The sequence below is a fragment of the Physella acuta genome, unplaced genomic scaffold (genome assembly GCF_028476545.2).
Source record: "Physella acuta isolate Inbredline_101_S28 unplaced genomic scaffold, ASM2847654v3 ptg000368l, whole genome shotgun sequence".
Lineage (NCBI taxonomy): Eukaryota > Metazoa > Mollusca > Gastropoda > Physidae > Physella > Physella acuta.
Genome location: NW_026731887.1, coordinates 1 through 65000, shown reverse-complemented (window position 1 = coordinate 65000; position 65000 = coordinate 1). Strand labels below are relative to the sequence as shown.

At 32.8% G+C, this 65000-nt stretch overlaps 4 protein-coding genes and 1 non-coding gene across 5 annotated transcripts; 3 read left to right on the top strand and 2 right to left on the bottom strand.

Annotated features, from left to right (window-relative positions):
* The first annotated feature begins 2240 nt into the window (after window positions 1–2240).
* LOC131941657 (integrin-linked kinase-associated serine/threonine phosphatase 2C) lies at window positions 2241–8285 on the top strand. The gene is made up of 10 exons (XM_059301039.1): window positions 2241–2386; window positions 3587–3742; window positions 4514–4628; window positions 4833–4939; window positions 5102–5195; window positions 5457–5544; window positions 5667–5788; window positions 5881–6000; window positions 6140–6221; window positions 6931–8285. The coding sequence occupies exons 1-10, from the start codon at window positions 2344–2346 to the stop codon at window positions 7075–7077; spliced, it is 1074 nt and encodes a 357-aa protein (XP_059157022.1). The 5' UTR covers window positions 2241–2343; the 3' UTR covers window positions 7078–8285.
* A 2735-nt stretch (window positions 8286–11020) lies between these two features.
* Window positions 11021–14081, top strand: LOC131941641 (uncharacterized). The gene is made up of 4 exons (XM_059301021.1): window positions 11021–11137; window positions 11602–11743; window positions 13013–13168; window positions 13856–14081. Exons 1-4 carry the CDS (start codon window positions 11048–11050, stop codon window positions 14044–14046), a joined length of 579 nt encoding a protein of 192 aa, XP_059157004.1. The 5' UTR covers window positions 11021–11047; the 3' UTR covers window positions 14047–14081.
* Window positions 14082–14999: 918 nt separating this feature from the next.
* On the bottom strand, window positions 15000–24869 carry LOC131941649 (mitochondrial 2-oxoglutarate/malate carrier protein). Its single transcript, XM_059301028.1, has 10 exons — window positions 24735–24869; window positions 19390–19451; window positions 19071–19161; window positions 18694–18777; window positions 18180–18299; window positions 17959–18049; window positions 17713–17803; window positions 17481–17580; window positions 17271–17322; window positions 15000–16934 (listed from the first exon to the last, which is right to left on the bottom strand). The coding sequence occupies exons 1-10, from the start codon at window positions 24809–24811 to the stop codon at window positions 16758–16760; spliced, it is 945 nt and encodes a 314-aa protein (XP_059157011.1). The 5' UTR covers window positions 24812–24869; the 3' UTR covers window positions 15000–16757.
* Window positions 24870–25354: 485 nt separating this feature from the next.
* Window positions 25355–63451, top strand: LOC131941648 (cilia- and flagella-associated protein 74). The gene is made up of 48 exons (XM_059301027.1): window positions 25355–25467; window positions 26126–26307; window positions 27168–27305; window positions 27814–27912; window positions 28048–28152; window positions 29749–29922; window positions 30445–30555; window positions 30932–31034; window positions 31724–31881; window positions 32931–33063; window positions 33382–33501; window positions 35447–35572; window positions 37016–37096; window positions 37892–38023; window positions 39358–39508; window positions 39726–39856; window positions 40300–40419; window positions 40572–40690; window positions 41021–41087; window positions 41329–41418; window positions 41824–41997; window positions 42609–42731; window positions 43423–43528; window positions 43630–43794; window positions 44052–44233; window positions 44364–44485; window positions 44810–44938; window positions 45172–45259; window positions 45381–45554; window positions 45754–45887; window positions 46491–46666; window positions 47212–47312; window positions 47551–47688; window positions 48362–48787; window positions 49526–49677; window positions 50058–50183; window positions 50667–50832; window positions 50922–51041; window positions 51221–51376; window positions 52107–52242; window positions 52384–52449; window positions 52738–52826; window positions 53165–53294; window positions 53582–53617; window positions 54444–54580; window positions 60706–60774; window positions 61188–61253; window positions 62864–63451. The coding sequence occupies exons 2-48, from the start codon at window positions 26192–26194 to the stop codon at window positions 62960–62962; spliced, it is 6060 nt and encodes a 2019-aa protein (XP_059157010.1). The 5' UTR covers window positions 25355–25467; window positions 26126–26191; the 3' UTR covers window positions 62963–63451.
* Window positions 60003–60075, bottom strand: Trnak-cuu (transfer RNA lysine (anticodon CUU)). Its single transcript has one exon. It is a non-coding gene; the product is annotated as a tRNA-Lys (tRNA).
* Window positions 63452–65000: the final 1549 nt, after the last annotated feature.

Genomic DNA, 65000 nt, shown 5'->3' with positions numbered 1-65000 from the left:
GAGGTAGAACACACTTCGGTGACCACCCATGTGTCAGGGACGTAGAGGGGCGCTCTCAGGAGCCCCCCGCCCCCCGATTACACTACCGCATAGGCGCAGCGTACGGCTCCTGGCTCCTTAAAACTAACAGGCGCCATCGTGCTCATAGGATAACCCAGCGTGCCAATAGCATCCTGTTAATAATTATGCAGATTTCGTCATTCGCTAAAGTGACACAAATGAACAGAATTTTTTTCTTTAACACGTAAAAAAATTATTAGACGTGTTTTAAACATCAGTGTGACTGATGCAATATGCTAGCGTTACTAATGGTCTATTATTAGATGCTCGATCTCAATTTCTGACTGGATCGTCTAATAATAGATGCTTATTGCATCATTCACAAGGTGACGAAACTCTACAGTAGGCTCCTCATATTCAAAAAGTTATTTTTTCATCTTTCGCAAGGTGACGAAACTGTACAGGATTTCCTCGCGTTACAAAGTTATTTTTAGAAGCCTGTTGTTGTTTTACCGCTGAATATAGTAATACCCCTTACTCGCTAAGCAGGACGCTTGATTAACGGATGCCAAGTGCCAACATAGTCGCTCTAAAACTCTGGGCGCCAAACCGTGTATTGACGAAAATTGTACCCTACATGGCGCCGCCCATAAGAAACTTTAGTTTTCTTTTTTTGCAGAACCCTACCATTGAGTGATCTAATCTTCTCCCCAAAGTTTCATGGTACACGGATGAACGGTGTGAAACCGAAATAGACTTTTATTTTTATAAAGCGTATATAGAGAAAAAACAAATCGCGCCCTGCCGGGGCGCCACCCCTGCGAATTTGAAAATATTTTTAGCGCAGAAACCTCCCCAGGAGTATTTTCAACATCTTCCCAAAGTTTCATTGCGATCGTGTGAACGGTGTCACCGCAATTCACTTTTATTATTTTTATATACCGTATAGAGAGAAAAATCGCACCCTCCCGTGGCGCCGCCCTTGTGAAATTAAAAATGATTTTTTTTACAGAACCCTTCCTTAAAGTGTTCTAATGAACTCACCAAAGTTTGATAGCGATCAGATGAATGGTGTCAAAATAAAAAATCGACTTTTAATTTTATATACCGTATATTGAGAAAAACAAATCGCGCCCTGCGATTACGTGTTAAAAATTCGGCGCCTTTTTTGCTCTTTTCGCTCCCCCTATAACGAAAACCTGGATAAGCCTCTGGAAGACCCCCTAGTGGCTCGCCCGTTTTTACTCATACAGACAGACAGGGTAAGCAAGTTAAATAAAAGCTTGTAATAATACACAACTATTAAAACAAAAAATATTATATTTCGTACTTAGTGCTAAACTGGGAATTAAATAAAATTTAGATAATGAATTCCATCAGTTTCCCAATGTGTTTAGAATTTTAATATCAACATAAAGAAGTAAATTATATATTATTAGTATTGACTGATCTCCATTTTCCCTTCAACGAGTAATTTGAAAAAATAATTGAGTTTTTTTTGTTTTTTTTTTTTGCAATAAAACATGGAAATGCAACACATGAGGAATCAATATTTTAATTCAAAGACGGCGATCTTTATGTACTTGACTTGATTTTGACTTAGTTCTCTTTGCTCCTAGTAGAACATAGGGCCTCAACCATTTCCGGCTCCCGGTCCAAGCCCCCCCCCCCCCTGCACATAAACCTCCTGGACAAACCCCCTGCGACATGAACCCCCTGGATAATAACCCCCTTTTTTAACGACTAACGATTCTGGTGCCGAGTCAAAAGTAGGATGTTTTTGTATGGAAGTAAGGACAACCTTAGGTTATTTGAGGTTAAGACCATCAGCACAGCTTTATGGATGGTACATTCAAAACAGCTCCTGCATTGTTGTACACAGTCCATACATTGGTCAATGGACGGACTCAGAGGCGTAGCGAGGGAAGGGGGGCGGGGGGACGTATGTCCCCATTGGGGGGGGGGGCGCCAAAATGGGTTGGAAAAACAAACTGAAAGTTTGAGGGGGGGGGGGGGTACAAATCAAAAGTTCGAGGGGGGGTGCAAATCGAATGTTTGTTCCCGGGCGCCGGGAAGGGTCGCTACGCCTCTGATCTCGGGTGTGTATTTAATTCGAAATAGGAGATAATGAGTGCCAAGCGTATTACAATTTTTTTCGTCTGGCCTACGCTGTACAGAAATGTTTGTTGGTTTCTTATATTTAGACTTTCCATGTCATTTGTTCTTTCTCTTTTGAGAGAGCGCTACTGTTCGTGTCGCGTACTTTACTAACTTAATCTTGGAGTGTAGATCTACTGAATTCTTGATTATATGATTAAATGTAGATCAAGAAAATAAAAACGAATGGATTTATTTGGTGACTTGCCAGAGCCAGATCATATTAAAGGTTACACTCAGCGTCTGTTCTGATCTATCTACTGGACTCAATCTATGAATCTTATCTACTAACTAAATCTAGATCTGTAGTCTGTAGTACAAATCTAGAATCTAGTACTTCTACTTCTAGTAGTATAGATCTAGTAAAGTTACTAAAGTAGTAACTTGATCAAGTAGATCTAGAATCTAGTGATCTAGATTCTAGCTAGATTTAGTAGTATCTACTCTACTTCTAGACTCTAGTCTAGATCTAGAACGATAATCTCTAGAGTCCTAGACTCTAGATCAGGGGTCTCCAAACTTTTCCGTCCGAGGGTCGCATTAACTATCAAATTTCAGTTCGGGGGCCAGTTTCTTCCAGACATGTCTTTGACTTTTCTGGGCAAAGTTCCTCAGCCATCACCAACAAACGTATTTTTCCGTGGACAAAAAGATCTCCGCGGGCCGGATAAGAGGACCTCGCGGGCCGCATCCGGCCCGCGGGCCGTAGTTTGGAGACCCCTGCTCTAGATTAAAGATTAGTTAATAGGCCTAACACTTAGGTATTAGTTATTAGGCCTAGATCTACACATCCTACATAGAGGCCTAATTGTCTACTACTATTCACTGACTACACACCACCAGTCAGTCTAGTGGACTCTAGATCTAGAATGATAATCTCTAGATTAAAGATTAGTTAGGCCTAGATCTAGTAATTACTAATTAGATTTGTCTTGTTTTTCAACTGACTGACTTGAGTTGACAAGTGACTACAATCAGTACATTCAACACACTAGTTAGATCTAGATCTAGTAGTTACACACACTACACAGCTACTATCTTATTAGGCCTAGATCTACACATACTACATAGAGGCCTAATTGTCTACTACTATTCACTGACTACACACCACTAATCAGTCAGTCTAGTGACTAGACTTCCTCTGTTTCTAGATCTAGTACTTAAACAGGACTAGATCTAGTAAGTAGAGTAGAATTAGAATAGGACTGAATAGTAGTAATTTACTGAATAGGTTTAGTTTAGTTAAGTTTAATACTACAATATCTACATCTAGTAGTTAGTAATAATAGTAGATCTAGATCTTTAGTGGGTAGTGCATTCTCTATTATTGTAATTAATTGTAATAGGCTTATCATCAATGGTTTTATATTATAAACATGTCATGTGGATTCACACCTACAATTTCAATGATTTTTCTCTTTTATGCCAGATTCTGTTATTTGCCATGATCATACTGCCTCAGGGGTATCTTCCGATATTGACAAGCAAGGAAATAAGCGGAGACTACTAGAAGAATGTGAGGAGAGAGATCTTGAAGAAAAACGAAAGAAGAATGAAGAGAGTGAGAAGGCATCACAAAATTATGGTTGGCATTTCATACTTCTCCCCTTACGAGTGTTTTAACTGCTATTGTTTTCAGAAACAAATTAGACAAAGTAGGCCTAGTTTAGGGCAGAGGCATAGCAAGGGGGGGGGGGGGGGGGGGGGTAACGGGACATATGTCCCCTGGTGCCGACCTTAAGGGGCGCCAAAATTGGTTGGAAAAACAAATTGAAAGTTTGAGGGGGGGGGGGGGGGGGTGGGGGTGGGGGGTGTGCAAATCAAAAGTTAAGCCCCACCACTTTTTGCCAGTTCCAAGATAAATATAATGCATGCACACAGGGCTTATCTGGAAAAGATATGTTCTTTGTTGGATTGGTGTTCAGATTATAAAAAGATCATTACCAGATTATAATGTAAACTTAACTTTGTGTAGTTCTGTATTAGTAAAGAAAATGTTTGTTTTTTTATTTTGTTTAAAACAAATTAAGGACAAGCATATAATGTGGCCACCTTAATTTAGGACAAGTTACAAATGTCCAGAAAAAATTCATGCTTTTATTGTTGATTTTTACTCCCCAACTCCAATGTATCATTGCAAAGTGAGAGGACCCATATGCACACAAATTGTATACCTCTTTGGGTATATTCTTAGTCATTATTATATTTATTTTTATCTACATATTAGAATTTTAGTTGAATGTTATTATTATATTTGTTATTGTTTTATTAAATGTATGTATTATATTTTTAGTTTAATATATAAACCCCTTGCTCCTGACAAAGTGACATATTCACAAAAAAATCTATTTATCAGCTTACATACTTAAAGGATATGTAGCAGACCGTCAAGGTGAAAGAGAAGATATGCAAGATGCCCATGTTCTTATAGATGACTTCCTTCAACACATACCAGGCTTACATAATTCAATGTAAGTAACAAAAACTCAAAAATGTAATCTGTTATTATTTTTTTTACCATTTACACATAGTCATATTATAATTATCGGTTTTGGTTTGGTTTATTCAATTGCTCCAAATTTATCCTTATGAGTTTCTTTTACTGTATCCACACAGTAAGAGAATTATTTCTGTATTCTTCTATTTTAGCACTGTTTTTCTTGATTCTTCCACAGCCATCGTCTAGCGCTGTATGCAGTATTTGATGGACATGGTGGAGTACGTGCTTCAAGGTTTGCATCCCAGCATTTGCACAATAATCTACGTGATAAATTTCCTAAGGGTAATTCTTAGAGACCCTTTAAGCAACCAGAAAATTTATTCACTGGTATTAAACCTGCAAAAGACTAAATTATTCATTGCAAATATTAATACCAGTACCCAATTTAGCATGATTAGAAATTATGAAATTATACTGTAAATAATTTCTTTACCTCTTCTTTAGGTGATATTACTCAGGTAGAGAAGGAAATAAAAAGAATTTTCATTGATGCATTTAAAAAGACGGATGAAGATTTCTTAAAAGAAGCTACTAAAAAGTAAGTAACTGTTAAACTATTTACATTGAAGTTATTTTTGCCTATGTTATTTTGCACTATTATAAAAGCATTATGATTGAATTTGGTATATTAAAATCATTCGTAATGATTCACATCACAATCAATCAACTACTTGAGGGAGAGATCCAATATGTTTTATTTGGGTAGAAAAATAATTGATCAGTATGTTGAACTATCATATAGCTTGAACAAAGAATCATATGTTATATTTTTTTAATCTCACTGTTTTAATGTCCGCAGTAAACCATCATGGAAAGATGGGACAACAGCTGTAGTTGTGCTGGCAATTAATGATACTTTGTACATTGCAAATCTTGGAGATAGCAAAGTATGATTAACAAAATTCTATAAACATTTGCTGTTGTTTTTTCATTAATTTACCGTGATGGTATTTTTATATTTGTGATTTCCTATTGAAGAAGAAATAATTGGTTACAATTTGTTTCGCAGGCAGTTTTGTGTCGATTCAAAGATGGAGAACAGAGGTGTGTTGGTATTCCTTTAACAACTGATCACAGCCCATCTTTGTATGAAGAAAGAATGAGAATACAAAAAGCAGGAGGGAATGTTAGGTAGGCTTGGTTAATACAACTATTCTATTTCATAACCAACACTGTGTGGTTTATATTTAAGGTGGGCTCTAATTTTATTGTATTTTCAATAGGGAAGGTAGGGTGATGGGTGTGTTGGAGGTGGCTCGATCTATTGGGGATGGCCCATACAAAAATCATGGCGTTACCTGTATACCTGATATCAAGAGGTGCCAGTTGACAGATAATGACAGGTGAGTTTCTGTACATTTAAAAAAATTAATATCCTTATTTTATACACGTCGCTACTGATTAGTATACAAATGCTAGTTTGAAACTGCAGAAAAGCTGTTGTGTGGTTTTTCCCAAAGTTTGATATTTTTATTGCTGCAGGTATCTTATGATTGCCTGTGATGGGCTCTGGAAGAGTTATAGTGTGGATGAAAGTATACAGTATGTCAACAAAATATTGGAGGTAAGATATCAATTTTCTCCATCATTATGCTAGTTTAAATTGGTTCTTTACCATAGATTTCAGTTCACACTCCAAACTTTGTGCCTGTTTCAAGTCACCACTTACTTCCTGGAGGGTGTGACTAAACTATGTATTTTCACTTTTAATAATTTATCATATTTTACAAACACGTCAATCACTGGCGGTCCAATTTTTTTTTTACTGCAACTCAATCTTAGTGTCAGATTAATAATAATATGACAGTAGAATGTATTGATTTATTTATTATACTTAGGTCTCTTTATCTAAAATAAGTTGGTAATGAGACAAAATAATATGATAGTAAAAAAATTTAATTTAAATAATTACACTATATAAATAATAATTATAAACTTAACATAATTACACTATATAATAGAATTCTAAAATGTAAGCAACACGCTAATTGCCCCTTGTCATAGACCCACACCTTTAAAATGGTGAACTGGAAATGTAAGTGGCTTAAATACCATTGTAAAACAATGTAGTATCACCTTTAGATGTGTTTCTGATCTTCTAATTTCCTACAATGCTTTTCTTGTTGTTGTAGTGAAAAATGGGATTGAACAGGCTAACTGCACCACCTAATAGTGGACCATGTCTCTTTGTTTATCCTCATCTTGTGTTACATGTATTATAAATGTTTTTGTTTAGTCGCTTTACTAACTTACAATTGGATTCTCCTGAACAGGACAAGAATCTCCAATCCAGTGGTAAGAAATCAGAAAAAGACATCAAGTTTGACGCAGTGTGTAACAAACTGGCTAATGCAGCTGTGTTGCGTCTCAGTGGCGACAATGTCACCGTCATAGTGGTAGATATTCACAAACGGCAGTGAATGGTTGCCACCCGACCTGTGTCTTAAACAACTTGTTAACTGTTAATGATGTTGTTATGTAGGAATGTAATCATAAGTTATGTGGAATGGAATTTAATTAAATGTTCTATATGTTACCACTAGTACAAAGTATATTCATATTCTCTGCTAGTGAACAAATGGGAATTGAAATTGTTTTTTTTTTTTTTTTGCTATTTCCTGAACAACATTATTCCTGTTATACTAAGACTATGAGTTGTTTTACGTAGTGAGTTATGAATTATTTGCTTTAGCTTGACTAAAGCTTTATTGATAAATGATGCCTAAATGTGCAGAGCACATACTTCTTTTTGCTTGGTATATTATGTTTAAAACAAATTGCCTAAACATTGTGTCTTCTGACTAAAATAAAAAACTTAAATGATTGTTGCTATTTACAGATGTTAACTGATAAATCACAGTCACTTGATCACTTTCAACAAAATCACATGTCCTTATTTTAAATCCAACATTTAGCTGTATCATAATCTTTGTTCATTGGCATGCAGCTCATGAACTAAAAATTATCATTCATTATTTTTTAAATCATAATTGTTTATTGTCTCACTTTTTTTTTATTTTGGCACATTTTTACCTTTTTCCTTATATCATCCAATTTCTATTTCATATTGAATGGATGTCAGAAGACTTACATTTACATAATTCAATGCTTTCTTCTTGCCAATATAAGAATTGTTCTTCTATTAGTCAGACTATTGCTCAGGATGTTTTGGCAGTTCAGATAAATATACTAGACCTCAAGAGAGTATAAATCAAGGGAAGTAATTAAAGACTTGGGTTTTCATTATTATTGTTGTATTGAAAAGGGACATAACTTCCTTTGGTAACTAACCCCCTCAACTATAGTAGACCACAGGTCAGTGTTACCAACTCCTACCATCAAATTGTTACAGTCAGCTCATCTGTTTTCATTCATTCATGTTAATCAGTGCATGTCTGTTTAAAGATAAAAGCAACCACCAGTTCTATTTTAAGACCCCTCACCTTTTTCATTCATCTAATAATGTAATCATTATAATCATAAACCATGTTTGAAATTACCACTGCCTCTGTATGTTGATATGTTTATGTGACCAGCAATACCTGAACTAAGGGGAAATTCATACTTGTGGTACATGCAGTAGGGACAGTCAGCCCCTGGCATAACTTGAACTGTATCTGTAAAATAAAAGACATGTCTATTTCTAGATTGATGTCTTAAAATTATTTTTTTTTAACTTTGGTGTTTTGTTAAGTAAATCTGAAGTTCTGTTTCATTTTTGGGTGGATGAATGTGGAAGTCCTTTTGTTTACTGGGTGTGTAAATGTATATATCAAGTCCTGTTGTTTACTGGGTTGTAAATGTATGTAAGAAGTCCTGTTGTTTACTGGGTGTGTAAATGTATGTAAGAAGTCCTGTTGTTTACTGGGTGTGTAAATGTATGTAAGAAGTCCTGTTGTTTACTGGGTGTGTAAATGTATGTAAGAAGTCCTGTTGTTTACTGGGTTGTAAATGTATGTAAGAAGTCCTGTGGTTTACTGGGTGTGTAAATGTATGTAAGAAGTCCTGTTGTTTACTGGGTTGTAAATGTATGTAGGAAGTCCTGTTGTTTACTGGGTATGTAAATGTAGGAAGTCCTGTTGTTTACTGTGTTGTAAATGTAAGAAGTCCTGTTGTTTACTGGGTGTGTAAATGTAGGAAGTCCTGTTGTTTACTGGGTGTGTAAGTGTATGTCAGAAGTCCTGTTGTTTACTGTGTTGTAAATGTAAGAAGTCCTGTTGTTTACTGGGTGTGTAAATGTATGTAAGAAGTCCTGTTGTTTACTGTGTTGTAAATGTAAGAAGTCCTGTTGTTTACTGGGTGTGTAAATGTAGGAAGTCCTGTTGTTTACTGGGTGTCTAAATGTATGTCTGAAGTCCTGTTGTGTACTGAGTTGTAAATGTAAGAAGTCCTGTTGTTTACTGGGTATGTAAATGCATGTGAGAAGTCCTGTTGTTTACTGGTTGTGTAAATGTAAGAAGTCCTGTTGTTTAATGGGTGTGTAAAAGTTTGTCAGAAGTCCTGTTGTTTAATGGGTGTGTAAATGTATGTAAGAAGTCCTGTTGTTTACTGGGTGTCTAAATGTATGTAAGAAATCTTGTTGTTAACTGGGTGTGTAAATACAAGTACATAATAGGTTCTGCTTTATACCCTGCATTGTGTAGTGTACGTAAAAATACCTGAAGTTTTATGTGATTGGTGTTTTCACTACCTGTATATATTCAACTATTACTTCCAATACCTGACCCTAATAATCATATGTATCAACCCCACCTCCCTCCCCCCAACATTCTGAACAAAATGAACCAGACAATTACGCCTTAAAACCAGTGTACAGAAAGGAGTCTGAAGACCATGATAAGAAAAAAAAATGTTGATCTAAAAAAAAAAAGAATTCCATTGAATTTTTTAAAATCATTTAATGAGTTGAGTGTGTAACATTTTCCCACGTAATCCAATCAATCATGTGAGAGCTCTCGTCAACACGCCCAGTCATTGATGGATGTATGACGGTCACGTGTGTGTTCACGTTTTGGCCAGTCTAGTTTGGGGAAGGGATGGGATACTTGTAGCTTTATAAACTTTACATGAGGGTGTTGGTGTAGTGGGTTGTTTTTTTTTTTGTTTTTTTTTTTGTTTTTTTTTTGTTGTTTTTTTTTCGTTTTCTCTGTGGTCGGGCGGTCATGTCATAAAAATTTGGGAAACAAAATTGTGCGAGAAAGGTTGTTTTTTTTTTTTTGTAAATCTTGATAATTCAACACGAGTATTATAAAACGTGTTATAGTTAGCCCGTGAACATGAGTACGTGAGCATCAGGATTTCTTTCAGATATTTTGCTTTTGAATCTGGGGGAGAGGGAAGGTGGGTAGAACAAAGGTATATATTTTCTGTTTAAATATTATACTTTTTCCATTTCGTTCTGGGGGGGGGGGGGGGGTGCCGTGGAAGTGCTTTTTAAAATGTGCTTTGTCTTTTTTTATATTATAGAAAGTTTTTAAATTTTACAACATTGGCAGCCCAACGATTTCCCCATAAATGAAATTACACAATAGGATTTTAGTAGACATTCTGTCGTCACTTTATACCAGGTTCTTCATCTTAAATGACGTCACAGTGTTCCATAATTTCATCGATAAAAAAGATGTTTTCATGTAATGTTTACATTCTTTAAGAACCTTTATTATGACCCCTACACACACACACACACACACTACTACATCCTCACCCCTATACCCACACCCGTTAAACACACACTCTACAACCATCCCATCCCCCCCCCCCCACCCACGAGACGTTACGTCACAAAGTCTGAAATTCATTTTCCCATCCTAGGTGTGTGTGGTCTTTTATGGACGACCCTCACTGGTGTTTGGTATAGGCTTACCTGTGTGTGGCGTCCAATGTCAAAAGGTTAATTACCACCGCCACACCTTATTTTAACGAACCAATCATTACGTACACACCTGTTTTACTTTAGTCTGATGTATGAACACCGAGATTTTTGTTGACGATTTGGGCGTTATTTCTTTTTTTTTTCATGCTGGATTTGTATTTATTGTTTTGGCGTTAAAACCGCATTCAAATATTTAGTTGGATTTTAAAACAATAGTTATCGTGTTTGGATAAACTATACAGTCAGTGGTTTTGTTTTATTGATTTGTGAATTGATCAAAATTGTTCACAAGTTTGCTCCTTAGGTTTGACAAATCACGGACATGGTTTAATGTTACATAACATAAATAATAGTAATAATAATAATTGTACGTTATAAGTTAGCTATTGATAAGGGTACATAACATAATCATCATACATAGACATATAGCAGGTGCAAAATCGTTGCGTGTGTTTTATAATAGAAACCGGGGATGAACAGAATAGCTTAATCGTGTGTTACTGAGGCTTCAGAAGAAAATGGCAACATTCACTCCTTACGTCATAGCCCAGCGTACCAAAGTCGTCGCTGTCTCTGTCGTTATCTTTGCCGTCGCTTGTGTGTGTCAGGTATTGCTGATTTATTTTTTATTTTTTTTACTTTTCTAGTTTGCTGATATTTTTTTATCTTGCGTATTATTTGATTTGTGTGTCTATTATTATCATAATTGGTGAAGGATCAACTTTAAAAAAACTCTCTACTTTGCGCAGAATTCGAGAATATTTAGTACTTATTAAAACGATATTATTATTTAGATATAGATTTAAGAGAGTCCTCCCCTCCCCACCTACCCAGACTAAATTGGAAAAAAAATATAGGCCCTAATTTATCAATGTCCGCCGGCCCTCCTCCCCCCCCCCCGAATAATTATAATTTCAAAGCAGTTTAATGCCTACATATTTGGGTGGTCGATCCTTCTTTTAAGAACTCATGGTTTAGCATCAAGAAGTGTTACCTCATACCCTATAACTATTAAGTATGGAAGTGTACGCCAATTTAAGCAATCTTATTTTTTTTATTTACTTCCGCGAAGATCGTTGCTATAGCAACACCAGGATGGCTGTCCACCCCGGGAGTCATCGTGGGGTTGTTCATCTACTGCGGCTCCTTCACCACCCAATCCAGCACCAGCTCCGTGCGAGACTGTACCAGCATCAGCCCCAAGGAGACACCCGGTGAGTCTGCTAGACTGTAGCCATTTTATTTTTATTGTCAGCAGGCTGGAACTGTTACTTAAGACTGTTACATCCTCTTCCAGTATTCAGAGCTTCGACTATGTTACTTATTATTTAATCCTAAGTCTTTTTGGGGTCGTCCATATACGTCACACTCCTATAGAAGAGTGGGGAGGGTTCGGATATTAGTGAGCAGAGGCGTAGCGAGGGGGGCGGGGGGTGCGGACCGCACTGGGTGACACCATTTAGGGGGGTGACACCAAGGCAAAAAATAGCAAAATATATAGAGAAAAACTTGATGGGGGGGGTGCAAATCGAAAGTTTGAGGGAGGGGGGTGCAAATAAAAAAAATTGACAGTTTGTCCCCGGGAAGGGTCGCTACGCCTCTGGGGGGGGGGGGGGGGTGACACCATTAAGTGCCGCACCGGGTGACACCCGACCTCGCTACGCCACTGTTAGTGAGTGAGGGGGTTTCAGAATGTTTGACAACACCTTTATGTATTCCAAAAAGTGGTGTGAGAAAATTTATTTTAGTCGCCGTTTCGCATTAAATTTTAAAGTAAATATATTAATTTACTCAAAGAGAGAAATCGATGTTATAAAGAACTAAAACAGCAACTTGGTAGGGGGGGGGGGTAGGTTGAGGTGTGATGTCATTTTTGGGGTGGGGGATTTGGCTTTCTATAACGACGGAAAGGGGCAGGTTGACAGTTAAAAAGTGTGACGTTATATTTGGTAACCCCCTATTCTATTGACCCAAAAATGTCCCCTTTTTAACCTAAATACAGGTGAAGTGAAATCTTTCAAGACAGGCAACTCTGTAGAGCACGAAAATGGATGTCTGGAATTTGTTCCCCTTGTAGAGATTTCTCATTTTATTTGGCCAATACATAATACACCCCCGTATATACACCTACCAGTATTCTATTTATAAAATTAATTCGTTCCAAGTCCGTTGCCATAGTAACTATATAAAGGATACCCTATATATTTGGAAAGATAAAATGACTGTGTCTGCCCCTGGACTGTAGATCTACAGTACTTACTCTAATAACATTTTTAACACCCCCCCCCCCCAAAGTCTTTAACACACAACCCTTTGGCAAACTGTCTTAAAAGTTACCCCCCTTCCCCCTCCAAAGTGTACCATCGTTTTGGTGAAACTTGCCTTTTAACCTTCACGTGTGATAAACCCTTAAACTTAAAGACAGACAACTCTGAACATGACTAGATATAAAGACGAAAATTATCTGTTGTTTCCCTTGCCAGATTCCCTTCAAGCAGTCCGGGTGTTGTCTGTCAGCACATCGGCGATGCTTTTGGTCGCCTTCATCACCTGCTGTTTCCATACTCGTCACGTGATCAAAAACGAAAACATCAACAAAAAACTGGTCGTAGTTTGCGTCGGATTCGCTCTCACCGCAGGTCAGTATTAAGCAGACTGAATCGCGCTTACACTTGCGACATGTATCCTAGTATACATGTCTAGGGAAAAATAAGTAATTCGTAATTTTTAACATCCCTAATTTGGTTGTCATTTCTCTTCCCCCCCCCCCCCCACTTAACTCAATGTCACAGATTACCAAATAGGGGTGGAATTTCTCACCCACATTCGCACAAACAAAACGTCTCAGACTAAGCCCATAATCCCAATCAGAGGCTTAGCGAAAGGGGGGGGGGGGTAAATATGTCCCCGGGCGCCGACCTTAGGGGGCGCCAAAATGGGTTGGAAAAACAAATTATTATCTCATTTTAGCTGCATTTGTGCATTATAATATAAAAAATATATGTGGGGGTGATGCAAATTGAAAGTTTGAGGGGGGGGGGGGTGCAATTTGAAAATTGAAAGGTTGCTCCCGAGGGGGGCGCCAAATTGAAAGTTTGTCCCCGGGTTCCGGGAAGGGTCGCTACGCCTCTGATCCCAACAGATAACTACGAAAAACTGGCTACACAAGTTTTTGAATTAACTTTTTTTTTAAATTAATTTAATTTCTGAGGTTAATTTAATTCGAATTTTGTTTTTGATAATCAAAATATTAGTTACCTAAGTCAGTTATGGTAAAATAACTGTTATAAAAATGTAAACGTGGACTGGATTGAATTTTATTTCAGTCGTGATAACAGTGATAGCCAGCATACTGTTTGGGGTGGAATGCAAGCAGAAGATGCCCTCTGATGGCTACTACAAGTACGACCTCAACTATTCTTTTGCCCTGTACGTGGCTGGGGGGATCTTCACAGTGTTGGCAGCTGGTCTGGTGGTGGCCAGCATCAAAAGCTTGACCAGGCTGCTCTTGGTTTAATTATGTAACAGACACATGTTATCTACAGAAGTATGATATGGATATATTCATATATATATATATATATATATATATATATATATATATATATATATATGTATGTATATATATATATGTATATATATAATTATATTGATAGATATAGATATATATATATAGATATACCCCATATGTAGGCTAAATTGTGATGTAATTGTTGATTCCATTTTTTCATTCACTTTTTTCTGCATTTTGATTTTCTTCTTACAATATAATATTATGTAACAATTTGGATAGTGGGGGGGGGGGGGGGGGGGGGTTAATTGGCACAAGGTCACTCCCCAGCAAGTTTATTTCTCTGGGCCCTTAGGACCTTATGAGTTTCATGCATCCCTGGCAAGTTCCTGACTTGAAACAATGAAAGTCAAAGCTGCTGACCACACCACCTCTTCCAATACCGAGAATCAGATAAGTTTTACCACTGCTCTTTTAGGAGGGTACATTATCCAAATTATAACAAATATTATAACAAGTTCCTCTTAAGACCTAGAGTTTCATTGGGCAGATGAAGTAGAGTTCATGTTTTCCTTACCTCAGTAAAATAACACTTAAGCTATTAAATTCTTAAATTATATTGTATCTTTATCATATCATTTCCTAGTGTACATTGTAAATCAAAGTGACTTAAATATAATGTATTTAACTTTTAATTTTTTATTCACATTTTTAACCACCCATTTACTCAACTTTCTGTAAATAAAATTAATTATTTGATGGACTAGCATGTTTTACCCCATCATGATGATTTTAGCTTGTTTTTTTTTGGGGGGGGGGGGGGGGGAGAAGAGGGGGAATGTTATTGTAAAGAAATCAGTGGCTAATGCAAACAGCATGATACAAAAATAACTCCATGCTACACGCATAAACAAAAAATAAAATAAGTTTTGTTCAAATAAATTTTAAAAAACACCATGTCCTGTTAGTTGATAATTTATTTCCAAATCTCACTTTTCTGATACAAGCACAACAAATGTTTTCATCCAAGTTTGTCTCAGGTGTTATATAAAATGTGTTACATTCGACTGTACTTAACACAAAAATTTCCCAGATTTATTCACTCATTTAACATTTATACAGTGACTTGGACATCAATTCATTCAACTTGAAAAAAAAAATTATGATTTACACACGTAGGATAAATATGCTACAAACAGTTTATTTGAACAATTTTTCAAAATATATATACTATCCCTACATATTTTTTTATAAAAGATATAAATGGAACAAGTAAAGTAAATTATGTATAAATAAGATTCCAGTGTAATTAATTCAACAATCAGATCAAAGCTAATTTTTAATCAACTGTATGATGCAGGTTACCTCCCATGAATAAGTATTTCAATCAGAACACAAAAGTTTATTTTTTTTAAAAGATTGACAAGAGTATTATGCATATTATTAAAAAATAACTTTTGAACAGCCTGATAATTGAAAATCAGAACTGACCAGCATTATGGTGGGATTTTTTAAAATTTGAAACTAAGAAATAACATTATGCAGATGAACAGAAAAACTTAAATAAAATAATTTTCCTGATGAACATGTTGCCAGATTTATAACACTATCACAGATTTAAAAAGAACACAAAAACTAAATTTATAAGAATTCATAAATCAAAGTAACACATTTTTGAAAAAATTCATGACAAATCATAATGGGAGAAAAAGGCTTCTATGTCCAGCATGTGCAGTTAATTTTTAAAATGTTATTCTATAAAAACACAAAATATGTTGGTCTAAATTACAGCCAGTGAATGATTATGCTACATAGACAACACACATAACATCTCACTTACCAAATATTCAATAAGAAATATATTTACTAAAATTGATTAATTCCAATTCCTAGATAAAACATCTAAACAAAAAGGTGCAAAAGTAAACTTAATTGAAACATAGACATTTTGCTGAAATATGGATGTTATCATAATGTTATCAGATTTTAAAGATTTATACAATCTATAAATGTATCCAAAAAAAATTTAAATCTTCAGAAGGCAATCAAAATATTTTTAAACTGAATAAAAGGTTGATAGATTAAATTAATTCCGAATTGATTGACTGATTGATATAAAGATGGAAAGAAAGCTGAATAAACATGGGAACATCCTACACCAACATTAAATACTTTTAGTGTAAAAATATCGACCAAATAGAATTCCACCAAAAAAAAAAAAAAAACTACAGTAAAAAGGATTTAATAATAAGTACTGACAAGCTCTGACTACAAATAGAAGCATTACAGTAGCCCACATAAGCAGCATTAAGCTTTTTACAGCCGTGAGATCAGTCTTGTTGATGCTGTTAATGAATAATTTATTTAAAGGCCAACTGACTGTCTATGAAGCAATTTATCTTTGAAAAAGCATGTTTCCAATCTCCATTAGCCATTACAAATGAAAATTATCAAAAAGGTATAATCTAATCAAGAAAACAATTCTTGCAAATTTTTGTGCCTCAATTTCAATAAAAGAACACAATTTTTAATACTAATACTAGACTTAATGAATTAGACTGGCATTTTACTTCACGGAAAATTATAAACCAATAACATGAATAATATCTTTAGATTTTATCAGGAGACAAATATAATGTCTAAAACTGCCAAAGACTAAGTGTTTTATCATACTACAGATGTACACTTGTACAATAATAATTTAATACTGCTGAGCACTACAATCCACCGCTGGCTGAGTCATCGTGCAACACATAGTGTCTGTACATCTTATTCATCTGCTCCAAGAAAATAAAAGTCAGAACTGTGTGGGGACCCAGACGTGCATAATATGGAGTGAATCCTTTCCATAAGCTGAAGAAACCCTCTTGACGTATGGTTTTAGATAACACATCCTGAGATTTTAAAGCAAAAGTATGAGTTTTTGAATGTTTCAGTGCAACTGTTAAGCAATTAGAAATGTGATTTTAAACAATATTGATTACTAAAACCCTAACCCGATCACTAAATTTGCTTTTAATAAGCAGGGGTTAAAATAATTAACGATTGAGGCAAATGGTGCCTAATATAGGATTATAATACAAGATGATATCCATCAATCAAAAACACACTGTCGAAACAGCTTTATTATTATGTACACAAAGAAAAAAAAATCTTATTAAAAATAATCTACTCTAATTATCTATAATTATTAATAATAGTTTAAACAACAAAGAATTAAAAAAACTTACCAATGCCCCTGAATATTCTGGCTTGCCATTAATTGTTTTCATGCTTTGAATTCTATATTAAAAAAGAAATTTTATCCATCAGAAAAACGAATTAAAAATATTTAAAGTAAACACTGAAATATAGTCATATGAACTAAAGAAAAAATAACAAGTAATAGCCATGTTTTGCTTTAATAAAAATCTAACTTTAGGAACCAAAGTGAAACTAACCTAGTCTTAGCAATGTCAACTGGCATTGAAGCAGCAGTGGTGATGAGTCCACTGATCATACTGGCCACGAAATGTAGAAACAAACCATCATGGAAATAACCTGTAACATTCCACAGTGCATTTTAAAATTCTATGGGAACTAAAATATGCACAAACAGTAACACACAATTATGTATAAAATAATTTTTAAAATAATATAAATTTATGTTCTAAAATGTAGAAAAGATTTCACCAGTTGAGACTAAGATCTGTTTGGCTTGTGAATAAGATGCAAGCTGTGCAGCATTGACAACCATAGCTCTGCCAACTGTAGGTATGCAGCCCTAGAAATTCAGTTTGATTTTTTAAAATTGTGTATGATAATATAGAATCAAAAATTATCCTACCTAAGAAGCAATGGCTAAAAATGGTATAGTTTAGTCTGAATTTTCATTGGAGGAGCTTGTAAATATTATGCCGATGTAATATTGAATGTTACCCTCCATAATGTTAAAACTCCTTCCTCTCTGACAATTCTAGCTAAAGCATTAAAAACGTTTTTGTAACCTCTTCTCTCTTCTGGTGGCAACCTGGAGAAATGAAATTATCAGCATTTTAGAATTTAAAAATGTATCTGGCATCATTAAAGATTTTTTCTTACTAAAAGGGCAAATACAAGTTGTACTGAAACAAACACATTTTCAAAATTTAAAATCTTACCTTCCATCAGCAGTCATTCTAATAAGTGCGACTTCAGCGGGTGTTCCAACAAAGGCTCCAATACCACCAGCAGTAACACCTATTAAAGCTTTGGAAACGAAATTTGGCGGTTTCCCATCTCTAAAAAGAAAAAACCCAATCAGACGTCAATTACTAAAATTGTTACATACATAAAGTTAAGAACACAATGTTTAAAGGCATTCTACGTTGTTAAAAACATTTTAAAAATAATTTAGCAGGATATAAGAATATTCAGTTCACAGAGATGATACTTGTATAAATATCTACTCTTTAGCAAACTTAGCTACAGATAATACAATGCTACTCAAGTATATTCTCAAAAAAATTTAGTTCGCGGAAAATCTTGCTGAAGAAACTTGAGATGATACAGGCATACCTAATCTGCGAGATGATACTTTATGTACTCTCTTGAAGAATAACTGATCATACTGAAGAGTTACTAGTATACCTACTCTATGAGATGATACTTGTATATCTATTCTAGGAAACTTACTTTGTAAACATGTCAAAGAGTGAGGTGTAGATTCCCAGTCTTGTGGTCGTGTATGTGGCTTGACGCAACAGACCAGCACTCAAGCTATGTTTAAAACAACAGAAAACAGAGCCATAAAATTCATGTACTTATTGTACATCAACAAATTACTTTAGAAGCTATGACCATCTATTGATATTATTACCAATTGAACTGTAGCTATAAATTATCTTCAGGCATATAAAAATCAATTTTAACTATTTCTTCTTTATTATTTAAAAAATGTATAATTACATCATTAAAAACTAAAAAATTTGTTTCAAAAATGGACTTAACAAATGTACAAGGTAACTATAAAATAGAGACACTATAAATAGGTACAGATAACAATATCATACCCTGTGTATATTCCTGACACTCCCTCATTCTTAAGGATGGAAGCCAGAGCATGAAAACTAGTTTTATATTGTTTCTTTGCTCCACCAACTCCTATATTGACCAATTATTAAATAATATATACATAAATTAAGTCATTACAGATTATAAACTATAATTAATAGACATATCAGTTTAAATCTGTACTATGTCTAAGTGATAATCCACATGTGGATACTGCATTAGAAATGTTGGTTATTCTATCATCAAATGAGAACACACAAAAATATACTGTATATTTATCATTATCTAATACTAATATGGATGATTGCTTGTATTTACCACTAAGCTGCATTCGATTCTTTACTAAATCCAAAGGTTGAACAAATACAGTGGCTGCCATCCTATAATTATAAGTTGACATAAAAAAACATTAAAATCAGGTGGTTGTTAAATAGTCATGAAATTAAATTACTATTGTTTCAAGCCCAAATTAACCTTTACACTGATGATGTCTGCAGTACTAATCAGTCAGTATAAATTGATTGTTACCTTTAATTATTTGTAATTAAAATGCATCAACATCCAGTAGTAGGGAGGGGAGGGTGAAAAGAATATAACAATGGCTGCAAAAGGGACCTGCATGTAGTGACTACTTGTAAACGGGGATAGTCAATGTTCGAGGAAAAATATTTCAGTATGCACAAGACCTATTTGGTTAAGAAATATGTTTGAAACGAGTAGACTTGTATGCATGAACTTAGATGACCATAAAAGAGACTGCTTAATTAGATTGCAAAGCCATTCTACTTTTTAATTAGTAGGTGGAAATGACCTTGTAAACTAAAGTTTACTATTACGGCCTAATTAAAAAGTTAAAAATATCCAAAAACAAAATTTTGTGTCAGAGTTATTACAATTTTATGGGAGTTTTTGGGTCATGTTTAAATTCACACATGGCATATAGGCCTACTGATATCCCAGTATAAAATCCTTATTTTAAGCTTAATAGATTCTAGTAAGTACTAGAATATAGTGATATATAGCAATAGAAGAGATCAATGCAATTTATTTTAACAAAACTTCCAAAATATGGTGAACATCAACACAAAAAATTATAGGAGACAAATCAAACAGCCTTTAAATAGGCCCTACAACTAAAAAAAATTTATTGAGCAGTAAAAATTACTAAGATAGACCTCTAGTCACTCTAGTCGAATTTTTCAGTTCACTAATTATATAATTAATTAGGTAGGCCTAGCCTAAATAAATTAATTTTTTTATTTTTTTTTGCTTAAGTTTTAACAATTGTACAGACTAATTTTTTTTTAAATGGCACAGTTAACATAACAAAAAAAGTATTAATAGGCCTTCCTAGATACTAGATCTAAATAAATATTAAATAACTTTAACTAGGCATTGATAAGTAGATATTAGATAGCCTATTATTAACTACGAGCCGGCCCGCGGCATAACATACGCCGCTATTTAGTTGTTGTTTTTTCTACTTTTCAGTAATTCATAATTTGTGAATTCGACAGTACCAACGCTGACACTGAAAATATTTCTTTAAAACACTATAAGTAGTTTGTTAAGGACCATAACCCCCCCCCCCCCACGTTTAAAATCGTTTCAAACTAAATTATCTAATAAATAGCCGTCACTAAACCCGACTCCACGAAGGTAAACATAGCGTGAACCACAGCTCACTAAGACCATGTAGGGGTGGGGATGGTAGGGAGCGCGTTTACAGCTTGTTTTCTAGCGTCTCCCAGAAGAGAATTATTATTAACTATTAATTACAAAATAAATAGGACTTGGGCATAGATAAGAACCAGACGGATGATATTTAGAATCGACCCTTTGAATCCCGGACAGATCGTCCCCCCGGCGTGGCCTCAACCAACCGGCGGGCTCGTTGCATTGAGTTAAATATAAACTCAAAACAATAATATAAACAATCTCCTTTCGGTCGGTCAGGCCACATACCACGCACGCATAGTGTTGTGTGTCGTGCCTTAACCAAAATAAATATCCCTTCATTATCATTAGACTTAATTAATTAATTAATTTGCTAATTATAAAATTATGTATGATGTTATAGAAGTAGGTAAGTATAATTTTTTACTTTGTATTTGTATTATTAAACATATTAAAGAACATCATTGTTTCAATACCACCCTCTCCCCTTCTTGAGCTCAAAGTTAAACTTTTAACCCCGTTTCAGGGTTCATGCTCAAAAGTTCAAATAAAATTCCAGGAGTTTTCCAGGACTTTTCCAGGAGTTTAAAAAAAAATTCAAGGAGATTTTAAAAACAAAAAAGAAACCCAATTTGTACATTTTTAAAAAAAGTGTACTTAATAATACATTTAATTAGCTAAGCCAATGCAAAAATTTAATTTCAGTAAAAGTAAAACAATATATATATTAGTTACATATTACATGATATTAGGATAGAGGCTATCAATCTGACTACAGACCAGTTTGAATTTTCAAAATCTGACCATAAACAAAAAACTTATGATTTTTGTCATTAAAAAAAATAGCAGATTTTTCAGACAACCGGGATAGACCCTGAAAGAGGAAAAATACTGGGAGGGTATGGACCAAATTTTAAAGAGTTTTTCACTATAAAAGAGGTATAAATGCAAGCAGACTTCACCAATTAATATCATTTCGTGATATTTTATTGATTTTTGGATGCCAAAAGCAATGATGCTAGGCTAGTCGGCCAACCTGATGAACGTGTCAGACGAATATTATGTAATTTCAGAGACAAAAGTCTGGCAAGATGTCTTGATCTATGCCCAAGGATTAGTAACATCAACTCCACAAAGTGAAGGGGAAGGGAGGTGGGGTATGAAACCACCGTACGAGTGTTACACAACATCAAAGGCGACGATTGTCGGCTTGTCGCGTCACGGCACGGAGTAGTGGGGGCGGGTTGAGCTATGGATGTTACGTTGGGTGTTACATACCGTGTAGGATGGTCAGTGTCTTCCCCCACCCACCCCAGCCCATTTTAGTCGATTTCGCAAGCTAGTATTAAGCGTATTAACAATTTTTAGTCAACCGAAAAAAAAGAGCCACTGGAAAAATTTAATTTATTTTCTATAGCCATTTTTACGAAAAATTAATGTATAAAATAAAATAATGAACGTTACGCAAATCAGCATTGTTTGATCGGGTAGCAGCTATCCGGGTTTTCTAAAGAAGATTAATTTTGACGATTAGTCCTGAGCCGTAAATACTACTACAACTTGTTTTTGCTGTTTCAATAATTTAAGACAAAGTTACGAAACATGCCTGTCAACTTTAAAAATCCAAAAACCGACAAGTCAAACACGGTAACACATGTAGGCCTATCTATCTTTAGAAATTGTTTATAGTATCATCCAATCGGGTCAATCGCCTAGCGTCACGTGACCACACACTCGGCTGTGCCACACGATGTGTAGATCACGGCAGTGCGATTCAGTCGGACGACGGCCGATGCGTTTATTTTTATTTTCGTCCCATTTAAAAACTACTATTCAATTATTGGCGGAACAAAATAAAATAATTTCGGTCGGGTTTTGCGCCGCGGGTTAATAAAACTTCATGAATTTTTAAAATTTCAGGAGAATTCCAGGAGGTTTTTATATTTTTTCAAATTCCAGGAGAATTCCAGGAGATTTTTACGTTTTTTAAGATTCCAGGAGTTTTCCAGGACCTCCTGGAATTTCAGGAGGCCGCACGAACCCTGCCGTTTGTAAAGACTAGCGGTATGCTGAAAGGCGGCGGGTGGGTAGGGTACATACTCATTGGAAAAAAAAATCCTCCGTGGTTCGTGTTATTGGCCTTGGGTGACCGTTGTTGGCGCTTGCTGTGAGGGGGAGAGGGGGGTGTGTTATACTCGTTGAAAAAAATGCACCGTGGTATTGGTCTATGATGACGTCGGCGCAAGCGTGAAGAGAGGGGGGGGGGGGGGGAGACTTTTTTTTTAAAACCAAGAACTAGGCGTTTGAAGGCAGTAATGAAAATAATCAAGGACTGGTATAGCCATGTTGTCGAATTTAACGAGTGATGCTTGCTGGGTCTATCATCATACGATTGCTTGGCGATGGGAGTCTGATGGGAGTCTCGTCAAGCTCAGTTTACATTATTAACAGTGAACTATTGGGATGCTGTCATGCACAAAGTAACAGCTACCGAATGTAGCACTTAAAACATCGAGTGCATCCCGCTCATTATAAATCTTTGAAATACAAGTTATGGATAGTCCAATAACTACTAATACTTGAAGGACTGCCAGAATATATGCAATGTATTATAAAATTAATCCTTACGATATAACAAAAATGTGCATCCAAATATGTTTAGGCTAATGGGACCTGCATTTAAATAAACAAAGTCAAATACCTACCCCATTCAGTAGAAATATTAGGCTATTTTTGCATGGTAGCACAACGACCTTTTTTAGATTTCGTATTGAGTAGCCTGGTCGTGCATTAAACTAGAATAAAGGGTTGTACTCGATAGCAATGACAATAATGAAATGCCGGCTTCCCCGTATTCTTCAACTAGAAATATAGCTCCGTCGTTTAAATGACACCACCCTCCACCTTTTGCCTTATAGTTCAATTTAAAGTTACACTTTCAACCCCCGTTAAGATGCGTGAACTACTGGTGACCTAACTATTGAAAAAAAAAAATCTATTCTGGTGTTAAATTCCCCTCCCCTACTCCCAGCATTTAACTTTGGGGCCATACACACCAGGAAGGTCTAGGTCGGTGTTTTATCTCGTGCAAGTTTACTCACAACACGACTACACACTACGGTTGTATCTTGGATCAAAGCTGCGACACTTACTTAGAGTGGGATTTATTCGTTAGATCACTGTGCTTCAAATTCTGTTTCATTTTAGGATTAGAGTGACAGAATGTTGGAATTTGGTTAGTTTGTTAATTAATATATTGATCTAAATGTTGTGTACCATCAGAAACTAAATTTATTGGCAAGGCACATGTGTAGGCTAAAGAATGACCTTTAGATCGAGCCAAAGATGGCTGGTTGACATACTGTGGTTTTCAAATTTCATGGTGATGCTTTTCTAACGGATTTTATTTTGTGCTTTCTTTGGGATTACTTTGTGTGATGTGAATATTCAAAAGTAATTTTAGAAAACGTAAAAAAATCCGAACTACACATAGAAAAAATGGCTTTTTCGGCCCTTTTTAGCTCCAAAAACGCCGTGTTTACGGGTCGCGTGACGTCATCCGCCAACCAAAACGCGTTGAAAGCGCGCGTTTGATTGGTTGGCGGTGGATACAATGAAATATCATGGGTTTTCTCTAAATTTTTACCAACCAGACTAAGAGTCTAGTCTAAGAGACTACAGAAGATTTGAGTAAATCAGTAGTGTAGATAATTATAATTTAAATCTAGCCAGACTTTGCTCACTAGATCTAGTACTCTACTGACTCTACACTCTACGTCTACACTGACACATTACTGTTACTCATCATTACTCATTACACAACTCTCCAATCTCACATCATAAGTTGTGCAGTCAAGGACATAAAAAGTTTTTTAAAAAAGTAAGCAAAAATGTAATTCTAAACAAATTAAATGTTTTAAAACAATTTTAAAATACTTATATGCATAAATTCACTACGTTCTACAATAAAATTAGCAATCACTTGCCCTGCCGAGCCACCAAAGAGGAATTTAATCCCCTTTCCCATTTGTTGTGGTTCCGAACTTTTACTGGGGGCTGCCATTTTGTTAGAGAAGACCTTGAACTTTAAAAAGAAGAACCGGAAATGTCTAGGTATGATAAAATTTTATGGTTACTTCAAAAAATGGTAGTCTCTAGATCTAGATCTAAAATCTATATTGGTCGGGGCATATAAACTCAATCTAGATCTAGATCTATATGTCTAATAAAAATAAAATTATTAAAATAAAGTGAACAAATGAATTATAATTTTATTTTTATCAACTTATTGTAGAATCTACTCGAATATTCAATAGCCCAAACAAAAGCCAAAAAATAAAGAAAATCCTAAAATGCTAAATCTAGATTCTGGATCTAGCTAGATTTTATTTTTTCCAAAAAGAAAAAGATTGTAAAATGCATTGTTTGCCATTTTTAGCTGGACTTGTTGAATTCTTTGATTCTGCAAAAACAGTTTAAAAAAAACAATGAATAATAATATGATTATAATATTTTCATTAGGCTATTTTTTTATTGGAATATTTTTTCTTCCGCTAAAGTGTTTTGAAAAGAAAAACCACTCAAGTTTTTTTATTTATCCGTTGTCAAGAGGCAACAAAATGGAACCCACCACAATTTCCTTCTGTTTGTTTTTAAAGTTGTTTGAAGATTAACATTTCACTTAATTATCTATATAGTATATAGATCTACTTAATACTAGTATGTATTTAATCAGTATTTATGAAATGAAAATCAATCTTCAAATGCAATTAAATAAAAGCCCTACTTTACAATTGAATTTATACTTTTATTTTTTTTACAGTAAAATTAATTAGTTAATTAGTTTAGTTAGTTACTTACTAATACTTAGTAATAGTTAGTAAGAAGACAGTGACAGTAAGTTTAGTAGCCTAATTTTTTTAATTAAATTACTAAATTAGTAAGTAATTAGTAATTACAGATCTACTTACTACTTTCTGTACTTACTTTTTGATCTACTATAGTTATATAGGACTATAGGCCTTTTAAACTGGTAAACAATAGACTCAATAGTAATACTCAATAGAATAGTGAATAGGATAGGCCTATTAATTTTTGGTAATCTATCGTTTTAGCTACATAAAATTGGCAGAGGCTAGTAATTTGAAAGAAAGGTGACTCAATATGGCTTTGATACAAGCATATTGTCACAATATTGTGATTTGAATCACTACTACTAGTACTAGCAATAATTAATAAATAATTATATTTTTATATCTTAAGGCTTAGGCTACAATAAATTTATTCAATAGACAGGCCTATTTAAAACTCAGTTACTATATATTTTACTATATAATATATGCAGATTATTTTACATTAATTCCTTTCTTTTTCTAAGAGTAATACTAAACTGTATTACTGTGGACGAAAGTAAAGACTAAACCTATTCAAAATTCAAACAAAAATGGAATATACAGAAAATGCTAAAATGATGATGGGGTACTTGGATGAGGAGGAGGAAATAATTAACTATGATGACAACATGAGTGACAGTGAAAATGAATCAGAAGCTGTGATTGAGTAAGTTTTTGTTTGTTGTTATTTTTTACTTTCTATTTTAAACCACCAGCCAAATAATGACTATAGTGGTTTATATTGTTGGAACTTATAGTATACATTCAACTTTTTAACTTTTCAAACTAGCCTACTTGTTATTAAAATAATTAAGTAGCATACTAAATTTCCAGATGTAATATTTTTATGACTATTATCTTAAAATATAGTGAATCAGTCTATATAAGGGGTCGTCCCTAAATGACATCACACTCATAGGTGGAGGGGGGGGCCGTAATTTTGTGATGGTGTGTGATGAGAGGGGGGGGGGGGTTCAGATGCTGTGACATCACACTTTTGCATTATAAAAAAAGCAATGTTTGAAAGTAAATTTCAGACGTTATTTTGCGTTTTAGAAAACTGTTTTAATAAATTCTAAAAGAATTGATTAATATACTCTATTTTGACAGAGTGCAGACAAGATTTTAGATAAATATTGATGTTATAAAAAAAATTCAACTGCAGTTTTGAGGGGGGGTTGTAGGCTGAGGTGTGATATCATTTTAGGGGGGGGGTCTGGCTTTTTGTAACGGAGGGAAGGAGGGAGGTAAAAATCATCAAAGAAAGCTTGACGTCATTTATGGATGACCCCTAATAGATAAAAATTATGCCAAAATGCATTAAATTGACATAAATAGTTCCTAGATTGGATAAATAAATGATTCAAGGTATGCCTATTAATCAACAGTCTGATAAATACAAAGCTTTATTTATAATCATTATATTTTTATTTCTCTATATTACCTTTTTGAAAAAAAAAATTATTTTATCTTAGTAATAAAATAAATATAAATATCTATTTTAAAATGTAGTTACTTTAATTTCAGACCTAGCCTCCCCTTTCCTGAAAATGCTGAAGAAAAGATAATGTGGCATGAGCAAATTCGTATGATACAACTACGTAGCCATTTGAATAAGCTGTTAGAGAATGTAAAACTAGCTCAGTATACAGCAGACAGGATAAGGTATCACAATGGACATTTTTTCCAAAAGTCCTCCAATCTTTTTTTTAGTTATTACTTTTAGATTTTTTCTCAGTTTACAACAGTTAGCAAACATTACCATAATGATTGATCACAATTCATTTATCAAATCGGCTACTCTTCTTCACTTAAAAGAAGACATTTAAATTTGTGCTGTTTAGAGACAAAGTATAATGACATTCTTATTTGATATTGATAAAGTTTATTAATGTGATATTTTAATGTGATAGTTTGTATATATTAATGTTATTAATAGTATATATTTTATTAATTAGTGTAGTCTATAAATAAAATATATAAATAAAAACAGTTAGTTATTTATTACAATGAATCCAGGAAAGACATTTTATAATTTAAAGTTTAATATAAACATGTTTAATTTTTTTTTAATGAGTTGTTTTTTTTTTAAAAGAAACTTTAGATCTATTTTCATTTAAATTATCAAGTGAAATCAGTTTTCAAGTTAAAATTTCTAACCTGTCTATTCTAGGGAAGAATTGAAAAAATGCAGGTGTAAAATTCAACTTCTGGAAGATGAGAGGGATAAACTATTTACAGAAATAAACAAAGACAGCAATGAACAAAACAGGTTCTTTTGTTTGGATCTAAACAACTAATTCTTTCTTTATTACTATTCTGCTTTGTTTGTCAAGTTCTTTACTCACTACAAAGTTGTTTTTTTCCATATGTTGCCTTGTATTTAGTTTTTTATTCTATACTTTAGACCAGTAGCAGACAGAATTTGTGCTGCTCATGAAAAAACATGCAAGGAACTAGAGGCAGAGCAGAAGCTGGAAGCAATAATCATTGAGAGACTAGATCAGGCTGAGTAAGTTGAAAGTTGTCTATAAGAACAGGGGTTTATTTTATGTAACATTTAATCTATTTTTTAAGTTTTACTCCCTAAATTGATAACAACATATTTCTTGTTATTTATCTCTTTAATTTTACCAAAAGTAAGTAAATTAAGTAAAGTTCCCTTTCAAACCTGACCGTCTGTGGGACAAGTGAAGTAGAGTTCACCTGTTTCTGTGACCTTGGCAAATGAAGAGATAGTCATTGTCAGCACTATGCCCAGCTGCCTTTTCTTTCCTTAATGTAAGTTAAGTACCCATCAGAGCTGGGTGGACTCAGGGACATTCTACTGACTTGAACCTGTATTTGATGTCAAGATTTTACTCTAGATTTTTAATCAGAAGCTAGGTTTTGTGACTTTTTGATGTAAAACTTGTAAAGTAAAGAATCCTCTAAAGACCTAGTGATCCATTGGGCATAAGAGGTAGAATTCATATGTTTTTTTACCTCAGTATATGAAGGGGTGGTGTGGTCAACACTATCCTCAGCCACCTTTACTTTCCCCAAAGTAAGCCAGGTACCCATCAGAGCTGGGTAGGACTCAGGGACAAAGGTCCATACTTGAGACACTCAGGCTAGCAGCCAAATGCTCTACCAATCAACCACACCATCAAGTTACTTACTGGTTTACTGGGTGCATCAGAAAAGTCTTTTAGATGTGAAAGAGTTTAATTTGGTACCATTGTTATCTATTGTTGCTGCCAAGTACCAATTAGAGCTGGATGAACACTGGTATACCCTATAGTCTAAGTATGGGCTGGTAGTTTAGTACTAACACCAAGCTTTGTCTTTCCAGCTATCTATCAAAGCTAGATTAAACTTCAGAAAATTCACTTTTATTTAAACCATTGTATAAATAAACCGGTAGTGATCTCCCCTAAACTTTCTTGAATATTCTTATATAAAACAACAGGGGATGGTAACTGGGGATATAGTTATGATTTTTAATCCATTTTAAATACTTAAACTTTTTAAAATAGAATAGAATCTCATAGAAAAAAGTATTGCGCACCAACCGAACGCCGAATAAAGATGTTCATAATGGTGCGCAATATTATTAGTACTTTTAAAATTTACATTAGTTTTTTGAGAAATCGGAAGTAGCGTAAATTACTACTTCCAGTCAACGGAAATTACTCAAAATTTAACAGAAGGTAGAGAATTAGATCTTTTACTTACATGTGAAATTTCATTTATCTATCTGAAATAGTACTCAAGTTATAGGCTTTTAAAAAATTCAAAGTAGGAAAAGTACCACTTCCGGTTATCGGAAATCGCTCAAAAGTTGATACGGATCTACGATTTTGATAAAATACTTATATATGAAATTTCATCAACCTAGCTGTAACGGTACTCAAGTTATCGTGTTTACACACGGACAGACACACACACAGACACACACACACACAGACATACGGACAAGATTGCAAAATTATGTTTTTCCGTATCAGTGAGGTGTAAAACGTCGAGATTTGTAAAAATCTCGATTTTTTTTTTTTTGCACGATTACAATACTTTCTCTTTACTACGTATATACGAGAAAGTAAAAAAGAATGTGTTGGTATTTCAGGATTGAGCTAGCATTGGCTGAAATTGAAAGAGGCAAATTTTTGCTTGCTGAAGATGAGCTCCTTCAAAAAGAGCAAAAATTAAACCAAGAGAAAACTGAGCAAGCTATGGTGAGATTGCAGAAGGAAGAGCTGTATGTCAAACAAAGTTTGTACAACAAAAGGAAGGATGAAAAGTAATTGCAATTTGAGTTTTTCCTTGTTTTACTTTTGAAGATTATTATTCCGTTAACTTTTACATTGAATGAAGACAAAGAATATGGTACTAATAATTTAACCATAACTAGAATTATTAGATTGTTTTATATCCTGATAAAGACATTGTTATTTACTTAATATAATCTAATTAAGCTGACACGAACTTAAAAAGTTAAAAAAAAGTATGGATAGGAAAATGATATATATACCATAGAATATAAAACACAATTAATAAGCTAACTATTCAGTTGTAGGAAACATTAAAACAGTTTTTTAGCCCTACTTTTAATAACGTTTACAGTCAACAGTTTCAAAAATGCACCATCTTGAATCTGGCTTAATCATAACTCTTTGGAAGATTTTAAACTCTCCCTATCTCTTTACTTTATTTTCTTGTTATAAATCAGTACAATTCCTAATTTAAAGTTTTATTAAAAACTTAGCTTTTAATCTTGATTGTTGATTTGATAAGATAAATATTTAGAAATTTTATTTTGTAGACTAAAACTTCAAATGAAAGAAGAATTAGACAGAAGACACCACAAAGCTGTTGAAGAAGCAGAAAAGTGCCATAACAAAGTGAACAAGTTTTTGAGCCAGACAATGGCTAAGTAAGCTTTTATTCTGTTATTTATTCTTTATTGTTTATTCTTTTTATTAAAATACATATTTACTTAATGCCACATACTCTTAACTTTGCTTATGAATACTTTTTTTTTTGTAAGTTTGTTTTGGTTTATGAATGAGTGTAGAACTGATAGGCCCAGGACTCCAAATTAAATAGAAAAGTTGTTTGGTCAAACAAGCATGAAGCTAAAAAAAATGTATTGTTCAACACAGGATAGTTATGTTTGTGGCATATTCTTTGCCTGTGACCCACAATTAAGATTATGATGATGATGAAGCTATTCTAGCTCAACTATACATCGTGATGAAGAGAATAATTTGCTTGTTACCCATTTAAATGTATCTAATTACATTCTCCAGGCTCAAGAAAAGACAAGATGAGGAAGCTGAAAGGTACAAAGTTGACATGAATAAAAGGATGGAAATGCTTTTAAAACTTAAAAAAGATATTTCGCACAACAGGGTAAGACATTTAGTCATGTTTGCCTAGCTGATCAGTTAGTTTCAGACTAGTGACTTACTAAGAGGTTGAAACATCTTTTTCAAAAAGTGACCCATATTTAAATTTCTTTCCTAGCTGAGTGACCCAAAAGTATTTCTTTGTATTTGTTTGACTCATTTCAATTTGTTTAATAAATTTCCTGTATGTCTTATCTGTAATTTCCATAATTACCATAATTTATATTAGACCAAGGTCACATATTTTGTATCTATATTGTGACAATAATCTATGTTATAAATAAACATGGATACCAAATTACCTACAGAGGTTAAATTGTCAACAAAAGATTTCATCCTTTTTTATGATCTTTCACTCTTAAAGTATGTATGATCTTCTTCGTTCTTAATTCTAGTGGTGGATTCCCTCCAACACAATTAAGTATATGTGTCAACTGGTTATGCACCATATAGGCTGTTGACTCCCATTTCAGCCTGTTTCACTTATTCGATTTGCTTCCTTAGCCTTTGTCCAACCAAGAACAAACTATGAGGCTGCAGTTTTTTAAATTTGGAGTTGTCTTTCCTAAAGAGTTGCTGTCCCCAGTTGTCGAGTCTCATCATGCCCAATGATATCATCTGTATGATATATTTTCACAATTTTAAAATCTTTTTTATTAATGAAAATAATTAGATTTTTCTTTCATTGACTAGGATAATTTGCGTGCAATAAAAGCAAGGGAAAATGCCAAAGATGAAGAGGAAAAAATGTCTGAATATGAGGAGAGGATGAGAATTGAGGCTGAAGGAGGAAATGCTGAGGAAATTTTGCTGGCAAAGAAAAGAAGAAATGAAGCTGAGAAAATCAGACAGTAAGTTTCTATCTTCTTTTATGGTATTTTTAAAAAAATATAAAGTACCTATTTAGATTAGGTTACCATGTGACAGATGAAGTAGAGTTATCTGATTCACTGACCATGTTGTATGGTCAGAACTTTGCCCAGCCACTTTTACTTTCCTAACTCAAGTTAGGTTCCCAATAATATACATTTTATTAAGGAGGGACCGGTACTTAATTTTTATTTTATTAAAGATCAGCAATTGAACATTGTCTACATAGCTAAAACAAAGATATTAATATGTTTTAAAGATAACATATCTCAAACATGTTGAGAACAAATGTTGAACCCCAAAAAGTTGAGTTTATATGTATTTTTATATGCAATTTTGTATGCTAAAAATCTCAGTACGTATAAGACATAATAATACATAAATTAAAACCCACATTTAGCAATGGTTACAGAACAAACTGATAGAAGGATATTTAGATTAAACACAAACTTTTTAAAATATGAATTTTTTTAGACGTCACTTAGAAAAAAAGAGCCCTTGTGGAGAGACATGAACTTTAAACAACCATAAAAATTAAACAAAGAAAGGTATCATTAAAAGCTTCTATCAGTTTGCAGAACAACCTATATTGTAAAGACTGTGCAAGTTTCAATGTATTCTGTAAGACAGTTTTTGAGATTTCTTCTTTAGAAAATTTGGAGTAGGCCGAAAAGTGTCAATGGCTATTTTTGTAAAAAATAAAATGTTATCAAAACTAGGCATCTATAAACACTAAAATAAGTATTTCAACACATTTTTTTAGTACAATAGATTAGTTCAAGTCATTCATAGGATGTTAGAGTTGCATTAGACTAATAAATATACATAGGCAAAAAGATAACAAAAATGCGATTTTTAAGTACTGGTCCCCCCCTTAAGGTTAAATTCTGTTTTAAAAGTCATTTTAACATGAATTTTCTATAACTTTACAAATTATTAAAATTGTATATAGATGAAGTGTAGTTATTTTGTACATTTTAAAAACCCTTAGAGGGGAGTTCAATTTAAAAACTTTCCATTTCATCTATAGACAGTTTGAAGCTGAACAAAAAGTTAAAAAAGTTGAAATAGTGAAAAAGATTGTGAGGGAAGAAGAAAATTTAAAAAAGAAAAAGAAGCAGCAGCCATATTTGTGGGAGTGGCCACAGCGTGAAAAGGAAAAGGTAGTACACATTTAACGCCGTAAAACTGTGAAAACAAACAAATGTGTTAAGACTGTTGGGTTTGGAGACAATTTATTGAATAGACTGTCAAGGAGATTGAAAAAGCATGTTAGATATTTTGTTAAAGTTAAATAATGCATTTGGTAGGATACTGCAAAAATGCCAGTTTATAGCAGTAACATTTTAAAATTGGCTGATAATAATTATTTCATAAATTACTAAATACAATCATTTTTGATTAACTAACATTGGCCTATAATTTTAGTATTCCAAATTTGACATGTAAAACCTTTCAATAAAAGCATTTTCTGATTTTAGAGAGTTGCACCTATCAAAAAGAAACCTGTGAAGTTTCTTGAGACCTATATTGCTGAAACTACTGCTGAACTCCCTGTGGATGATAAGAAGGAAGATGATAACAAGAAGCATGAAAAAAGTGTAAGTTTGATCAATTTTATGTAACCCCTTTATCTTTTTAGCGCAATTTCCATACGGACAATTGCGATTATTAACTCGTTCTGGATGGATGTGTGTCCGATGTGTGTCCGCAGCTTTAAGTCGTATCTCCTCCTAAAGGAAGCAATATCGAGGACTAGTTCCAAAAGCAAATATGTTAAGCAAGTTCCGAGGATGATTGTGGGCCAAAAAAATTCCCGGAATTCCTTCCAGAATTTCCCGGAAAAGCCAAAAAACCTCGAAAAAATGCAGTTTTTGGCCCATATCTCGGCAACCAGACCACATAGCGACTTGAAACATTTACCAATCGATTCCTGCCATAATTTAGAACAATATTGCCAAAGAAAGTTTTCAAAAATATCCTTTCATTCGGTCACAAAAAATTAATTAAGGAAATTGCGCTTAAATTGTCACTAGACTTTTTATTAACTTGTTTTACTTTCTCGTATATGAAGTATAGAGGAAGTGCGATAATCATGCAAAAAATCTAAATCGAGATTTTCCCTGAGTCTGAAAAGCATAGTTTTGCAATTTTGTCCATGTGTGTGTATGTGTGGGTGTGTGTGTATGTCTGTGAACACAATAACTTGAGTACCGTTATAGCTAGGTTGATAAAATTTCATATACAAGTATTTTATCAAATTTGTAGTTCTGTATCAACTTTTCAGCTATTTCCTTTAACCAGAAGTGGAACTTATTCTACTTTCAATTTTTCAAAAGCCTATAACTTGAGTACTGATTCAGATAGATAAATAAAATTTCACATGTCAGTCAAAGATCTAATAATTCTCTGCCTTCTTTCAAATACGAGCATAAATAATAATAAAGCGGGAGTGATCTCCCCAAAACTTTCTCAGGATATAGACATGATTTTTAATCAGTTGTTACATACTTAAACTTATTAAAAAAAGAATAGAATAGTGCAGAATATTAGTACTTTATAAATTCATATGTGTTTTTTGAGAAATCGGAAATAGTGTAAATTACTACTTCCAGTCATCGGAAATTACTCATAAGTAATTTACTTCATTGAAAAAGGAATTATGTTTCAACAACGTAATATAATAAACTTATTCAATGTAAAATGTCACTTTAAGTGTTTTTTTTTGTTTTTCTTCTGTTTTCCTAAGGTGTTGGATTTAATGTAACTGAAATGTAGCCAATATATATCTGTATTAATTTGGGTAATTAGTATGTATTAAAGACTTATATAATTAACCATTTCTTTATTTGTCCAATTCAGCCATTTTCGGTGTTTGTGGTTACCTAAACAATTTTCATTTTTAAAACAGTAGTTAACATATTTGAACTTTTTAAAATATATGCTTTTTGTGTATTGTAAAACTGGGTCTATTTTGAATTCATATAAAAATAATCAGTGTTAAAAATGTACTAAAAGAACAATGTTTATCTTAAAATACAAAATTTCCTTGGTAAATGCTTTATTTTGGTTGTTGAAAAATAATTTTAGTTATATTTAAATATCAGTGCTAGTGTTTGGTAAGAAATATTTTTTAACACTAGCATTCGTATTTGCTACACTAAAACCCATTGTCTTTGTTATTTGCTTGTGGTAAACTGTTTGATATTAAACCATTGATTTGGCTTTAGTGGCTTTTGAAAAACCAGACAGGAAGTAATGTACGTGTTCGTGAATGGTGAAGACCAAATTTATTGGAAGGGGGATTACCTAATTAATCTCTTTTTATTCTAGTCATCTCTTAGAATGTATGTTTTAATAACAATTTGATTTGCTGATGCATCACCTGAAAGAGTTACTAGTTTTTCATTTGGTTTTCATGAAACGAGCCCAACGCTTAGTGAAATTGATTTGTAAATGTTATTTTTAAAGCTGGTAATAATTTGATTAGCTTAGCTCATCAGAACATGAGAAGTTATTATAAAATGTTTTGTTACTTCGGATTAGGTATATGATGAAAAATATAGTAGTTGTACGGACAGTTTTGGAGAAAATGAGGATAAAGAATCATTTGAGTCTTTTTCCGTTGACTCTAACTATACTACGATGCTTAAAGACTTGGAAACGAACATGGTAACCTGTTCCACTGTTGACTCTTGTTGTCATTGCTTTTGTTTACAAATATTTCTGCTGGCATGTGTTTTACTTTGCCATCCAACATCATTTTGTTATTTTAACAACATGTTTTAAAATTAAAGTTAAATGATTTTTGTGTAATCAACTTAATGTACAAAAAGCAAATTAAGCAAATTTAGTACATATCTATTTTATTAATTTCGACGTCCCTGAGTTCACCCAGCTCTGATGGGTACCTGTCTCATGCTAGAGAAAGTAAAGGCATCTGAGCATAGTGCTAACCACACAATCCCTTCAAATGCCAAGGTCACTGAAACATGTGAACACTATTTCACCTGAGCCATGGACCTTGAGGTTCAGAAGAGCACTACTACTGTAATATTAATATTAAAAAACCTAGTTGAAGGAGTTATTTAATTTTTTAAATGTAACTGTATAAGCTAATTGCATACATGTTTGGCATTAAACATTGTTTGGTTGATATGAATTTGAATGTATCCACAATCAAAATAACACCAGAAATAGATTCTAGACACACAACCACAGAGGCGTAGCGAGGGGGGGGCGGGGGGGGGGGACATATGTCCCCGGGCGCCGACCTTAGGGGGGGCGCCAAATTGAAAGTTTGAGGGGGGGGGTGCAAATGAAAAGTTCGATGGGGGGTGCAAATCGAAAGTTTGAGGGGGGGGGTGCAAATGAAAAGTTTGAGGGGGGGGTGCAAATCGAAAATTTGCTCCCGAGGGGAGCGCCAAATTGAAAGTATGTCCCCAGGCGCCGGGAAGGGTCGCTACCCCTCTGCACAACCATTCATATTAATATAAATTTTAAAAATAAAAAATATGGCAGTGTAGTAGAAAAGTATTAACCTTATGGCTATATTATCTTTTCCTGCTTAGTATTTTTAGTCGATGTCCGTTGTATTTTATATTTATATTTAATTAAGTGTTTAAACATTTAATTTTGTAAACATTTAGTAAATGTTTAATTATTATGTTTTAAATTACAAACTAGCTCAAATTTGTCCTTTGTCCTAAACGTTTTTTGTTCTGTCTTAAATGCAACTAAAAGTTTAAAACCTATACATTTAATTTTACGAATATTTAGTTTACGAATAGTTATGTTCTAAATTACAAACTAGCTAAATTTTATCCTAAACATTTTTTGTTCTGTCTTAAATGCAACTAAAAGTTTAAAACCTATACATTTAATTTTACGAATATTTAGTTTACGAATAGTTATGTTCTAAATTACAAACTAGCTTAATTTTATCCTAAACATTTTTTGTTCTGTCTTAAATGCAACTTAAAGTTTAAAACCTATACATTTGATTTTACGAATATTTAGTTTATGAATAGTTATGTTCTAAATTACAAACTAGCTAAATTTTATCCTAAACGTTTTTGCTACTTAAAGTTTAAAACCTATCACAAATTTCTGCAGAAGATTGCGCCAGTATCTCCATGGAATCAGAATCAAAGTAGAAATATAAATGCCTTCAAAGCTTTTCCTAGTGGATATAAGGTTATTTGCCTGGTGTAATGTTTTCCTCTGTGGGTGGAAGTTAGCCATTGTTCAGCATTCATTATTGTTAGTTTTGGAAGTTAGAGCTATATAAGGGATGATTTAATAAGCCTAATCCCTTAAAAGTTTATTATGCTTTAATGCTGAGTGATGGCTGACTCATTCATCCAATCAAATGTACCTTTTTTTTTTTAAATGTAATGGTTCCTGTTATTTTTAGCAATTTTATTTTAAAAACAAGAAATACTGATTAAGAAAATGTGAATTTTTTTTTAAATGCAAAGTGACAGTTGGCTCCCCTTAAAGAATTACTGATTCCAGAACTGCATCAGTAAGAGGACACAAGCCATATGAGAAAGATAAATACTTGACACCAGTATGTGAGATTATTGAGAAATCAACTGTCCTTAGACATCTAGAACCAAATACAGTGATTCAAAAGTTAAATGTACTATGATGCTGTTCTGAAAATGGTTTTCCATTTTTCTAGGTGCACATAACACACATGTATTTTATGGCTCTTCTAGCTGGTTAAAATAGGTTACTCTTGTACCCTTTCATCTTGGTTTTAAAAAGGCCAAATGAGTAAACCTCCATATTTACCTAATAGGCCTACTATTACCTACATTTCTTAGTTTTCGATGAAAGTCTCTGATACCTTTTATTTTCATTATTAGGCTTTTATAAAGCTGTTATTGAATGGATACATTCCAAAAAGGAAATCTTTTGATGTAATTATTATTTAGTTGTTTTTTTTTTGTATCCGCTTCTGAGAAATATATATATTCTTATTAGCACCATCTCACTAGATCTAATAATAACGAATGGACTTCACCCAATGTAAGTGGCAATGCTGATGAAGAGGACATTGCTCCTTTGGAGACTGTTAAGGAAGAGGACCAATCACGAGCAGAAACAAGTGTTGAGGTCCTGGTGATTTAAATATTGCTAGAATTTATTCCATTTTTAAATTTGTTATTTAACATTTTGTGCATTTTTTATGTTTGTTCTTGTGTGGGATTAATTTTTTATCTATCCAGTTTTAAAATTGTTGATTGGAATAATTTTTTCTTTACACCATGGAGTAATATGTTTACATGTATGAACTGTATACTTAAAATGGGGTTTTAAAAATATTTTTTTCATCTCTTGTTTTTTAGTTAAATAATTTTTTTTATCGTGTTGACTTTTCACTTTCTAATATTTGTTCATCTGTTATTTTTTAAATTATTATTTTATTGTTACTTTGTATAATTGTAGTCAATGACTGTTCTTATGTTTATAAACAAGCTCAAGACATCATCAACAACAGTCACTTGAACTGTATTCCTATTCATACTGTTGTAATTTACTTTTTTTGAACATTTATAATTCAAAAATTAAAGTTATTTTGAAATTTGATATATGGTTATATCAAAGTTGTTTAGCTGGAGATTAAGGAAGATCTGGTTGTAGACAAATTTAGGTAATTAGACCAATCAAATTATTCAATGACTAAATCAATATGACGTTTGGGGCTAAATCTTATTTGAGTATTGATTTTAAAAGTATTTGCAAGCTGAACTTCAATTTAAAGATATAATATTTTAAACTATTTACTCATATTGTTAATTAATCTTAAATTGAAATGACAATACACTATAAAAGTCTTCTAGATTTAGAGTTCTTGTAGAACAAGTGTAGAAGTAGGTCACTCCTTGACCAAACCCCTCCCCACATAAGCCAGGTGATGCAGTGCACTGAGGGACCCACATTTAGCAGCAGGCAACAGGGAAGGGAATCTTGTTGGAGTCTGCTTGGCTAAAGTGAATTGTCCGTGCTGGTTATGGTCATATAAAAGTGAGAGAAAGATAGCTCACAACAGCTTTGTTCAAACTGCTTATAAATTTAAAAATTTCAAATATACATTGCAAATACAAAGAAGTATGTACATGTTCTCATATTTACATATACTCATATTCACATATTCTCATATTTAAATTTTCTCAAATTTAATTTTCTTATATTCACATTATCACATTTACATATTCTCATATTAACATATTCTAATATTTTCCCATATTTACATATTCGTATATTTACATATTCTCATATTTACATTTTCTCATGTTTACATATTCTCATATTTATATATTCTCATACTTACATGTTCTCATATTTACATGTTCTCATTCTTACATATTCTCATATTTGTTCTCATATTTACAAATTCACATATTTACATATTTACATATTCTCATATTTACACATTCTGTCTTCAGGAGGAACTCAGTACAAGTCCAACAGTAGAAACAGAAAATGAAAAGACAGTGGATGAGGAAGTTTTGGATGAAGCCACAGCTATGGAAGACACTCCAATTGTAGAAGAACCCATATCATCAGAATCTGAAGAAGATGAAGAAGAAGAAGAGGGTAATTTTCTTGTACATTAGAAATCAATTCTGGTGAAGTCAAGAAAAACAATGTTTTTTAAGTTTAAGAAAAATGCAAAAATGCTTTAAATTATGTTAAATGGTTTAAAAAGTATTTGTTTTTCTTGTACATTTTAATACTTGTTTTAGAAATAAAGTAGATTAAACATTGTGACTTTACAGTAAATCAGTCATGATTTTCATTTTTCTTTTTACAGCAGAGAAACAGGTCAGCCTAGAAAAACCAGAGTTTGAAGGTTTGTGGAACAAGCAAACAAAACCTTATAAAGTTCCAAAAGATAACGATCAACTTCTCAGCAAGCCTGTTGGTAAAAGTAAAATGGAAAAGGTTAGAAGAAAAAGTGTTTTGACAACAGATTTTTATAACTTTGAGACATTAACCCTTTGAACCCTTAGCTCCTAAACCTTAAATCCCTATGCCCCTGAGCTCCTGAGTTAAATGTATGCACAACACTCTCAATAAAAAAAATAAAGACTATGAATTTAACAAGATTAATTCATTATTTCAATTAACAACATGAATTATCGCTAGTATTTCAACTTGTATTTAAGACTCGGACTGATAAAGCGGTGCTGCAGGTTCAAAGGGTTAAGAAATCATCTGCTTAGCATACATTATTTTTAATGACACTTTGTTGATTATCAAGATTTTGACTATTCATAATTAGGGGAGGAAACTATAATAAAAAAATATGAATAGATTATCATTAATTTGGACTAATTTTAAAATTTTATTTCGTTTTATGAGTTTAATCAATCTTCACATTCCAGGAAATCCTCAAAAGGACCTTAGATAAAACAAGGGAGGGAATTGTGATCACCCAAAAGGCAGCAGGTCGAGAGTTTTCCGGATGCTCCTATTACAGTAAACCAGATGTCATACACTTCAAAGTGAGTTATTTTGTTCTTTTATTTTAAATTGTTATCATTATACTTTTAAAATCTATTGTATTTATTTTAATTATAATGGAGATAAATAACATGTAAACTATAGTGCAATTTTATTCTGAAACTGAATTTCTAACCATATTCTTGTGTTGAAGGACTTTGATGTTGGCAAAACTTACAAAAAAACAGTGAAGCTGACCAATGTCTCATATACTGTCAATTACATCAAATTTGTTGACATCACTGACCTGTTGAAAGATTTTATTAAAATTCAGTGAGTAATTTATTCTCTCCCCTCCCTCTGTTGACAATGTTAAACGTTTTTAGCCTTTTTTTTATTATTTAAATGCTCCTTAGTGTGTGTTGCTTTTTTTAGAATTTGCCCCCATAGGAATATTGGAAAAATGTGTTTCCTGTGGAAAAGAGCTTTGATTCGTGTTTTTTTTTTAAATACCCTGTTCAATAATATGACCTTGTATTTTTTACAAACTTGGTTTCTTTTAACTTAACTATAGTTATTCTTTCATGGAATAAAAATAATCCTAGTCAAATAATAAGAAAAATTATAAAGATTAACATTGAGAATCGAATTTTTATTTTTCAGCTTTGAACCACCTGGGCAGATGTCTGCTGGCTTGACATGCAGTTTAACTGTAACCTTTAAACCCATGGTGAGGTCATGCTACAACATTGTGGCTCAAATTTAATGATTTGTCTTCAATAGATTAACAATAACATCTCTCAAAAAACAGTAAAACAGTTTGGCTCAACTTTAATGATTTGTCTTCAATAGATTAACAATAACATCTCTCAAAAAACAGTAAAGTAACTTCATTTAACTTTTCAAACTAAGTAATTTTTGCCTCTTGCTGTTAAAGACATAGATCAATAAGTCTTTGATTACCTCTACAGATTAATGAGGATTTGAATGGAGAGGTGAAGTTCCTCACTCAGACTGGGCCATTTAACATACCCTTGAAATGCACCACAAAGAAAACAGAGGTACTTCTACATTAAGTATTGTTTGATTTTTTTAAAATGTTTTTTTTGTTGTTATTATTGATTGTACTATATATGAGGATAACCCAGTAAAATTTATCGTTACAAAAATACCATTTTTTTAAAACTTCTTTATTTTAAAAGATGGATCACTGGTTTGTTTTTAAAAAATTAAGATGATTAACATTTTATTATATTTTATTATAATTATATTATATTATAATTTACATTAAGTTTTTATATATTATTTAGCTGCTAGTATTAGGGTCAAATAAAATTATTTAGTGAGAGTACCTTTAAATGCTTTTTATTTATTATTTCTCTAAAATACCATTGATTTTTATTATTTATTTTAAATCTTTAACATTGAAAGAGTAAATTTTGATAACCTTTATAATTGATCCCCAGCTGTCAATAGATGTAGAAACAATAGACTTTGGAACCCACGTTATTGGAGAGACGCTTAAGCAGTGTTTTACCCTGACCAATTCTGGGGCTCTTGCAACTAAATATGATTTCTACAAAATTACTCCAATGAAACCATTTTCAAGTTTTACAGAGGCTGATCTAAAAGACATGCATGTGAGAATAATTTTCTTGCCATCTATTTTATTGACCATCAACATTCTTTTTTATTCCGCAGCAGACTTTTCTTGTTTTCTTTCATTGAAAACTGACTCTCTTTGATCAAATTCTAACTCATTAAAATGTGATTGGTCAAAAACTATAGCATTGATACATTTAAGGCTTAATAATTTATTAAACCCCAGACACAAATATTGTTAATTTATTCCCCACTTTTGAAATACTATTTTTCCATTAAGTCTTTGATATTTAATTTCTATTTTATTTAAATGTCGTTAATATTTTTTTTATAACAGCCATTGCAAAAAAGGCCTTCTTGCTTATTATCATTACTTTTATAAAATAAATTTTTATTAATATTATTACCCAGATTTTAATTACTTTTATATGTACATACCAATGATCAATAATCTTCTTTAATTTGGTATGATTTTAAGTTTGGTTTAGTATAGTTTTGAGCAGATTAATTAGAGTAGGCCATAATAATGAAATTGTTTTAAAAAACCTCACAAAGAAGCTGCTCAAATCACAATTTAATAATATAAAATAATTTCTTATATTGGAAAACAGTAGTCTATTTCTTTCTAAAAACTGTGTAATTTTTCTAGTCACTTTACACCAAAGAAGAAATACTGTTGAGCCAACAGTATCGCTTTATACCCTCACCAAGCATGAAATCTCAGGCTAAGCGCATGACACCTGGCCTCAGTAAAACTTTCCTTCTTGCTAAGGTATCACTAGGCCAAGGTTGAAACTTAAGTGGTTTTTTTGTTATTTGTGTTTTTACATTTTTTGCTTGAATTTTGGTGTGTTTTATTGCCTGTTTACTATTTGATTTATTTTTATGGTTGATTACTTGAAATGAAGCATTTGTTGCATCTTTATAGTCTTATCATTATTACACTTTACTAGAAAAAATACTTTTTATCCATTTTAAAAATTGTATTAAGTCTATAAGAAAAAATAATAATAACAATTAGTTAGTTTATCAATATTTGGCAAATATTTATCAATTTTATAAAATTAATTCTATAGGACTTACTTTGACTTAGTCCTCTTTGCTCCTTATGGAACATAGGGCCTCCATCATTTCCTTCCAGTTTGTGTGATCCCCTGCTATTAATTCTACATACAGATACCTTAAAATTTCTCAAGACCCACTCTTAGGCTTCAAAACATATAATAATTAATCAGGCATTAATCTTATAAACTGTGACCTTTGACACCAAATATATATTTTTTTCTAATTACTATTTTGTCTTGCAACGTAAAGAGTTACAATCAGGAGATTCTGGTGGAGTTTTTAAAGATACAGTTTTGCAGATGCTTGTTATGTTACATATAAGCGCTGACATGTTATTGAAAGCTTAGTTTGTTGGAACTGAATGCACATTATAATTTGTCTCTTATTTTTTTATTTAGCCTTCGGAGCATTTTTCTACGACAAACGTAAATGATAAAGCTCAAGAAGAGCCAGAAACTGGAGGAGAAGGGGGAGAAGACCCTGAAAAACCAACTGCACCCGATGGTAAATGTTTAAATGCATAGTTTCAAACTGCTACTAGTGTATTAAACTTACCAACAGAACCCACATTGGTTCTTATTTATCTCCCCTTTTAAAAAAAATAGATACAGAAACACAAGCTCCTGCAAATGCTAATGAAGAACTAACAAGGGAAGCCACCCCTGATAAAAAGGAAATGGATTTAGAAGATGGGAGCCCCAGTTTACTAAATGTTGTTAGTGCTTCCAAACAAAAGATTTCATCATTGAGATTTCCATTTATTGTAGAGTGTATGTATTTTTTACAATAATTTATATTATTTGTACATACAAGGTAAAAAAGTTATTTTTAATTTTGATCAACCAAATTTTTTTTCTACCTCATTTCTTCTCCAACTCATTTTTTTTACATTTTAAGACAAATGCTTTATTGCCTAAAAATACTCAAATGATAATTTATCTTTATCACTGCTTTCTATTCAATTTTTATGTATCTTCTAAATGAGTTTTTTTTTAACAAAAATGTATCATTTATTTATTTTCCTTAGCCTTTGGTGATATTGATATAAATGAAATCTGTTCACTTGATGGCTTGCAAGTGGGTCCTAACTCTGCTGGGGAAATTGGCCCTTTCTCCTCCATAAAACTAGAGGTAATATGGAAGCCAACTATTCCAGGAAAAGTGAAGACACCTTTCAGGATTGTCTTTTCTGATGCTCTCAGTAAACCAGTAAGTTAATTTTTTTCTAGTTTTATTTTCTGTTGTTTTTTTTAAAGGATTCATTTATACAAACGGTTTGATTTCATGGAAGATGGACATATTAGTATAATTTAAGTTTAAAATCTAAAATATATTCTAGTTGGACCTTTTTGGTTTGGCTGAAGCCATAAATCTTCCTGTGTGGGTGGAGAGACAAGCAGTTGACCTGAACATCTGTATGTTTGACCGTCTCTATCAAGATACCATTGTAGTACACAACAGGCAAGTGCCAGATACTGAATCTTCTGTTAAATGTGCTTTAACTTTTTCTATGTGCACATCAGTTATTATACATTTTATTCAAATTATTTGTGACCAACTTTTTTTTTTATTAAAGTGTAATCCAACATTTATAGAATTATTTATTTATTTTTATCAGCATAATTATTGAATATTATTTTAAAATATATATTTAGTTGTAAGATTTTTACTTAAAAACACATATTATAATGATAATGTTTTTTATGTGAATCTAGAAAAGAAGTGTTTAATATAAACTTATAGGCCTATCTTACATAGATATTAATGAGAACATTTTGTCAACAGAGCTAGCACAGCACTAAAGTTAACTTTTGAGGTAGCCCCTGAGTTGAAAAACCACATGGAGATATTGCCCAAGACTGGCTACATCCAAGCCCAGTCTCAGTTCTCTGCTCAGTTGAAGTTCTTACCCAGGTTGGTTTCTTTCCACTGTCACTATATTTTTTATTTCATACTCTCAAATTGCATTCCCAAAAATAATCTTGAAAATTTTTAATTCGTTATAATTATTATATATAAATTAACTTCAGTCTTTATAAATAATGATTGAAACAAAAATAATTTTGAATATCTAAAACATGATTGTATTAAATGTGTAGGAAGTTATTTTTGTTCACACTCATGTCTAATGATTCATTTTTTTTTAGAAATGGTATCTTCAGTGATGCCAAGCCATACATCAGTGAAGAAATTGGTGTTTTGGAAGCTCCTGTTACTATCAGAGTGGCTGGCCAGGTAATGGTTAAAAACTTTACTTTAAAAAAAATTAAAGTTAAATTTATTTGGATAAAAACTTATGGTTGATTTTTTTTCTTGTATGTGAAAGTGCACATAATGCAACTGACCTTTCTTACAGACAACACCTGTTGTTTTTACTGCTCATGCTGTTGTTACAAGGACAGACATAGAAATAAATGTGAAAAACATTGATTTTGGCTACTGCACCATACATGAATCAGTGAAGAAATCTATTGAACTTACAAACAAATCAATTCTACCACAGCAGTTTGGCTTTGTTGGTTTGCCTGAGGTAGCCATTTTTAAAATATAATTCCATTCATAAATATTTATTAAGAAAACTCATTTTATTATTATTTAGATAATTCACCAAAAAATTTAGGACACCTTTTTTTTTTGTTTTTTCACCCTATTTTCCATAACTAATTTGCCCTTCTCTGCATAATTAAAATTTAAAAAATGAAGTGACCCTTGCGTGTATTTATTTTCAGTATGTGGATGTCCAGCCAAATGATGGTTTTGGGACTTTACTTCCATTAGAAACCTACACAGTTGATGTTATTTTTAGCCCATCAAAAGCCAACGAGTACAAGTTTGATTTAGTTTGCAGAAGTATAATCAACAGGTTTGATAACAATATTCTTTTAAAAACTGAAAGATTTTTTTTTTTTCAAAAGTTAAAAATTAGCTGGTTTGCTTATAAAGATCTTATGAAATATTAATGACTAAAAAAACTGAATGTTGTTTGATCTTTAGTAAGAACCTATACAACTAGGTAGTAAAAATAAGTTTAATGTTTTGTTTCTTATGATTATGATTAACCGCTATAGCAGGGATTTGATTAAGGGTGTTGGTCTAACAAAAAGCTATTAAGATTCTTAATACTTATTCTTTTTTTTTTAAATGTTGTGAAAAATAAAATAAATAAATTGACCTACATATCTATGTAATTTTATTCAAGTAGGAAGCTTAGTATTGATCTGAATACACAATATATAAAAAGATGGCCTGGGTACCATCCTTATTTACTGTTCTATTTTTACTCTACCTATTTATCAGTAGCTATTTATCTGTATCTTGTTTTGTTAAAACATTGAAATTTTGTATCTTTAATATTTTATTATTTACCCTCTATGACAGCATCCAAGCTTATTGTCTAAATAGGAAACAGTATGCTTTTTAAAAATACTTTTATATGCTTTATACTAAAGTACTGTGTGGCTTACAGGGATTTCAAGGTGTCTTGTGTGGGTGTGGGTGTGCACACACCACTAGAGCTGTCCCACCAAGTGGTTCACCTTGCTTCCACAGCGCTGTACGATAAAACCATGGCAACCATTCATGTCATCAACTCACACACTGACACCAATGAATTCACCCATCCTGTACCGAGGATTGGAAAAGGTGGGATTTAAGTTGAAAAATAAAAAGTTGATTTTCTTTTTTTTTTGTCATCTGGTTTGTTCTTGTTATATTTTTTCTGAAATCTCATCACTGTGTGCAGTGGCATTTTTATAATTAAATTGATTTACATTTAGATTCTGAAATTCTTTTTAAATATGTTTGTGTTGTAAAAACTTAAGGGTAGCTTCCCCTTGTTCATCAAATTTATATTTTAAAAGACAGTTTAGTCTCAGTGGGAATGAGTTTATAATCCTATTGCAAACAGACAGGAAACAATTCACATCAATAATACTTCTTTCCCTTTCATCTAGGGGACTTCATCTTTAAAAAAAATAATTTGGAATAGTAATAGTGATTATTTCCTAGATTCTAGATCTACCTTGAAAATGTTAGAAATAAACAATCCAATTTATTTTAAGAATGAGATCTTGTTTAAAAAATTATATCCTAGTTCAGTTTGATATTGAAATTTAATTAGAAAAGTGATTGTATACTCATATACTAGTGTAAACATAATTTTTTTAAAATCCTTTATTTATTTTCAGGTCCCATTTGCCCTGTGGGACCAACTTCCTTTGAGTTTGTTGTCCCTGAAGATGCACCATTTATTATCTCCCCTTCTGTAGGAACGGTGCAACCAGGCAAGGTAAAGTTCAATCAATTTAACTTTGTCGTTACTTGAATGCATTCTGTGGTAAAAATGTGAACATTTGTTTATGACATGAAAAATCGAATGGAAGGCTTATGCTTGTATACATTTTTTTAGATTATAAAATTGTAACTTAAATCATGGCTTAAAGTAAATAGCCTGAAAACAAAAGAACATAGTTTTAAATAATGAATATTGTCTCATCTAAATAATGAATATTGTCTCATGGTTGCAGAAGCAAAAAGTGTATATCCAGTTTACACCAACGTTAGATGAAGATGAAATCAAAGAAGAAGCACTGAGGATCATCGAAAAGGCTAAAGAGAAAGTAGTAAAAGCAGCTGCAGAAAGTCAGGAAAAAGTACAATTACAGGTAATAGTATTGTCCTTTGTTTTTTTTTTTTGTTTTTTTACTGTATTCTGTAGCAAAACAGTTGAAATAATTTATTGTAGATAATACAATGCACTAATATAAAATGTATTGCACCTATTTAATAGTTTTCATCATCTTTAAGTAATATCAGAAATATGGGGTGGTAATGTCAAGTTGTGGAACTTACCAAAATGTTTTTGGCTGGTTCCAGAATTGCATTAGAACTGGAAGAACCTAACTACACAAATAATTTTAGTCTTAACTTATATGACGATTTTATAATAGACCGCAAGACCACTCAGACTTTGGGAAAAAAACAAATGATCTTTCACATATTTATAAAGCTCTGTGGTGGTATCAAAGTCCCTAAGAACAAAATACTGAAAACACCAATTTATGCAATACACATTTTTATATACTGGTGTTTCTGTCTGTTAGACTATGTAATGTATGCCCTTGTTCCAACTTCTTAAAACATACAGGTAAACTAGAAGAAATATATAAAATCATAAAAATTTTACCGGTGTTTTCTTCAAAGAGCAGCTCTAGCCACAAAGAACAATGTAATCAAAACTATTGAAACAGGACCTATTGTAACATCCTATTTTCATAAGGATAATGGGATGTTTCATTTACTATGACTACTAATACTCTGTGTTTCTCTAAAATTCAGAAAAGGGAAAGCCAGCTAGCTACATCAATGAAAGCTAAAAAAAAGCAAAAATCTGTATCGATCTCATCCAATGAAAATGCCACTAGTGTCGAGAATACTAAGATTAACGGAAACAAATCAAACAATACATCCAATAATAGACTATCTAGAAACAGTAATGCTTCAGAATCAAGTGTGGAAAAGGAGGATATTTTGGACTTTGTTGTTGAACCCTATGCTGTACCAATACCTACACTTCAACTTGATGCAGAGTCCAGAGATGTCAATAACTCTAACCCTCGAAGTAATGAAAACAATAGCTCGGATCAAGATGGAAAAAGTTTAAATATAAAAGAATTAGAGTCGTTAGCTAGTTCTGGCACATTAGCCTCTGGTGTCAGTAGGGATGATGATGCAGAAGATTCCATCTTTGAAGATGAGGAAGAAGTAAGATGAATGTTAAAAGCTCAGGAGTTTTGAGCTGCATTTACATGTTGATGAATTTTTACGTTTCATCTTCTAGCGGGTGGAATTGAAAATCATGTTCTGTTTTTAATCCTTTTTTATACTTCTTGTTTTTGATTAGTAGTTGAACTAATATAAAATTTTATGAAAAATGTTTTTGATGCCAAAGTGTGTCATTTTTTTACATTTTAGGTAATTGTTATATTAATATATATGGTAAAAATAGTAGGTTTGTTACAAAACAAACAAAAAATGATAATTGTGGAAGTATTCTATTCTGAAGTATTTTAGGCAGAAAATATCCCTCTCAATTATTTAACTTATGATGCATTATAATATAAAATTTTCATTAAAATAATTTTTATTGTGTTCTTTCACCCTTTCTACAACACTGACCTTAGAACCACATGTATTAATTAAAGAGCCACATGCAGCTCTTGAGCTTTAGGTCTCTGACCAATATCTTGGGGCTAATGTTCGCAACTCAAAATACAGCAACAGTGTTATTTTTAGCTTAACTGGAAATCATTAGATACTAATGTGCCATTTTATGTACATTTTATAACAAAAACCCTAGAATTGTATTATCTTAACAGCATATTTCAAGTAAGAAACCTTGGTTAGAGCTAGTTTCAAACGCTTTGAATGTTACATAACTTCTGGCATTTGGTTTTTGTTTTATTTTGCTCATAATTTTTTTTTATATATCATTACGTGTAGCCGGTGAAAGGCTTAAGTAAAGAGAAAACATCCACAATCAGTGCTGCTGCCTCCAAGTCAAAGGCCGTAGCCTCGACTGATGTAAGCCAAGCATCTCTGGTGCCATCTGAGGAACTGAAACAAGCCACTGAACCTGTGGTTATAACCAAAAAGTAGGCTAAAAGAGATTTCATTATGGTTTTTCTTACGCATAAAAAAAGGAAAGTTACCATTTCGAATAAGCATTCAATGGAGCAGATGATATAAAGTTTATCTGTTATTGTGATCTTAGCAGATGAAAGGATAGCATGGTCAGCACTATGCCCATCCACCTTTACTTTCCTTGCAAGTAGTCAGGTACCCACGAGAGCTGGGCTGATGTCCTATAGACTCTAGCCCAGGTTCAAAACTCTCAACTTTTGGGTTAGCAGGCATGTGCTTTACTGTGCAACCTTGCTCTTCCATTCTCCCATAGGTAGCTAAAATATTAAAATTTTTGCCAATAAAATGTTGAAGAAACAATTATGTAATAAATGTATTCAAAAATTCCTAGTTCACCGGAATATGTGGCGGCTGTTTCCTCACTGATACGCCAATACAAAGGTCAGTTCAAGTCCTACACAATACCGTGTTATGTGGCCTCAGGATCTGCTGGCATGCCAGGACAGTTGGAATACAGGTACTAGTTTTACTTACACACTGTGTAGATTTAGTGCGATTTGTACAGTACTTAACACATCATGTCTCATAGCTTTGTTATATGAATCTACTTTATTTAAAACATTTCACATAACTGAACACCCAAAACAACTAATACCATTCTGTTTTAACTAAAAAAAAAACACTAATTCTATATAAACAGTTTAATGATTAATATTAAAAGTGTTGCCAGTGTTGCACAATACTGTAGTGTTTTAACCTTGTAATCTTATACAAAAACTAAAATAATCTTGTTTAGCAATGTGTTTTTATTATAAATATTATTTAAACATGACACTTATTAAACATGACACTTATTATTTTTAACAGAAATTAAACAATTTATATTCCTGAAAAATGTAATCATTAATACATCCTTAAAAATATATAAATGATTTATGTCTACAATTCTACTGGTTAAAAAAAAATCTCAACAAAATCGTATGTAATTTCTTATTTTCAGCATTCACAACACCCTGTATCTACAAGTACACTGCCCTGCTATCAAACCACCCCTAGTTGTAATATCTGATAGTGGAAGAAGGACTGTAGACTTTGGGAGTGTTTCCATTGGCCAGACTTCCCAAAATTCTGTAACAGTACAAAACATTTCAGGAAAAGATATTGAGGTGAAACATACTTTTTTTTAATACAACTCTTTCTCTATTAATTGACATTCTCACTTTAACATTGTAACATTATTTTTGTTTTATTGCAGCTCAGTGCATCTATGGTGAACCCATTTGGTCCATTCCTTATACTAAATGCCTTGCGTCCATTGTCACCGGGAGGTACTCATACAATTATTCTGACATTCACACCTGAAAAGGGACATGTAGTAAGTCATACTTTGTAAATCAAATTTCAACATAAATGCTTTAAAAATTATTATTGTTTTATCACTACTTTAAAGTATCTTAAGGTTGATACTTTAACTTAATGGTCATCTAAAAGCATTGAAAAATTAATAATTTGTATTGTTACGACAATTTTCTAATCACATTTTTTAACTGTCAGTTTCAAGAGGACTTGTGTATTAAGACCCTCCATTCCACCCTGTACTTGACACTGTGTGGTACTGGAGTCAGCCCTTTAGTCAATGTCAGTGTCACCAATGGTTTGATGGAGCTAGGGGCAGTTTTAAATGGGGATTTTGTGGAGAAAACTTTTACGGTAAGAATTTCATGTGGCCTACATATGATCAGTTGGATAAAGAGGATATTAAAAGAATATTAGGGTTCGGTGTAGTCGAGTCGGTAAAGCTCATGGTTGCTAAACCGAAAAGTCTCGAGTTCGAAAACCCTCGGGCAGATGAGGTTCGTTAGCTGGAGACAGCCACTCTTCTAGGAGAGACAACTCCAAAATTAAACAACTGCTGCCTTGTAGTTTGTTCTTGGTTGGACAAAGGCTATGGAAGCAAATCCAAAAAGAAAAGCAGGCTGAAATCTGAGTCAATGGCCTCAATGGCGCATAACCAGTTGACACGTATCCTTAATTGTGTTGGAGGCGTGGTCAAGTCAGCAAAAAGCTCATGGTTGATAAATTCGAACAAAGTCTCGAGTTCAGACCCACTGGCAGATAAATCTCGATCCCCTTCAACACTAATAATTAAGAACGAAGAAGAAGAAGAAAAGAATATTATGTTTGTTTTGTACTTGATGCTTCAAAACAAGAAACTAAATATTTCATTATTTTGAGGTGGTTTTTTAAATTTGTTTAACAATATCAGATTTCATTTTTATTTTTTAATTATTTATTTTTTTACAAAACTTTTCTGTAGTGAGATTTTGATCAATAATCTATTAAAAAAAGAATTATTTCTGTTTTAGTTTTGCATAATATAAAGAGTGAAAACAATTTTAAATAATTTTGTTTACATAAAAATCTTCCATTTGGTTTTTAGATAGAGAATACATCTATACTATCAATAGACTACATTATTAAGCAAGACAGCTTATCTCCCCTGCGCCATATAAAAGCTCAAGTATTTCCTCAATTCTTAATAGGAAGAAATGCAGAGAAAACTAAAAATTATGTTGGTATGTCATAATTGCAAATATTTAAAATGTATTTTTCAGAACTTGATTCTGATTTATTTTTAATTGAACATATTTTTGTCATTCTAACTTGTTGTTTTGTTGCTACATCATTCTTAACACAACTACTTTACATTTGTTCAGGTCCTCATAACTATAATGGCAAAAATGTCTTTGATATCGTTCCGACAAAGGGTACTATTCAAGGAGGTAAATATAAAATAAGTGCCTTTTGTAAATGTATTATAAATGTTTTATCCCCTGATAAGCCATGTGTGTTACACATTACATAACATGACATGAAGGTGAGAAATGTTGAGGAAAGAGCAGTGGTACTGATTTCCCCTTTTTGTTCTCCTCGCTTGGTCCTGAGGGCCATAAATTACATAAGAGATGCTATCTCCAGTTGGCTGAGATCTAAGGACTATGTCCATGTTACCTACAAAGAGATGAAGTTTTCTTTAAGAAATTTTACACTTTGATATTTTATTTGCCCAGGTGAAACTAAAGAAATCTGTGTGACCTTTGCTCCAGATCATGAGAGTGACTTGTATTCTGATGGGGTTAGGATTGAGTTATTTGATCAGGTAAATCTATCTCCCACATTAGCTATCTCCCACAAATTTAAAAAATAATTCAGATTCAAATGCTTTTGTCTAATTGTAGGTTAATTCTCAAAAACTGAAAAATTATGTATATATGCTTTTTTTTAACATCTGCAAAAAATGAACAATTATGTATAAGTAAATAATCAGAATTTGTTAAGTTATTTTTTTTTCTTTATGCTGTTTTAAATATCTAAATTACCAAAATACAGATAATTTACTTCACCAAAAACAGGTAAAGAATAATTTTTACACCACTGAAAGAATACAATATTCATTCATTTCATTCTTTTTATAAACAATAAAAATCGTTTTCACAGGAAGAGAGTCATTTCTTCAAGGTAACCGGCCAGGGTAAACCAAGAATTATGTACCTTGATGGGACAGAACCTCTTAATCCAACCTTTGAGTCTTTGGCTTTCTCTCCAGCACCTTTTGAAGAAGATGATGGTAAAAATTGTATTATACAATCTATGAATTTAGCTGCATGCATACTTTATTGACAAATATAAAAAGATATTAAAAATGTGTATAGCATGGGTAAATAAAACAAGCTTACTGATTTGTAACCAACACACTTAATTCAGATATCTGACTAAAAATGTTCCCAAAAAAGGGTTTTTTAAAATAACTGGCCTACCATTGTTAATTAACACTACATTTTTTTTTTTTTATTTAAAAGGTTTTTTTAAAGTACTCAATTAACTATTAATGCCAATTTTTTTTAACTTTGAAAGATGAAATAGATCCTACAGTATCTAGAAAAATTAAAGGTATATCAAATTTATAAAAATTACACTTGAGTGTAAAAAGTTACTTTTTCTCTGTTTAGTTACTTAATGTTTTTGGATATAAAATGTGACAATTGATTTTTCCCAAAAACATTTTTATCTAGGGTTTCTTATCAGACTAGCCCACATTTTCAAATGTCAAGAATCACCAATAGAGACACTTCAAATCATAGTTTTGAAGTGTCTCTATTGGCCATAGATAATTAGGCTGACCAATAAAATCAAACAAAACTTTTTTAAAAATATTTTACTCCCATCTGCATACATCATTGCAAAAGAGAACTAATGATTTTTTTAAAAATATTAACAACTATAAAAAAACATTCTATTTTTCCTGCTAATTACTCAATTACGGTATTTGTTTTTGTTATTCCGATTTGATTTCATTTATGTTCATTTTTTATAGAATTCAAATGTTTTTATTATAACTTTTAACTTAAAAGCTTTACTATTCATTTTTTCAAATGGTAGTCAGAGTTCAGATCTGTAAAGTTAAAACAAATGAAGTGTACTTACTATGCTTTATAAAGGCTGTTATGTACTATATTATAGGGTTTTTTGTTGTTTTTTTAAATAAAAAACTTTTAATGCTTTTTTGGCCATAAATATTTTCAATACTTTTTCCATTTTGAAAAGCATTTTTCTTTCAGATAGTCAGTTAAATCTTTGGTCATAATGAAGATCAATTGTAAATAGATGTTTAAGTAATCTGTTGTTTTTTTAAAAATAAAATGTGACATTGAGACAGCTTGTGTTAAGAAATAATAAATGTGCTAAATGATTCTTCTTTTTTTATCTCCTACCTCAGAGAACAAGACATCAACAGTTATATCCCCTCCGTGTCTGATAACACTGAGGAGTGTTATGAAGAATGATAATTTCCAATCCACCTCTCATGTCATTTATGTTGGGTGTGTTAGATCAATGGCAGTAAGTCAGAAAAAGGTGAGATATTTATTAATGTCAGTGGTGAGATATTTATGAGATATGTAAGTAATGTCAATAGCATATCTCATGTCATTGATGTGGGTGTGTTTGATCCATGGCAGTAAGTCAGAAAAAGGTGAGATATTCATGAGATATATAAGTAATGTCAATAGCATATCTCATGTCATTGATGTTGTGTGTGTTAGATCCATGACATCAGAAAAAGGTGAGTTTTTTATTAAACTTACTAGCAAAGTCAGTGGTGTTTCTTGGGAAGAGAAGGATGTTTGTGAAAGTCAGAAACCCCACCCACCACAGATTCCCCAAAATGTCACATCTCATTTCATAAAACTCAATATCTTAATCATTAATGAATATACAATTATAATCATATACACTCATATGTGTATATATATATATATATAGGCCTATATATATATATATATATATATATATATATATATATATATATATATATATATATATATATATATATATATATATACACATATATATCTTTAACTTTACATCCTTTTAATATGTGTGGCTTAATGTTAGTATGCTCGTTAACCTAAGGGTAGATAAAATTAACTATTTTCTTTTTAATTGCCTACCCTTGTTACGAAATAATTTTGAAAATGCAAAACTATACAACTTAGCATGTGATAGGTGGGGGGGGGGGGTTGTCGTAACATTAAAAGCTGTGAGATTTAAAGCATGCATGTAAATTTATAGTATAATAAAGTTCAGTCAGGATTTTTGGTGACTACAATAAGCAGCCTACCCATGATGCCATTGTACCAAACTGACTAAGAAGACCTACGCATTAACATAGCCTACCCATCAGGCCTATCACAGGCTACATCTAAACAAACTCCTAACTTTAAACCCAGAATCAGGCAGACAGCTTAGGCACATGCAGATTCCTCTAAAGGGAAATAAGCAATGGAAATGACCATTGAAGTAATTGTTTCCTCTTTCTATTTTGAAGTTTGAATTTTTTTTTTAACTTCAAGCCGTCTATATTTTAGTTGCCTTATAATGACTAAAAAATAAATAATTGAATTGTAAATTGTACTTCACATTCAAAAATGTTTAATCTAATAAAAGTGTGTTTTAAATTTAAATGTTGGCTAGGCCTATAGTTTATGTCTTTTAAAATATAGCCTATATGTAAATAACAGGCCTATCACTTCATCGATTATGCAAATAACCATGCCCAGTTTGTTCGTCTACTCTACATAATACAGACTATAGTCTATAGGCTATCTTTATTATAATGGTAGTTAGGGCCTACAGTCCTACTGCCGTAAGTTGACACCCATAGTTATGACACCGGTGTTACCCTGCCTTTTGACGCTACTTATTAAGTCCCTTGAATCCTGAAACAGACATACACAATTTTCGATACTTTGTTATCTTTAATGTATGTTCTATGTGAGACGGGACTCGGGACACCAAAAAAAAAAAAGAAGAAAATCTACAAAACACAGTTGTTTAGGAAAACAGTTTGTTGTAAGAAACACTACAACGGTATTTAAGCAGTGGGCCCTATTAAAAAGAAATATAATAATAGACCTGTGATTTATGATTACAACATTAAAAAAAAATTGTGTTGACGAATCTCTAGTCACTGACTAGATCTAGCTACCATTGCGAGAGATTGTCTTCCCACTGCAGGACTACGATATACACGTGTAAGCCATCTATTACAAGCGGTGAAGTCGCAGGCCCACTCTAGACCAACCTGAAATGTGGCCTTGTACAATCGCTCGAAAGACCCCTCTGTTAACCCCCCCCCCCCCCCCAACACATATACCACACCACCTCCACCCGTAAAAATAATGATTCTGGATCTCATCCTAACGCTACGAATTCCCCGTGTTGGGGGATAATTTTAGGTATAATCAAGTCTCTTTAGTAAAGAATTGTTATAAATTTAAACTTGTGTAATAGGACGACACAATTTATATCTTAATCTGAATAGAAAGCTTTTTTTTTCATTCAGCCTAAGCTATATAACATCTGGTAAAGTGATGAATTTGCCCCATAAAATAATGGACATATCCAACATTCTAGCCGCATAGCTTTCTCTGTGCTCACAAGTTAAACAGCGGCTGTCTGTATCGTAAGCGGGTGTTCATATTTACACAAAGCCAAAAAATTCTAAAGTGGCGTGTTTAAACAGCCCTTCACTGTAAAGTGGGCCAAGTTGTATTGCGGACTATCATATTATTCTTTCTCGGTTCATTTTTGGCTTTGATATGGGTTTCATCTCTGACCTGATTAAATCCAGTGTACTTATACGGAATTTCTATTTAGGCTAAATTTCTATTTTAAATTTAAGATCTTTTTTTTTAATGTAGGCTAATAGCAGTGGGGATTTTTTTCCGTTTAGAAAATTATTTGGCGGCAACAGCTGTCTATATCGTTAAAATTAACCAATGAAAAATATCACTCTTGATCTACTCTAGCCTAGTCAAGCTAGACTCTAGATCTAAGTAAGATAACTCTTAAGTGTGGGCAGCCAATTGTTTTTTTTTTAATTGTAAGCAATCCACTTCGTTTTGCATTAAGTTATGCCTGTTAGTGTATTTTAGATTTTTATTCATTTGGTTTTCTTTTTTTAGACATATATAAATATCATTTTAACTCAGTAAATTTAAAATCGGTTACCCCAATTTAATTGCTCTAACTTAAACCACTTTTTAAACGCATAGATGACTTAAAATAGAACTATTTGTTCAAGTTATTTGATAAAGCCGTTGTGTATATAAAGTATAAAGATTATTTATCTAAAAATAGATCTGCGTTCGTGTTCGTGAAAAAAAGTCCTTTGTTTTAAGCATAGGTAAAGTACTCAGTTATAAATTAAATGACGAACTATTTGAAGATAAATTTGAGAATATCCGCCTACTTCATTTTGTACTAAACAAGGTGTGTTAATGTGTAGCCATTTGATCACTAGTCACTAAATCTAGATTCTGTTCTATTGTTAGTGTGGACAAATATTTTAGGTCAAATTCTAATTTTGCATTGTCTGCCCCCTTTGGCCTCGAAAGTTTTGAAAGTTTGCTTACCCTACATTTAGGAGTCTAGATATCTAAAGTAGACATATTTAAACGTTGGTGTATGCTATAGGCCTCATACTCACTTTATCAAATAATAGCTCTAAATTAAATTGAAACCCCACAGGACTAAAAATATTTTAAGACAGCGTATAATTTATGTTGCCCAATGTTCACATTTTATTTCACTCAAAAGTGGAATAAGTAGAAGACTGTATTTAATTCCATGTGATATTAGGGTGGCGTAAAACCGGGTCACTATAGGCCCTAGCTTGCGATTTATTATCTACAGATGAAAATTGCCTGCTCCTTATAACAAATCCGGATGGGCTGTCAGATTTGTAACCTCGGTTTTTCAAATGATCGCAAATACACAGTTATTTCCCTTTTTGTGAATCGTAATCCAGTAATTTATTTTTAATAAATAATTCAATTACAAATTAGATTGAAATTGAGATATTCGTGTCTTGTCATCTGAGATTCGCTTATCTGGAAATTTTAAAAGAAATCGCTTCATTAGAATGGATATAAATGGATTTACAAGATCTGGCTACAAGTGAGTTGCTGTGACTCATAAAAAATCTTGTAAAATACAACAAAAAGTTTCAAAAGACTTTTGGAATAATGGGTTAAAAATGCACTTAAAACATTTTTAACAATAGAATAAACTTAATTTATTTAGTATAAAAAATGCTGTTACTAAAGAAAGATTATTTTAATTACTTTCAGTGCATTTTTTACTAATTATTCTAATTTGATTTTTTTTTTCATTTTCGTGATTTAAAAAAAAAACAGTAATCAGGCATACTTTTTTTTTAGCATTCCGTTCGTTTTTTAATTAAATCAACACCATTAAAAAATTTTAAAATATTTGCTTTGAAACCCTATCAGCAGCTTTGCGGCCTAAACGCTATAAAACATTTTATCGGCCCTTTAAAATGTCCGTGGTCTACTCTCAGGTGTGAAACCAACCAACCATGATCATTAATAGTAACCTTTTAATTAAACATGATTAATTAGAAATCTATTTATATTTAAAAATGAGATAATTACTGCGGTGTCTGAGGGAAGTATGAACGAAATCGCTACATTAGAAAAAGAAGTGGGGCAAAATAGAATTTCAAGATTAGTCTCAAACAAAATAGTTCGTAAACTAAATAAAAAGCTTATAAAAAGGCAACGTCACCCATTCCAATGAGGCTACTGATTTACAGTCTCATGCTCTACCTAGTGAGCTAGCCAGGCTACATGTTGGGGTTTATAAGTAGATCTACAATCTGCCGATCTTCAATCAGCTGAACTGAATTGAAAATATGTATGCAAATACTAAATAATTGTATAACAAACAATAGGCCTGACATTTTGTTAAAAAAAAGGATATTGCATCTCTTGTGTGACAAAAAATGCTTATTGTGGTCGGAGCTTATCTGCCGCGGCGCACTATAATTCCACCCTGCCACCGGGGGGGGGGGGGGGGGGGACGGGACACGACACACCTTCAATGCGTATTGTCTAATATGTAGGCCTTATAAAGAGTGACTTAATGCATTATAAGCCTGATTGCTTTAAATTAAGCAAGTAGGGCCTTACAAAATCCTATAAAATAGCAAGCTTAAAAAGTTAAATCTGGAATTGAATTTTTTTTTCTTTAATAAGCTTATATGTTATTGATAAGGGGGAAAGAGTTGGTCGCACAGATAAGTTTTAATGAGGGACCGACTCTTAGTATAAATCTTATCCCTCTTGAATTTATATCTAAAGAAAGTTTATTTCCTCATTTTAGCGCATTTAAGAGCTTTCTATTTTAAATTTGTTTTCATACTTCTTTCATTTCATACTTTTCCTGAATCTATCTAAGAATAATAGCAATTTAAATATTAAGTCGTTATTTAAGTTTTAAAAACAGTTAGTAGGCCTACTTGCTTATTCTTTTCGTTCCTTTTGTAATCTACTTGATTAATTTGACACTCCACACAGCTGAAACTATTTGTATTATATACGTGATCAGTATAGTTTGTCTACTCACTCCAAACGACAATTATCGATCCCTGAATAAATCCGTGGTCGATACTCAGTCATCTGGCTGATCGAGTGATATCTATTACATAGTCCCGTTATCTCACATTTTGTGCAAATGTAAAAGATTAAATAAAATAATTTGATTATATACTCTTGTGCTGTCTTCGGAGATGTGTTTATCTGAAGAATTCGAAAGTAATTGATTCATTCGACAATTGGGTATAAATAGATTAACAATATTTTAATAAAGCAAATAGCTTTTAATATTAAACACAATGAGCTCTCTCACAAATTTATTTTTAGCGACTAAAATATATTGTCTGTCAATAATAATAAGTTAGAATAAAACATTTCGCCCAACGTGGGGCTCGAACCCACGACCCTGAGATTAAGAGTCTCATGCTCTACCGACTGAGCTAGCCGGGCTACGTATTAGGTACTACAAAGGTAAATTTTTATTGGCGCAGATCTACGCTGTCTTTGAATGGTAGGTAAGGTAATTCGAAATATGTACGCTTATTTTTAACAAAAAGAAGAAAATCACCCGACACCTAGCATTATATTGCACGTGAACACTTGGAGCTAATCTATTTGTACGGCAACCATACTTGACATCCCTTAAACAATATGCCACATTTCGCGTTTTTTGGAAAGGGGTCGGGTCGTACATAAACGACGTCATGCTTTTTAAAACCAATTTACCGCCCACATCGACAAAAAAGCCTGACTCTCGCCATTCCCCTTTAACTTTAAATGACTTTTCCTTATACTTTTTAAACTGTAGCCTATGTGTGCCTATTGCATCGGGGTTTTTTTTTAGGTTTATTATAGACAACTTGACTTGGACTACTACTATTGACATGCTGTCAGTTTATTGGACGAAATAGATTTTAACCTTTATACAAATATCCGGCCCCCTCGGAAATTTAATTTAGACTCCCCCCCCCCCCTTTCCCTCTCCCCGGTTGAAGTTTGAAGTACATCCCCTCTCTCCGGAAAAAAAATATGAGAAAGAAATGCTGTTTACTTGACGTTGGCTTTATTCTTTTTCCTTAGAATGGTGAGTTTTCGATCGAAGGCGTCCAAGCTTTAACACAGAAAGGATTTACAGTGGAACCTCAGAAGGTAGTGATTCTGTTATTTTGTGGTATGTGTTGAATAGTTAAAGTTGGGATTGTAGTATGTGTTGAGTACTTAAGGTAGGGATTCTGTTATTTTGTCGTTTGTTTTGAATAGTTAAGGTAGGGATTATGTTCTTATGTGGTATGTGTTGAATAGTTGGTTTTCTTTAAAGTGTTTGGCTTTTTGTGTCGTTTGTATTAAATCATCTACTTGTAGTTTTTTTTTTCAGGTTGTTTGTTCTAGTGTTACTTGTTCTTTAGTTGTTTTTTTTGTTTTGTTTTTTTTTTGCTTTTATTATAGGGATGTGAGCAGTTGAATAGATTATTCTGGTTACCGGTAGTCACCGCTATAGCTTTTCTGTATTTTATCATTGTATTTACCATGGTTACATTGTTGTTGTTTTTTTCGTGTACTAGGGCATGGTTGAAGCTGGAGCAAAGAAGCCTGTGACGTTTACGTGGGTGCCACCAGCTGGTCACGAGGTAAGTTTTATTGGGGTTTTTTTTTTTTTTTTCAAATTTACTTTTCGTTGTTTTGTTGTTGTTTTTTTTTTTTTTTTTTTTTTTCAATTTTTTACGTTTTTTTTTTTTCGTTGAGTTTTTTTTTTAATTAAAAAAATGTTAGCTAAACTCAGGGCGGATCCAGATTGGGGGTGAGTGGGAATGGGTGGATACCGCACCAGTACTGGTTTTTACTTAGTTCTTTACTTTGACTTCCGGCAAATCCTGATTTAAAAATAAATATTTAGAAGTCAAGCTGACTTTCCTTCTAATTTTTTAAAATAGGTTCTGGTTTAGCTATTTGAAAACATTAATTATTTTTAAATTGTGGTTTTTTATTTGTTGTCTGAAAAATGGGCATATTGAGCTCTACGTAATTAATTTTAAGACAGTCGGATTCCTATTAGTTTGAAAATGGAATCATTTGTACTATGATAGACAATGGGCGTAATACAAACAATTTTTGGAAATAAAAAGAAATAGTATTTTACATCATAAAAGGGTCTTGGTTTAACCAACTCATTTGCCGGGGACAGGGTACCAAATGTGTTGCTGTGAATAGGGTTAAGTTTAAAGAAACAATTATACACCAACGATATAGTTTTAGTAGTGCCTAAGTACTGAGTAGACAAACAGTGTAGCAGCTTATGTGTTGGAGGTGGTGGGGGCACTGTGTTATATATTTAATCAGAGGCGTAGCGACCCTTCCCGGCGCCCGGGGACAAACTTTTAATTTGCACCCCCCCCCCCCCCCATCAAACTTTCGATTTGCACCCCCCCCCTCAAACTTTCGATTACTTTTTCCAACCCATTTTGGCGCCCCCTAAGATCGGCGCCCGTGGACAAATGTCCGTCCCCCCCCCCCCATCTCTACGCCTCTGTATTTATTTTAATGTCCCGTATATTTTACAATATTAAAAAGCAGGTTGGGACTCCTCTTTTATTTTGTAACCTTCCTGACGCAAGTCATCGCTAAAGCATCGATATCCGTGTGTGTGGAGGGGGGGTGGCATGGGTGCCGAACAAATAGTCCACCGGTAGACTTTCGATCCCAGTCGTAAAATATTTCGTTTCGTTTAACTTTGGTAAATTAATGTTCACTGTACATTCTTTTAACGTTTGTTTAAATTGAAATAGTTTTGCAGATAACTTAAAATAAGGGCCTCTATGTATGACGTCCACGTTGTTATTATTGGGCGGGGGGGGGGGGGGGGGGGGGGTTCGGGTCCACGTGGACAACAAACACAAAACAACTAGCATGCTAAATTTATACACTTAATTTAAGTAGCTTTGCTCGGATTTAATATTTGTTTAAGCTCGGCCAATATGAATAAGCACTGGTATTATTTTTCAAAAAAAGGTCATAAACTCAATATTTACGATGAGAATAAATCGCCATATAGATATAGTTGGACACTGTTAAAAGTATATATTTATTTCTATATATATTTTCTATATAAATTTCATTTCGTTCGGGGGGGGGGGGGGGCGGTAGAAATTTTTTTGTCTATATCACACATATCATAACTGCATTACCCTTAATATGTTAACAATTTTTAATACACGGTTCCTTTTTTATTTATTTTTTCTAGCCGAGCAAAATTATTGAAGAATCAGTCGTCGTGACACTGAAATGTGACGTCACGGAGCAGATAACTCTAATGATTAGAGCCATGGTTGTTTCAGCATAGTCGTCCCTGAGTGTAGGAACGAAAGAAAATTCTCCTTTCCTTACATCGTGTTTGAATGATTGTTCCACCTAAAACATCTATTTCCAAAATTTAAAAAAAAAAAGATTCATCAATACTACTTTACTGAATTACTCATAGGTCCAACAAGTATCCAATAATGATTGAAAAAAAACAATGTATGAATGTGCTTTAAATCAAATGTTAAATGTATGTCATATGCTTTTTTAAAGCTAAATACATTTAAAATTTAAGCTTATTCTTTCGAATGAGAAGCGCGTAATTTAAGGTTCCATTAAGCTATACGTCTGTGTGGTATGATAATACAAATGTATTACTTCTAACGTAATCCAAGATATTATGTAATTAGTAATAAAATTTATTAAAATGGTAAGTTTATAAAAATAAAGTCCCAAATTTAAAATAATTACAAGTTTGGCCTACTTTTTGAAATTGAATCGTGGGATGTAATTTATTAGTATATAAAATGAGCTGTGATAATTTATCTATTTAATTATTAATAATGTATTAAAGTTATAAACTTATTATTAAAGTATATATTTGAAATAAAATGTGTAGTTTATTTCACGTTATATAAAAAAGATAGCTTGTTTTGTTATTACATGCAGTTACAGATATCTGAGTTCCTTCTCGATCGTTTTACTTTTTCTATGACATTGTTAAGGTGGAGTTTTGCAATGGATTTATTTTAATCAATTTGTGATGGATCTAACTTTTTATTCACACTCGAACGCATCTTAAATGACAAGAGGCTTACTGTAAAAAAATGAATCTAGAAACATTTCAAAATATTAAATAATATTGAAACGAATGTAAAAGTTACTTAAAAGTATAATATGCCTACATCGTGATGATTCAGTGACTATCTGCTCAACCTGTGTTTCTTGACAACTTTTTTTCATCGGAGGGGTGGGCAGATTTTTTTTTTGTCGGAGGAGGAGGAGGGGGGGCTAAGCCCCCCCCCCCCCCCCCGAACGAAATGAAATTTATATAATTTATATAGAAAATATATACTTTTAACAGTGTCATCGTCCCCCCCTGAAGAAAGTCTACCTCCCCCCCCCCGAAAATTGCAAGTGTCCCCCCGGAGAAAAAAAGTCTGGAAGAAACACTGGGGGTGGGGGCGGACTAAATTTCCCGGGGGCCTATAAACTAAAAGTAGCCTATATATTTTCTACATAAATTCTGTTTCTTTGGGGGAAGGGGGCACAAAGAAATGCCTGAAAGAAAACTCTGCGCTTAACGTACACAAGCATTGAGATTGTACTTTCAAGTCTGAGGTTTAAAAAAAAAAACGCATGTATTAGTTTTGTTTTATTAGTTACTTGTACTTTTGTGCCATATCCGTTTGTTAACAATAACAGTCATACATTTATTTTTAAAGTTAAAGATATCTCCATGCTATAACAAAAGGGGAGATAACTAGATTGTCTTATAACTACCACTTTTTACGATCAGTACTTGTTACTTAGCGGAGACAGAACACCCGAAACAACCAACGCCGTTCTGTGTAGACATTAAACAATTTGCTTGTACAAAAAAATCAATCATTTAGTTACGTACACATTCAAACTAATATCTAAAATATGTCTTAAGTCGCGGCGCTGCAACAATTGTTGTACGTTAATACCTTGAAGTGCATGACAGACTAGTACAGATATGATTGTTTATGTAGGCTAACGCCGCGTTTACACTTGCGACATGAGGAAATAAACTTTGCAATAAGCGAGAAGCCCCTCTTCTCCCCCCCCCCCCCCCCCCCACACACACATGTCCTGATAATATTAACTTACGGCAAAAAAAAAAAATTCTAGACTTGTAGTGTATGGTACACAGGTCGCAAGTGTAAACGCTGTGTAAGGCGGCCATTGCAACGTTTTGGAGGGTAGATGCCCCCACATCGTTTATTGTCATCTAAAAAAATTAATGAGGCCATTCAAAAAGCATGTGTTGATCTCAAAAATATGTATTTTTAATCGATTACCTGTTGATAACATGCGTGTGTTGATCTCAAAAATGT

Coding starts and splice junctions, on each gene's coding strand:
- LOC131941657 (XM_059301039.1), top strand. CDS start 2,344: ATGGATTTATTTGGTGACTTGCCAGAGCCAGATCATATTAAAG. Junction 3,743..4,513: donor GAAGGCATCACAAAATTATG/GTTGGCATTTCA, acceptor TCTATTTATCAG/CTTACATACTTAAAGGATAT. Junction 4,629..4,832: donor CCAGGCTTACATAATTCAAT/GTAAGTAACAAA, acceptor ATTCTTCCACAG/CCATCGTCTAGCGCTGTATG.
- LOC131941641 (XM_059301021.1), top strand. CDS start 11,048: ATGGCAACATTCACTCCTTACGTCATAGCCCAGCGTACCAAAGTCGTC. Junction 11,138..11,601: donor CCGTCGCTTGTGTGTGTCAG/GTATTGCTGATT, acceptor ACTTCCGCGAAG/ATCGTTGCTATAGCAACACC. Junction 13,169..13,855: donor CGGATTCGCTCTCACCGCAG/GTCAGTATTAAG, acceptor ATTTTATTTCAG/TCGTGATAACAGTGATAGCC.
- LOC131941649 (XM_059301028.1), bottom strand. CDS start 24,811: ATGGCAGCCCCCAGTAAAAGTTCGGAACCACAACAAATGGGAAAGGGG. Junction 19,452..24,734: donor CTCTTTGGTGGCTCGGCAGG/GCAAGTGATTGC, acceptor TTATAATTATAG/GATGGCAGCCACTGTATTTG. Junction 18,778..19,070: donor GTGTCAGGAATATACACAGG/GTATGATATTGT, acceptor TTTTAAACATAG/CTTGAGTGCTGGTCTGTTGC.
- LOC131941648 (XM_059301027.1), top strand. CDS start 26,192: ATGGAATATACAGAAAATGCTAAAATGATGATGGGGTACTTGGATGAG. Junction 52,450..52,737: donor AAAGGGTACTATTCAAGGAG/GTAAATATAAAA, acceptor TTATTTGCCCAG/GTGAAACTAAAGAAATCTGT. Junction 54,581..60,705: donor TGGCAGTAAGTCAGAAAAAG/GTGAGATATTTA, acceptor CTTTTTCCTTAG/AATGGTGAGTTTTCGATCGA.